Source organism: Papaver somniferum, chromosome 3, assembly GCF_003573695.1.
Source record: "Papaver somniferum cultivar HN1 chromosome 3, ASM357369v1, whole genome shotgun sequence".
Lineage (NCBI taxonomy): Eukaryota > Viridiplantae > Streptophyta > Magnoliopsida > Ranunculales > Papaveraceae > Papaver > Papaver somniferum.
In genome coordinates, this window is record NC_039360.1 from 71971147 (window position 1) to 72043235 (window position 72089).

The window sequence follows — 72089 nt, forward strand, 5'->3', positions numbered from 1 at the left end:
GACATTTCATTTGTGCGTAACAAGCTAAGTTTTCAATCCAACGGTTGAGAAATATTAGCTTGAATCTAATCAGGTTTTCATCTGACGGTGAATATTGAATGCTTTGTTACCAAGATAACATTGATTGCAAACCCTGATTTGAAAGACTATATAAAGGAGAACTCTAGCAACTAGGAAACCTAATCCCCACACCTTACGTGTGATACTAGTTGCATATCTAGAGTCGATTCTCCTTTAACCTTTGGTTTCTTCTTCTTAAACCAGGTTAACGACTTAAAGACTTCATTGGGATTGTGAAGCCAGGCCGATACTACTTTTCTTGTAGTTGTGTGATCTGTTCTTGCATCTTCTACCGTTACGAGTACAATTGTAATAATTGGCTCGAGATTTATATCTCGGATAAGCAAGATAGAAAAGTAATCAAAAACACTTCGTCTCATCGTTTGTGCTTCCACAATATCTTTTTTCGCTGCGTCGATTAGGATTATTCTGAGGTGATTGATAATACTAGGTTGTTCTTCGGAAATATAAGTCTGGTTTATCAATTGGTTCCTGTTCACCTTTATTTATCAAAAGACGGAACAAAACTCGTAGGTATATTCGTGGGAGACGTATTTATCTATTACCGTAGACTTTTCTGTGTGATACAGATTTGTTTATTAAAGTCTTCGACTTTGGGTCGTAGCAACTCTTAGTTGTGGGTGAGATCAGCTAAGGGAATCAAGTACGTAGCATCCTGTTGGGATCAGAGACGTAGGAGCATAACTGTACCTTGGATCAGTATGAGATTGATTGGGGTTCAACTACAGTCCAGACCGAAGTTAGTTTGGGGTAGGCTAGTGTCTGTATCGGCTTAATACAGTGTGTGTTCAATCTGGACTAGGTCCCGGGGTTTTTCTGCATTTGCGGTTTCCTCGTTAACAAAATTCTGGTGTCTGTGTTATTTCTTTTCCGCATTATATTTTGTTATATAATTGAAATATCACAGGTTGTGCGTTGTTCAATCAATTAGAATATCTGACCTTTTGGTTGTTGATTTAAATTGATTGACACTTGGATATTGGTCTTTGGTACCATCCAAGTTATCTCTCTAGTATTTGATAAAGACTCGCAGATTTCTATTTTCTTGAGTATATATCAAATCGAGAGATTGAGATATAAACTCTTTGATATACTTTTTATCTAGATTGAGTCTGACTGTCTAGTTGATTCTCTAAAAAGTATATTGGAGTTTGTCCATACAGATTGTTAAGAGAAATATTGTGTGTGGTTGTTGTACCCCCACTTTTTCAGCAAGTACGCATACTATGTCTATAATCCAATTAAGGTTAGGTGTTCTAAACTCCATTTCAATTATTGAAACATTTTTAGGGACACAATAGCTGTCTCACACAAACTATTAGCTTCCAAGTAATTTTCAAGTGATCGAATGATCAATATGAAACATTCCGAGTCTACATCAAATGACTGTCTCACACAAATCATATAAGATGTTACCTGGCGATTTTCACATGATCATCTTTTGACTTTCGTCAAGAATATCAGATGAACTTGGTTAAAGCGAAAGCTTACCAACACATATTTCGAGAAATATGTAAGTGATGAGTGCTAAAAAGTGCATATTCTATATATTATTCTTGGATTTAACTCATCTTTGTGCGTAATTCTACATTTACCATATTCTGTTTTTCATGTTTTCAAGAAGATATTTTTATTAATTAATTTTGCATTTTTAGGTAATAAATAAAGTTCGGATGAGTCGCGGAGCGAAAAGAGCAGAAAAGTAGTGAAAAGCCGGGAGAAATTACGCAAGGAAGCCGCGAAGAATGGTGCGCACAACCTCATTTTCTACACACAAAAGCGCCTCCGACCTCAGCCATCAGATCATTTCTCAGAAGCATCCGACGGTCGCTCCTTGCTGAGCATCAAAATCTGATGTCTCTGCCAAGCACCACAGCGCTGAAATTCCAAGCCTTCAGATTAGATGGTAGCTGAATCCAACGGTTGCTCCCTTGCTGTTCATCAAAGTTTGATATCCCCGCCTTACACTAACACCTAACCCCATCTAGAGCCGTTAACTTCGTTGTATCCCTTCATCCGACGGTCGCTCCTCGCTTGCCTCCGCATCACCGTCCGATCCACCTACCATCGTCACATCCTACGGACCAGATCGCGAAACATCATCCCTCGCTGCAACCGCTCAACACTACAGTACCAAACACCCTACACCTCTACCAAACGCCCCCCTCTTCCCAAATCAGTCGACCACCCTCCCCTTCTCCCAAAATCAGTTGCAGAACCACCATACCGCCTGCAACTTCCCTGCCACCACCAGACCTCGAGCTCCACCACCACCACAAACACCTGACAACACCACTACCATCTCCATCACCCGACAACAAAACCCATCATCCTATTTCACCCATTTCATTAACCCTACCCACTGTTAGGGTTTTGACATGAGAGAACTAGGTTGATGGGAACTGAATTCGTATCAGAGAAACATCAAGAAGCATGGGTCGAGCAGAGGAAGCTAAATTTTGGGTAATAATTTAAACCCTAATTGTACTGTGTATTGATTGTTTTTGGGGAAAATGGGTGTAAACCCTAATTTGCTAATTTGGGTATAAAAGGGGATGTGTATGAGATGTTAAAACTTGTTCTTGGACTAGCCAAGTTTCCACCCAATTTGGGTTAGCCTAATTTCAATTGTTCTTGCACTGTTAATTGTCCTGTTAAATTTCAGTTTCAACTGTTAGTTGCATTTTCACCCTTAGTTGCATTTGTTGTCATGTTAGTTTGCCATTGTTAAATGTTTGTTTGTGTGTGTTCATGTTAGACTCTCTTGTTACTGTTAAATGTGTTCTTGTTAATGCACTGTTAATGTTAATGTGTGATGCTCCTGTTGTTAGTTAGACTCATTGTTGTGTCACTGTGAATGCTATGTTTAGTATAATATTTGTCATGTTCTAAATCACCTTGCTAGGGACTAGATGAAGCTCTATTGTCTTATTGTGTAGTACATTGATCACATTGTTCTAGAAGGCTAAACAAGTTTAGGACAATACTGAACTTAGCTCATCATCACCTCACTTTCACAATGTATGCCAAGTATGCTTTGTAGTTAGGTTCATGAGCTGCTGATAAGCTGCAACTCAAGCTGAAGTCATAATCCCTTGACTAGTTGTGCTGTAGAAAGACAATTAGTGCTTTGGAAATAATACCATAGTTGTGTTTAACTTCCTATAGGAAAATACACAGTAAAAATTAGAGTGAATTCAACCCCTAGTTCCCATCCATAAATCCATTTTCAACTGTTAGTCTTGTTTTCTTTCATTTGTTTGGTTTACATGCATTTTCTGTTTTGCATTTTCACTGCTTACTTTTGCTCCTGCTGCATTTCTTCTATTTGCTACAATTGCTGCTGCAGCTCTTGTGCTGCTGTGCAGTTCTTTTTCTGTCACTTTTGCTGCTGCTGCATTTCTGCAACTGCTGCTGTCAAGCTGCAGCTGCCTTTCTCTTCTACTGCAGCACTTGTGCTGCTTTGCTTCCTCTCCTGCCCTGCAACTGCTGCAGCCCTTGCTCCTGCTGTTGCTTCCCCTGCTAGTGCTGCTGCTGAAGCTGCTGCTGCAATCCCTGCTGTGCACCTGCTCCTGTTGTGCATTTCCCATGCAGTTGCCAAGCCAAGTCCAAATCACTCCCAAAGGCCCAGATTCTTTACTAAAACAGAAGCCCAAGGTCTAGACCAACTGTAAGACCAAGGCCAAAGCCTAGTTCTCTGTTAAGCCCAACTCATAGTTGAACTGCTGAGCCCAAAGCTCAAATCAGCTCACTGAAACAGAGCCCAACTTTCAAAAACCAAGCCCAAATCAAATTGAACTGTTGAGCCCAAGGCTCAAACCAGTTTCCCAAAACCAAAGCCCATTTGCACTTTAAATATAACTGAGCCCAAGCTCAGTTCATTTTATGTTTAACAAACCCACTAAGCCCAATCCATTCAAAGGGCATTCAAACCCATAGTACATTAAGCCCAACACTTCCAAAGGGCTTCTAAGCCCAAAGCAAATCTAGGAACCCAATTAGCTAAAACACTCTTCCGAAACACACCCGATCTCTGTGGATCGACCCGTACTTGCACGAGCTACAACTGACGACCGTGCACTTGCGGTATTACTGTAGGCCCGCGTTTCCATCGCATCATTTTATACACTTCCGGACCTAACAAGTTTTTGGCGCCGTTGCCGGGGATTGGTGCTGTGTTTTATCTGTGTTTTTTTAGCTATTTTGTATTTCATTTCATAGCATTTGCATCTGCATCTGCTTCATTTCATTTGCTATTGGACCTGCTGATTCTGAACCTGTTTTTCCTCTGCTGGGACGCCACCAAGGAAAAGAACCAAAACCCAACTGGGTTTTTGCAACAATATCAGAGCAGCTGGGCTGTGCTAAAAAGGTAAGCCTAAACCCATTCATTGAGAGAACCCAACCTGTGGGCTTCCAATTTTTTATTGTGGGCTTGTAATAATTAACCCAATTTTTTGGGCTTTTTATTTTTCTATTTTGGGTTTGTAATAATTTATTTGGGCTTGTTGTTTAATTTGTGGGCTTGTTTTTTTGTGTGGGCTTGTTTAAATTTTTCCATTGGACTTGTATTTTGGACTCTGGGTTTAAACCCAGCTGATAACCGATTGTGGGCCGCAGCCTTCCTTCCATTTCATTAGAGGCTTGCACAGTGGGCTTGCTCCCATTCAAAAACCAAATTTTATTTTTTTAATTTTATTTTTCTTTAAAAAAAAAAAAAAAAAAAAAAAAAAATTTCTACTTTGCTCCCAATTTTAAAACCAAATTTTTACTTGCTCCCATCTTAAACCAAATTTTTATTTTTACTCCCATTTTAAACCAAATTTTCAAATGTCTCCCACCAAAACCAAATTTTTCCCAAAAATCCAAACCCTTTAAAAACCAAATTTTTCCCAAAAATCCAAACCCTTTAAAAACCAAATTCTGAGCTTTGTAACATAGTTACTTAGCTTTTGAGCCAATCATGTCTGGATATTGGTCTGCTCCTGGGGATGGAAATAAAATCTTAGAGAACTTGCTTATGGGCTATGCCACGTTATGAACCTCCAGACCATGATGTCAATAGTCATAGGAATTATTATGGACATTTTCAAAGTCCCGAGCCGCAATACATGAACCCTAATGACTATTCATACATGCATCATTCATCGCAACGTGAAAATGAACATTTTGCTAGTGCCTCACTCACACAATCATCACTTATGGATCAAATAGAAGCTCGAATCACAGCTTTAGAAATGCAATCACATGAGGAATCTGTCACATCTAATTTTCTTAGGCAACCTGAAATCTATGCATGTCCGCATGTGGTAGTTTAGACCACCCTGTTGAGAATTGTCATATTTTGCATAATTTTAGGCAATCTAGAGAAAATCCAAGGTATGAAATGCCCATAAATTGTGAGAATGGTAGTCATTGGGACCATAATCAATCCTTTGAGGGTTGCGATCAATCTTTTATAAACCCTAATGACCATGCACACATGTACCAATCACCACAATTTGAACATGAAGAATTTTGTACTCCCATGAATTTAGACTCCACCACAGAAGCTTTCAGACTTAGTGAGCAAAACTTCGATAGATCTACATCACGAATTCAGGCATATTTAGATCAGATTTTGCTTCACCTACAAAAGGAGGAAATTCATGAGGAAATGTATGTTGTCCCTAATGAAGTGTCTAGTCCCATTCATATAAATAATGTTGAATATGAACCTAATTTAGAGGAACATGAATCGACTAACGACACCACCACTTTTAATGAGGACCAATATGCATGCTACCATGATGATGATTATGATGATTATGATGATGTTAGAAGAACATGAAAATATTGTGGAACCTGTTGGTTCAATAACATATGGCTTCTCGCCCTCGACCTTCATGAATGTTGTTTTTTCTAATACTCATTGTAATTCATATGATTTTGATATTGACATGGGATTCGTACAATTATTCTGTGAAGATGAGCATGACATAGGAATAGTTGAATCTTCTGTAGACACTAATATGCATGAAAATATATTTGATGTGTCTGATTCTCTACCTAGGTCACATTGTGATATTTCTCCTGATTTGCCGATGCATGAGAATGAATCTGTTGATGATGTTGATGATTCTAAGTGTGAACTTGCCAATGTGAGTGATGATTGTGAGCATGATGTGACATGTGTAGATGAGTTAGAAGATTTTGATTTGATTGATAATGATATGCCTATTCTTCTACCTAAGTCACAATCTGATGGCCTTCCACCCAACCTAGATTTGGTTTGTACCAATATTATAAAACCAATTTCTCTGAGAATGCCCAACCTAGGTTTGGAACTGTGTGCTTCCCAAGTCCTCTTGGACTATTTTGCTTCCAAATATAATACATTTGAGGAACCACAGTTGGAAATAGCATGTTTGCCCGTCCCTAGCACAGTTCATTTTGAGCTAGACCTTGTGCATGATGAACCCCCAAAACTGCACGATTTTGTTTTCAAAATTATATCTTCTGTAAAATCCAGGTTTGGGGGTAGCTCATTTTGTTTCACAGTTTCACTTGCGTTTCTTTCCTGTTATTATTGTGTGAAGCTGTTGAAATGTCTACACTTCGTCTTTTGGGTTGATCCTCAACTCTTTAGATTGTTAGTGTATGGTGAATTTTTTGTATATAATCCAGTAGATAAAATATTTTAAAAACTTTTGTTCCTTTTGTATATATTTTTCTAATCCAATATGATCTCGGCTAAAATATGTTGGATTTTTGCCTTGAATAACGGAGTTTTAATTCTGCTTTCGCCGAAATCGGGTATTCTCTCTCCTTTTACTCTACTCAGCATGTCCCTTTCCATATGTTGCATTTTAATTCTTTCCATATTTTGAAACATTGAGGACAATGTTTAGTTTAGGTTTGGGGGTATAGAGTAGATGTCATGATAATTTGCTATAATTGAAAACAAAACTCCATCTTTTTGAAAAAATTCAAAAATTCCATAAAAAATTAAAAAAATGAAAAATCATAAAAAATGGAGCTCATTTACCTTGAAATGTTGACTCTTGTGCAAATATGTATTTTTATTAGGAGTCTTAGTCTAGATATTTAGGCACCCTGATTCTAGCACAATTCACATAGTGATAAGAAATTTGCACGCGCACGATCTACCAATACATGTATGGCCTCGATCTTCAAGGTGTTGGATAGGAAGTTACGATTGCCAATCACTTTAGAATACTGAACGAAACTTGACTAGCTTGTTCTTTGGTTGGTTGGGATAGAAGGTGGAGGTTACATTAAGAAAGACAACCATCGAATTTAACTGGGTGCATCAAAAAGGGCTACCTCTTGCAAAGTGTCATGTAATTTTTGTTTCTTTTGTTATGTATCAAAAGTGTTTCCTTGTTAAAAAAAAAAAAAAAAAAAAAAAAAAAAAAAAAAAAAAAAAAAAAAAACGATGTATATTCAGAAAAAAAAAAAAAAAAAAAAAAAAAAAAAAAAAAAAAAAAAAAAAAAATCAAGTATTTATCAATTCCATCATCTCTTGTTCCAAAAATAAAAGAGGTCAATGTAAATAAGAGTCATGTAAATAGTCATCTTTTGTTGTTTCATTGTAATAAGCAAGGAGGGTGTATGCCATTGATGTACAACGCGAGAAATTGTGAAATACCTCCAACTCATTCACAATTCTCGTAAAGTCCGGACAGCTAGCTAGATTTCGACCTCAGTTCTTAGCCTGAGAAACTATCTCTTGGTGATTAGTAGTCATAACTTCAGATCTTTCTTTACACATGTGTAGATACACTTTACACTCTTATCACATGTCCTTATTTGTTATCAGTGCTAGGATTGTGCCTTGATAGCTAGATTGACATCTCCATTTTGCTGTGAGCTTAAACTGTTTTGCACATGTCACGTTTGATGGAATATGAGCTTATATTTTGTCCTTAGGTTTTGTAGGCACACCTCTGGTAAACCTTCACGAGACTTCAACTCGTCCACTAGGGACACTTAGTGGTTTAAAAGGCTTAGTGCATACGCTAAATGCATTCGAGAGACCAGCGACAGTGGTATAGGTAGGATTTCCTTAGTTTTGTTTTACTTGAGGACAAGTAAAATTCAGGTTTGGGGGTATTTGATGAGTGCTAAAAAGTGCATATTTCTATATATTATTCTTGGCATTTAACTCATCTTTTGTGCGTTAATTCTACATTTTATCCCATATTCTGTATTTTCATTGTTTTCAAGAATAAATATTTTTATTAATTAATTTTGCATTTTTAGGTAATAAATAAAGTTCGGATGAGTCGCGGAGCGAAAAGAGCAGAAAAGTAGTGAAAAGCCGGGAGAAATTACGCAAGGAAGCCGCGAAGAATGGTGCGCACAACCTCATTTTCTACACACAAAAGCGCCTCCGACCTCAGCCATCAGATCATTTCTCAGAAGCATCCGACGGTCGCTCCTTGCTGAGCATCAAAATCTGATGTCTCTGCCAAGCACCACAGCGCTGAAATTCCAAGCCTTCAGATTAGATGGTAGCTGAATCCAACGGTTGCTCCCTTGCTGTTCATCAAAGTTTGATATCCCCGCCTTACACTACAACACCTAACCCCATCTAGAGCCGTTAACTTCGTTGTATCCCTTCATCCGACGGTCGCTCCTCGCTTGCCTCCGCATCACCGTCCGATCCACCTACCATCGTCACATCCTACGGACCAGATCGCGAAACATCATCCCTCGCTGCAACCGCTCAACACTACAGTACCAAACACCCTACACCTCTACCAAACGCCCCCCTCTTCCCAAATCAGTCGACCACCCTCCCCTTCTCCCAAAATCAGTTGCAGAACCACCATACCGCCTGCAACTTCCCTGCCACCACCAGACCTCGAGCTCCACCACCACCACAAACACCTGACAACACCACTACCATCTCCATCACCCGACAACAAAACCCATCATCCTATTTCACCCATTTCATTAACCCTACCCACTGTTAGGGTTTTGACATGAGAGAACTAGGTTGATGGGAACTGAATTCGTATCAGAGAAACATCAAGAAGCATGGGTCGAGCAGAGGAAGCTAAATTTTGGGTAATAATTTAAACCCTAATTGTACTGTGTATTGATTGTTTTTGGGGAAAATGGGTGTAAACCCTAATTTGCTAATTTGGGTATAAAAGGGGATGTGTATGAGATGTTAAAACTTGTTCTTGGACTAGCCAAGTTTCCACCCAATTTGGGTTAGCCTAATTTCAATTGTTCTTGCACTGTTAATTGTCCTGTTAAATTTCAGTTTCAACTGTTAGTTGCATTTTCACCCTTAGTTGCATTTGTTGTCATGTTAGTTTGCCATTGTTAAATGTTTGTTTGTGTGTGTTCATGTTAGACTCTCTTGTTACTGTTAAATGTGTTCTTGTTAATGCACTGTTAATGTTAATGTGTGATGCTCCTGTTGTTAGTTAGACTCATTGTTGTGTCACTGTGAATGCTATGTTTAGTATAATATTGTCATGTTCTAAATCACCTTGCTAGGGACTAGATGAAGCTCTATTGTCTTATTGTGTAGTACATTGATCACATTGTTCTAGAAGGCTAAACAAGTTTAGGACAATACTGAACTTAGCTCATCATCACCTCACTTTCACAATGTATGCCAAGTATGCTTTGTAGTTAGGTTCATGAGCTGCTGATAAGCTGCAACTCAAGCTGAAGTCATAATCCCTTGACTAGTTGTGCTGTAGAAAGACAATTAGTGCTTTGGAAATAATACCATAGTTGTGTTTAACTTCCTATAGGAAAATACACAGTAAAAATTAGAGTGAATTCAACCCCTAGTTCCCATCCATAAATCCATTTTCAACTGTTAGTCTTGTTTTCTTTCATTTGTTTGGTTTACATGCATTTTCTGTTTTGCATTTTCACTGCTTACTTTTGCTCCTGCTGCATTTCTTCTATTTGCTACAATTGCTGCTGCAGCTCTTGTGCTGCTGTGCAGTTCTTTTTCTGTCACTTTTGCTGCTGCTGCATTTCTGCAACTGCTGCTGTCAAGCTGCAGCTGCCTTTCTCTTCTACTGCAGCACTTGTGCTGCTTTGCTTCCTCTCCTGCCCTGCAACTGCTGCAGCCCTTGCTCCTGCTGTTGCTTCCCCTGCTAGTGCTGCTGCTGAAGCTGCTGCTGCAATCCCTGCTGTGCACCTGCTCCTGTTGTGCATTTCCCATGCAGTTGCCAAGCCAAGTCCAAATCACTCCCAAAGGCCCAGATTCTTTACTAAAACAGAAGCCCAAGGTCTAGACCAACTGTAAGACCAAGGCCAAAGCCTAGTTCTCTGTTAAGCCCAACTCATAGTTGAACTGCTGAGCCCAAAGCTCAAATCAGCTCACTGAAACAGAGCCCAACTTTCAAAAACCAAGCCCAAATCAAATTGAACTGTTGAGCCCAAGGCTCAAACCAGTTTCCCAAAACCAAAGCCCATTTGCACTTTAAATATAACTGAGCCCAAGCTCAGTTCATTTTATGTTTAACAAACCCACTAAGCCCAATCCATTCAAAGGGTATTCAAACCCAGTAGTACATTAAGCCCAACACTTCCAAAGGGCTTCTAAGCCCAAAGCAAACTTAGGAACCCAATTAGCTAGAAACACTCTCTAAAACACACCCGATCTCTGTGGATCGACCCGTACTTGCACGAGCTACAACTGACGACCGTGCACTTGCGGTATTACTGTAGGCCCGCGTTTCCATCGCATCATTTTTATACACTAGTCCGGACCTAACAGTAAGCGAGTTAAACTCAGCTCGAAATATCAAATGTGTATAAATCAAAAACTATATAGTTATACGACATTTGTCTCAAATAAGAGATAGAGTAGAAACAGACTTTCCGAGTGATAGATGAGTTTCAGTCTCCACATACCTTTTGTTGATGAAGTTCCGCAAGCTCTCCTTAGTAGTTTTTCGTCTTCAATTGATGAATATCGTGAAGTCCAAAGCTCAACTACACAATCTATCCTAGTGTGAGACATCGCTATAAATAGACTAGAAATCAAGATTATAGTTTTGATCACTAAACTTGACAAACAATCTTGAGATAGCAATGCTTGCGAGTTCGACCGAGCAGTGCTCTAATAGTAGTATCAAAAGATAAATTATATATAGTCGGATCCTAGACGATCAAGTTTGTGCACAAAGCAAATCACGAAGATACATAACCAACAAGAAAAATCTTTTTATCTTCAATATATAGTCTTTTGTACTTGCACAATAACAAACTTGATTCCTGACTTATGATCGATTACACACAGAACGGAGTCTATTAAGAATGGATGATCACAAGTCAATGTTAAACTCTTGATCTAATTTGAGTGACCTTATGTCAGAAGAGAAGGCTCTCCAGAATAATCAAACTAGGTGCAAATCAAGATATAACTACCGTTAGTCAATCAAATCAATAATCAAAAACTAAAATAACAATACGATGCTAGTTTCCCAACAAGGGTACTAGTAGACGCTTCTTGATCCCAAAGAATTCTTTAAACTAGCGGAAGTAAGAAATTTCTCCTAATTAAGTTACTCTCGTCTCTAAGATAGTATTACGAGAATACTATTAGTCAGCTACACCAGAAACAACAAAGATGAAGTTTTCCTGGCTCAGGATAAGTTTGTAAGAAGAACAAACTTCATTATTTATAGACCAAGTTAGTTTGGACACCAAGGAATTTCCATAACCGAAGATATTCTAAAGATATGCAATAAAGCACCTAAATTCGATTTTATAAATTCACACCAATATCCAACTGTATAACCAAAATCTTCATAGAAAACTCAATATTATCTAGCACTTAAATAATAGATATTTTCAGAGATATGTTCTGATTGCTGGTAAAATAAAACACATTAATTTCGAAAATCTCAAAAAAAAAAATCTACTATTTCGGCTTGGGAACTCAGCTTGAGTATCAAGGAATATTTTTGAACAATTAAGAAATAAGATTCCAGCATGTATTCAAATTACTTACTATGTCGACATCTTGAACTTTCCTATTTTTCAAACCCAATCTCCAAATCACACAAACCCTAAAGTGTACATGACTTACAGAAATCGATTTTGCCTATTGGGACCGGTTCTACCATGATACCTCAAGCAAGTTAAGATTGGTTCTACCTTGACTCCCAACATAAGTTAGGATCGGTTCTACCTTGATTCCCTATATAGGTTAGAATTTGTCTATACTTAAGATCTTCAATGAAAAACGGACCATCAATCCTTTTGATTTCCTCTCGAGTACGAAACAAGTTCTTACATTTACATCCTTAAACTCATGTACTTAAACATAGTTTTCTAGGTATGAAATCAAACCTATGTTCGCGACGCAATCTAGTAACAAGTTACAAAGATTATGTCGATGTCGCAATTATGAAGTTCAAAAGATAAACATTACACTTCGTAATTCAATATACCAATATAAAGCACTATTGATATATTGTTCCTTGACACTTTGATCACAGTATAATGATCAAGTCTATTATACTAGAATTTCACATACATAACTTCGCATGTATGTTTTCAATTAGAAATGACTTGAAAGCTTACGGTATAGAAATAGAAACACGTCAAGTCATGTATTACTAACCTCAAGTGGAAGGATGATGTTATCGTCGTTGTCGATACATCTTCGGAATCTTCAGGTCTTCAGAGTAATACTTGTATGTCTCAACATTTATAGACTTCCTAGTCTAACCTAACGAAGTTTACTCTAGTAATCTAATCAAGCGACTTATGAGTTTTGATACTAAAATATGACAACCAACCTTGACATACCAACGCTTGGTGGGTTCAACCAAGCAATGCTCTAACATAACCAACGTCAGTTGGTGTTGGGCGTTGTTGTGCCTTCTGTGCTTGAATTTCATCAAATTCTTCTTGCCAGAATTTCAGTTGTGCTCTATTCATCTTTGCGTGTCCATTCTCAGTATTCCTCTCATGTGTGCATTAAAAAATATTCATTTCAATTGCCTTACGACCTTTCTTTATTTCTATAAATGTTTTATTCCGCTCAACTATTTTAACAATATCATTATTTTCATGTTTTTCAAAAAAAAAAAAAAAACTTGAAGCTGAAATTCTGAAATTAATGATTGTGCTTCTTTTCTGAGTTTTTTTTTTTTTTTTTTGCTTTTTTCACAGCCACTTCATCCCATCTATCAGCAGTTTTATTAACATTCAAATTAGAATTACCATGTACTGATCCACTAGTATTGGAGGGAGGGTTTGAGTTTGTTTCTGGTGAATAATAAGGAGAACCTTGAGAACCATGTTGGGATCCAACGGTCTCGTAAGGGGATTCATTTGGCACAACCTATCCATCCAACATATCAGGTTATATCGGTGCAGCTTTCTGAGGATGTGGAAGCATGCTTCGTGCTTGAATTTCGAACTTCTTGTTCTTTGCAATTCCTCTCAAGTTTTCCTTTGCTGCAGTTTTACCAATATATAAATTAGCTATTACAACAAATTGATAAAAGATTTCAAATCCAAGTAAACAATTTGAAATGCAACTTACCACAACAACGTCAGTATCACCGCTTCCTCTTTGTCAGTTCATTTGCATCATCAAAACCCAATTATTCAGGTTTTTGCTAATTGTACCAAAACGACTTGACAACCTGGAAGCGTCACGTTTTTTTGGATTCTGGTTTCCTGATAAAATTGTATAAAAATGTTTCCTCGAAGTGTGTGATGTGGCTGTTGAACACCATTGATTGGATCAAGCATAAATGTTGTGTAACCTCTGCAAATAGCTTTATCTTCATCCAGATTAAACTTTGGACCGCGAACTCTTTATGATGAAGTATCTTATGTTTCCTATGGGGTTGCCATTTTTGGGAGAGTTTTTTTTTCTTTTCTAAGATTGAGTTGAAATTAATGAGGTGTTTGAGATTGAAAAATGAAGATTCTGGAGTTTTTAGAAGTTTGAGATTAAAAGATTAAGATTGGGGTGAAATTATTAGAATATGGGTGTAGAAGGTGGAGAACGTGTGTTTTGGAGTCGTTCAATTAGAGACGTTGGATGAAAGTAATCGTTGACAGATCAAAAAAGGATGCTCGTCTCTATATGAGCCACGCGTTGGCCCATAAGAAGCCTACCGGCGCAAGCTAAGACGATTGCCTCAGATTGAGATGCTAGGCTCAACCTAAGACGCTATGGAAAAACCCTTTTATTTGAAGGTTTTTCCATTCATTTTATGTGTTTGCCAGTCCCACTGTAAGGGATAAATGGGAAAATATGTAATTTTGTTAGTCAGTTGCTCTTATCTTGGCTTTTTAATGGGATACTTCAACGAAGTTACCAAGAAAAACAAGGGGGCAGACTTCATTAACACTAATGGGCTTATAAGTCTAGGTTTCAAAGGGGATCCAATTCCACTTGAACGATTTTTTGGGGACCATGATTTTTCTTGGGGGACCATGGTTTTATTTTGGGTAAAGACATTAGAAGTAAATCTAGGTCACCCCTTATCTAGATATTTATATTAATACCTAAATTACCCTCATGATTAATTTTGGGTGATGATTAGCTAGTTTTATAATAATTAGTGTAATGATTAGTGAGATGATTAAGTTAAAGATAATTAGTGAGATTAAAAAATCAGATGAGTTTTTTTTAAAGAAGTAGAATTATTGAGAGAGTAAAGTTAGAGAAGATGAAGAAGGAAAACATGAAAAACGATGGATTTTACCAACCACAACCGGAGGAAGGGTATTTGGGTACCCAGGTATGCTTCAAACTTAGATAATGTTGGTTGAATTGCTCCAAACTTTCAAAAAAATGAAAATTTTTATGTAAATTTGGGCCAGTTCGGTTAACCATATGTCAACAACATGTAACCGAACACATCTGAAAGTGTAGTTCGGTTACCATATGTCAAGAACATGTAACCGAACACACCTGAAAGTGTAGTTCGGTTACGTTTTCCAAACACGCAGGTTACCGAACTCGCTCGTTAATGGAGGTTTTGGTCGTACAGTGCAATGTTCGGTTACCTAGGATAAAATGGTAGGTAACCGAACTTTGAACTTGACAATTTATTTGAGTACATCTTGTGTGTTCGGTTAGTTCGCAAACTTCAATGCAACCAAGTTCCCAACCGAACTTCAGGTTAAAAGTAACCTAGTGTTAGAAGTTTGGTTGGTTCGCAAACTTCAACATATTTTGCGAATCAACCGAACTGGGCTTATAGGTAGAGTTCGGTTACAAAGAAAACTTAATAATTTTGCGAACGAACCGAACTTATGGACTTGTATTGTTCTAATATAAGGAGTTCGGTTAAAAGTATTTTTTTGCGAATCAACTGAACTTTGAGTTCAGTTAAGAAAAAAATAATTTGTGATAACCGATGGGCTTCAAAGGGGATCCACTTACACTTGCACAGTCAGAACTCAGAAGCACATTTTCTGCTGCAGATTTCGGATCATACGAGTGATAGTAGATATTGCGACACGAGACAAATTTTGCTAATGTTACATTGAACATTCGCTGCATTGTAAAAAGAATTCACAATGTAGCTCTTCCTTGGCTTTAATTATCAAAAGTATTCTGTCATGAATAGCTTTTTAAATGGGAATGAACTGGAATAGAAAACAACTTCAATAGCCAGCCTGAGCGAGTTACTCTGCCTAAACATCTAGCAAGCCCTTCTGATGTTATATAGCCATTTAATCCAGAAAATGTTGCTAAATCTCTTCTCCTCTTTGGTTAAAACCTCAATTCATAGCACAAACAGTCGAGGATAATGGATCAATATTTTTTTTATCGATGTCTAAACTCTGAAGGACAAGAAAAACTGCCAGTTGAAGAATGAAATAACAAAAGTGCCGTGTGAAGTTTTTAGAAATTCAAAATTTCAAGTACTTATTCCTGTGTACTAACCAGCTAGATATGGCGTAGGAATTATATATAAGCCACCAATGCTGCAAACGCCAAAGACTAACCAAAGTATAAGTTCTCTCTTTACACTGATTGAATTGCATAACCAAGTAAATCAAGTTGAAGGCATCATAAGCATGTTTTGATGTCCTTCCATTATTGTTGGTCCTCGTACTGCATCTTTACCAAGCAAATCATAGAAAACCTGTGGTTTTCTGTAGCTTGAGATGCACAAACTCTGACACCAGAAGGAAAAACCCTCGGTTAGTTGAGCAGCAGTAAAATGAACTAAGTAGTTAGCATGATGCGAGGAAAATATATTACAAAACATTTAAAATATAATTGTCTACCTGCATCGCGAAAGCTATATGGATTAAAGTCGCTTCAGAATGTGGTCTCCCAATGAATTGCAAACCAATTGGCATCCCAAATTTGTCATATCCGACCTATAAAAATGTACGTAGCCATGTAAAATTAAGTAAAGGAAGCAGGATATGGTTGGACAGCAAAACAAATGTTTGTGTTACACGAAGGCCGTCCAAGAAAGTTAACAGATTTGTGCGTACCGGAACTGTCACCGCAGGCAGTCCAAGAAAGTTCCCCAGTATTTGATACCGTACAAGTGCAGCTGCAGCAACAATACATGGTTCAATTTTTACATGACTTTATTTTAAAAAATGTAGGCAAAACATGTCCAAGTTCAGACCCTTGAGAATTAAATTGTCATACCTCCGTTATGGTAGTCAAACTCGCCATATTTTATAGCAGTTTTTGTAATTGGATATGCTGTGACACTGTTAAGAGCAGAATAAATCTGTAAGAAATTCCAGAAATCTACCTAAGTAAGCAAGCTGAAAGGGGGGGCAATTTTGGGAGTTAGAAAACTTGCAGAGGTATAATGCAATGGAAGTTCAAGGATATACCCTGTTGTAGGCGTGACAATTACATCGGCAGACTTAAAGATCTTCGCATAAATTTGCATATGACGATTTCTACAGATAATTGAGAAGGAGTATATTACAAGGCGTACGGCCGGAAAAAAGGTGAAGTGTAAAAACAGATATCTTAGAATGCTGATCGTTGTTAATGAAAGATTATTCATTATGTCTAAAATGTAAAGACTGCTAGCATTTTATGTTGTAAAGCACAAGAAAATTTAAGTGCATTTATATGGAAATGCAATAGGATGAGGGTGCAAAAGATACCTAACTCGCTGGGCATTCAAATACTCTCCGCTGCTAAATGAGGCATATACAGTAAGTGCTACCCTTGCGTCCCAACCTAACTCTGAACGCTTACTGCTTAACACAAGTTTCTTATGTTAGTCATAATTCTTAGTTATTTATGAAGTAAATGTTATCATGTCGGAAGGGAGATGTAACATACATCTTCTCTGAATGAGAGTTCAGTGAAGCATTACATTCACAACCAATTGTTATATAGTGTGCGAGACGCATCGCTTCAATTTCGGGTATGGTTGTCTCCACAGTCTTGCACATGAAGAAGGCTAGGATAGATTAGAAAAGTATTGATGTTTGTCACCACATTACTGGTCAATTATTGAAGTTAGAGAGCAAGTTATGTAGGATAATACCTTCCACCCGTAAGTCTTGCTAAGCAAGTCCAGGGCATCATAGCAGCAGTTTTTTATTTCATCTTTGCAATCATTAAACCACTGAGCAACACGAAATAAGGAAAAGAATGAAGCATGTGTCAAGTTTTTTGAATAAAATAAAATGTCATGGCAAGAATCTTGAAGATATGGACTACTTACCTCCCCATACTTCGCCATTTTGATATTAGAAATTGAGTTCGTAAACTTCAAAAGTGGGAAATCTACTTTAGGCTGAAAAGATAAAAGCGGAGTTAGTAAACCGCCGGGTATGTTCTCTTTCAAGTTTGGCGTTTCGTTGAAACACCTGACTCGTGATACTGGTACTTTTTCAGATAATGAGTGAATGAATGAAAATGAAAATTAAATATGTCACCTGTAAAGAAACGGGGTGATCTGACAGACTGTTGCTGCTTATAGCTGCATAACTGAATAAGCGTAATATTATCTACATAGCTTGAACTGCGGCTATGAAGGAAAAACCCAAGCAATCGTGAAAATGAATGATAAATCTCAAAGAAAAAGAATGAAATACTAACAATAAATGCGTCTTCAACTGTGGCTGCCAATACACCAACCATTCCTACTGTATAGTTCAGAGGAAGAACACTGAAGAGAAAATGAGGAATACAGTATGTAGGATCGAAAAAGTAACAAGTATTTTTAAGACAGAAAAAAACTGAATGTTTGAAATGAGATCTTGCCCATAAAACTTATTTACCCTGAATGAGACACACGGCCGAATCCTGGTTTGAAACCAACAACACCACAAAGAGCAGCAGGCATACGGACAGAACCTAAACAGAGGTCACAACATCAGAGAGTTGTACGACTTCTTTCAAACAAAAAAAATGCAAAATTTGTGCAATTATTTTTATAAAGGAAAATAATAAATGGTAAGCTCATTTGAAGACTAATGGTGCTTGTAAATACCTCCTCCATCAACACCAAGTGCAACTGGACACAATCCTGCAGAGACCAGTGTGGCAGATCCGCTAGAAGAACCACCGGAGATCTTATTGATATCATAAGGATTCCTAGCAGCCCTGGAGTGGACATGATCGAAAATGCATTATGTCTTTTTGAACTTATTTCTACTCAGAACCAGCTATCATTTTGTACTAGATTTTAAACCTGACAGTGACTGCCTTACCCATAATGGGGATTGATGCCACTTGTTCCAACACCAAGCTCGTGCATGTTGCTTTTTCCAATAATTATGGCACCACATGATCTTAGGTGCTTCACACAACATGCATCCTCTATACATGGTCTAATTTTGTGCATCCATTTGGTACCTCCTACAGAATCATCATCGTTGTAAGAAGTGGATAAGGTAGATCGAAAAACTGTATATGTAACTCGTAGCAGGAAACCAAGTTAGATAAACCATGCAAGATATTTTGAATCCTAAGTAAAGTACCCGTAGTTGGATATGGCAAGCAGTCTATTTCATCTTTAACTGCAATTGGTACGCCATCCAGAATTGACAATGGTTTACCTGGTTGCATACAAAAGGAATGAGAATCTTGAAGATAAACGAACAATGAGAACGAATATACCAACAGTACTATTCCAAAATGAAATAGGACATATAGCTGACTTATATATGTATACAAGAGTAATGATTTAATACCGTTTTGATACCGAAGAGTTGACTCAGTAGCTTGCTTTAGAATATCCTCAGCATTGTAGTTGATAAAGAATGACATTCGTAAGGGGGGCATAGAAGATTCTTGAATAACAGCAAGAAGACGCTTGGCTACCTACACGATCAAGTACTTAATCTCCCCAGAAGGTACACAATTATTTCATTTATCCAACTAAAGATTACGTAAATAATCACACTGAAAATATGATGGTCTCAGTGGATGGATAATGATATTCATAGTTGAAAATGATTTACCGTTAGAGGAGTTGTTTCTCCTGAAGCGTAAGACCTTGAATAATCTTGAATAGTCCAACGCCGAAAACTACATTCAGAGTTTAGTATTGCCTTTTCCCATGAAGGAAAGCAGTCCATGGTTTCTTCAACTTGCTGAAGAGGGGATAAATCAGGTCGGATCGACTTTACTTCTTGCTCATTGAGATCTGTCATGATTACCTTAAATCAGATAGCAGAATAATACCACTTACTAACCATGAAATTAGACACTCCTTAAAGTGTTGCTATATACACACCGTTCCAAGGATAAGAGGGTACAAATGCAGGTGGCTCCTTCAACTTTGCGAAAGAGACAAGCTGCAAAACTTACAGAAACATGTAAGCATATTGTGCTATACTTGATTTGATCTTTATTTCAAGTCAATAAAGCATAAGGAACAATATTTATGTGATTATCAAAAAATAATCACGCAATGCACATGTGACGGCCGAACACATCAATCATGTAATGGAAAGATGGCCTAATTCGACAATAGGTACTTGATTTGACTTGACTGTAAAGCCATATCTGTATTCTTTAAGCTTCAAAAGCTTGATTCAAATTCGCTCTACTGCTAAACTATGGATACGACTTTAAGCTAATGGAGATGACAATCAAATAGATGAAACACAGACTGGCTAAGTTTGAACTAACAAATTTTACACAAAATGAAGAAATCAGTACCTTGTGAATAAGGTTGTCTCTCTTCAATATATACAAGACAGAAGAACCAAAACCCCTTATTTCCAAAAGCCATGTAAAGATCTTAATGATAATCCCAGTCATACGAGGAGCTACATAAACAAAGAAAGTTTTCAAAGTCAATAGATATCCATAACTCTCACCCACAAAGCTTTCAAGTTTGAGATAATGTAAACAGGTGTTGGCAAGAAAAATATCTGAATCAGTCCAGGTCAAACATAGTTGTCAGCTCCATTCTGTGTAATTTCTATCCAGATAGAAATCAAAATTCTGACGAAATCAAAGCAAAGAGAACTGCGCTACTTATCATCACGGCTGTCAATTGGGATCCGTGCCTGCTAGTGGATGAGTAGAAAATGCCTTAATATTGCAGGACACTAGATAAACTTTTACTGTAGGGTACATTTTTTTTTCTTCCTCATTTTCCCGGCTCCGAGACTAAAATGGCTGTTTGGTTGGGAAAAAAGGACTGCATCCATCTGATTTGGATCATCTTTAGAAATTTCGGCACCAATAACGAGTCTGACCCTTCCATCAATAATGGAGGCTCAATAAATGGATGCGTTTAAGGTTAACAAGGTACAAAATTACCAAGGTTTCACGGCTATCAGTTGTAGTACTGACGGACAATTGCTACATTTGTCCCGGTTCTGTTAAAATACATTCTGACTAAATGTTTTGGTTAGTTTGAAGAACCAAGATATTACAACTAACTGCACACAAACATGGAAAACTGAAATTTTAAAACTTGTGACATGAAGATATCTCTGGACTCAAAAGATCAATTTTCTAACAGAACTACTCATTTTAAACACAAACAAAAGTTTGAAAAACAACCCAAAAACATATTCCACAAACTCCGATTTAACAAAAATATGAAGCAAAACAGAAAAATTGGAAGATAAAGAAATTGCTTAAAATTTCGTGGGTGATGATATAATAACCTTTGACATGCGATTTAATGTACGTTTCATTGCTGGTAGGACTAAAATCGAGTTCTTCCAGTGGCTTATACACCATACCATCATCTTTGAACCACACCATTCTTTGTTATCACAGTTTGAAATTATGTTACAGTTTGAGATTATAAAAAATGATGCAGAAACAGAGAAACAAACAAAGAATATGCTTAAGAGTAGAGAAGGAGAGAGGTGGAAGAGAACATGTATGCTGCTAATAAGGTTGGAATTGTGGACGGAGAAGGCGATGATGATGATGAGAGGAAGTAATTGTAATTGAGAGAGAATTAAATGAAAGTGGGCTGAATTTTTATAAGTTGGTTGATTGTTGGATAGTGAATTAGAGTGTGGCTAGCGAGAGAGTAGTAGAGAGTGTATTGATATTTTGGCAAGTATTAGGAGTACATTAGTTATTAGGGGTGGCTGGGTATGTATGTATGTACGACGATGAAATCGAAGATACTAGTAGTAGATTTGATTTTGGGTTGTAGTTGTAGGTGGATTCAAAGAGTGTGTGTAGAAAAGTAGTTGACCTCTGTGCTACTTTCAACTGTTTCTTCCGTCTTCATTTATGGGATGTTTAGCTAAAAGAGACAAAAATATTGTCCGTTTGTTTCTTGAAAGATGCTATTACAAGTGCCTAGAAAAAAAAACAAAAAAAGGAAGGTTCTACCGAGAATTGAACTCGGGTTACCAGATTCAGAGTCTGATGTCCTAACCGCTAGACCATAGAACCTCTTTATTTATATGCATTTATAAGATTAAATATAAAATATAAATGTTTTGCTGTGAGCTGCATGTTTTATTGTTTTGCGAGGTACCAATCTGATCTTGACTGTAATTTAACGAGATTAGTAATTATCAGAAGGGTCAGCCCCACAAGATTTTATCACAGTATGGACTCCTATGGAGTAGCCATTGGATAACAACACAAGGATGGTCCTGTGAATTGAACACCCCCGGCCGCAATACACAAAGTTTAATGAAAAAGAGTAAAAACATCTGAAACTCAGTGTAACAAAGGCCAAAACTACTAAAACTCTAGACCCCAAACGGACAAGACGTATTCCTTCCTACCATAAAATGTATGTGTCAAATTTTCAAACCGCTATTATGAAGGGCTCCATGGACTACCGACTCTGTCCACAAACCAATTATGACCACGACCTCGTTCTATTTGAAGCATCATCAACAACTTCTTTCTCATAGTCGAATTACGACAAACTAAGAAAATTGGAAATTCCCACTTTTGGATTTTCTAAATCACATTGATTACAGTGACAAGGAAATCAGCAAACACTTAGGTAAAGTGGTTGTTCGGCACATTTAAAAGATCCTTAATGAGTTGCTAAATAACCAACATTTTCTCTTGGAAATATCCAACTGTTTATATAATGGATTCTTCTTTGAGAATTTCAGCCCCGGCAATAGTGACAGTCACTGACGTTAACTTGTAAGCATTAAATATACTATACAAAAAGTAGTGGTACAGACAGAGGAAAAGCTTCCATGGTAGTTGTATACGATTTCTTAGCTCATACATTAACTTTTTCCTTCTGATTTTGTCATAAATAGTTAATATTTTACAGGTGCGTAACTTTATGTCCTGGGCCTTATCGTACATTGTAGAGCCACCTCGTACAATTTGTCCGTGGAGTTTTTAACGCAAAAATAGTCGAGCATTGCTCCTGGCTCATGTGAAGAATGATTTCTGGTATAATGAGTGTGAATTAGTTCCGAGTAGGTGCAAGTGTTCTCTATGTGTCATTACTATTTCTTAGCTGCTTGACACCATTGCAGGAGTAACACCTCCATGTCATGAGAAGCTCATATCAAGTAGCTTATTATTATTTAGATTTAGATAATGTAGCTTGCTGGCAACTGGATAGCCACCAAAATCCATGTGTCTTACAGCAAAACCTATGATTTTCATATTCTGCCCTGCATCAAGTAAAGACATCACAGAAATGAAAGAAACTGGAAATAGTTGAAAAGAGCACGGGTTGACAAGGAACTCGCACCTTGCAGAAAGACGTTGAAATGTTTAACCTTGATGTACTAACATATACTATTAACAATATAATACAAAAGAAGGTCAATGACTATTACTTTCCATGACCAGAAAAAATGAGGACAATACACTCGAACAATAGGATGAACAGCCGCAAATTGGGGAGAATAAATAAGGAAGAGAAAGCTAATATACAATAGAAGTGCAAGCAATCGATGGCGATCCCTCTCATACCCTGCCAGAGATTAAAGGAGGATGGGGAGGAAATGGCTCTCTCTCAAAAATGTGAACTCTAGGACTTGTACATACGCCTACAACATCGCAAAAATCTGGGATTGTCCATAAGGTCCCTGTAACATAATGGAGTTCTGGGACTCATCCACAGGCCCCTGCAACATTACAGAAGCCTGGGAGTGATCGTGAAAGATGGTGGAACTCTGGGGGTGATCAAAAGGATCCGTCAACATTGTGGGATTCTGGGTGTGGTGATGTACAACTCCCTGCAACCAAGTAGAAACATGATATATCATTTACTAATACATGGCTTAACATAAAATTAACACGTTATACATGAGCCTGGATTTTCTCATGGAGCTTACTTAGACAATTCCATTGGAAGATACTTGTGAGGCACACATGGAGGTGCTCTAGATAAGTATGGATGACCTTGCCAATAGGCATGTAGATCATTCTAATGTTATAAATCACTCCGCTTTTCTATAACGTCTTACTAAACTAAGAATTGTTCAAAGTAAAACTTAATACATACACTGGCTACCATAAAACAGCTTTTCATGCTCTTTCTAGTTAGCAATGTTGCTATGACCTAAACAGATGTTTCCCCATCTCCATGTGACCCATAAAATCCTAGAAATAATAGTGACCCTGACAAATAAAAAATCATGTACTGACGGTAATTTCAGAATCCTTACCTTTGGACATGTGCGTGTATAATGCCCTGTTTCTTTGCATGTACCGCATGTTCTTTTCTTCTTCTGCACCTGCTCAATGCCCAATTTCATCCTAGAGGATACCGGACGACCTTTTTGTTTGACTCGTGGAGGATCAGGCACACTAATATTAAGGTCCATCATCCATATACTGTCAGTTTGTTCGTCAATATTTTCTCCCTGATGAACACTGTTGCTTCCCAAATTTTCATGTGGTATAGAAGCAACCGCGGGAACACTGATGAGATCAAGTTTTCTAATTCCTTCTTGCAGGATGTTAATAGCAACATTAACTCGCTTTTCCGAGGTTTCTCCAATTTCAACAAAACTTCTGGTTGCGGCTCTCAAGTCCCAAACGCTGTTACCACATTGGTCACGAGAACCAGCTCCCACTTCATCATTGCTCCACGGTCCGACATAATAGCTAGAACTCATTGTCCACCGCTTTAAAATGTACTTAGGTGGGATCTCAAAAACATTTACCACTTGAAATACCTTAAGCACGTGCCTGCAAAGCATTCCTTCAAACTCAAACATTTGGCAGCTGCAACTTGCTCTTTTATCGGTAGGGGCAATTGTAACAATGTTCATTCGGTCATCCTTATCCTTGTATTTGCCTACCAAATACTTGCATATGGACTTCTCCTCGGCGATCTTTCGTGCGGTGCAGCCGGAACTTTCTACAAATTCATTTTCAAAAGCTGCAAACATGTTCCTCGTATAAACTCTTGAAGCTTGTTCTTCAATGGGATTTTTGGATGTCAAAACTGCTCTTGTGCACACCGTAAGAAAATTTTCATTGACTTCTTCCTCATGACGCTGCTTTATCGCTCCCTGATACTGGGAAAGAAACTCACTGAAGGGTGTTCCCCCGTTCAAAAAGCCATTGAAATATGCTATCATGCCCTCACACTTGTGTGTCGTAGTCATGCCACCAAAGAATGTATCCTGCAGATAGAGAGGTACCCAATGGTGACGATGATTGTATAACCGATTCAACCACTTGTTATCTTTCAAGTTGTACTTCAAAAGAAGCACCTCCCAACCTAACTCAAAATCTTTCGGTGCTCGGCTGCTATAGATGCACTTATTGTACTCTGCCTGGAACTCTGGATGCATATTAAAAATATGGCCCAAATTTTCCGTTTCATCTTTTTCAATGTACCACTTACAAAACCGATGCCTTGTTTCTGGAAAGACCTTTTCTACTGCAACTTTTACAGCTTTATCTTGGTTCGTTATCATGGATGTAGGTTGGTGGTTTGACATGGCCCTTAACCAGGTATTAAAAAACCAAGTAAAGGTTTCCACAGTCTCATCTGCCAAAAACCCGCATCCAAACAGTACAGGCTGCCTATGATGATTCACTCCCGTGAAAGCAACAAACGAATACAAAAATTTGTTTGTTCGACAAATGCTATCAAATACCAGAACATCCCCAAATTTCTTGTATGCCTCCCGTGCTTGGCTGTCGGCCCAAAATATACTCCTCATAGATCGATTTTCACCAAACTCTACTGCATAGAAGAAACCAGGATCCGATGCTTGCAGTTCCTGAAAGCTTTCTAGGAGACGGTAACATTCAACTCTGATATTATTCTTTCTCTCTTTCTTCATTTCATTTTCATATTCTTCTTGTTCATTGCTTTCGAGGATACTTTTTGCTCCATCTGCCACTTCTGTAAGTAAATCTATGATTTTCGCTGGTCCAATTCCACACTTATAGAGAGCTTCGACCATTGATTTCGTAGTATTTGTCATTTTTTTATGTGATCGGAGTTTATCAGCTTTGGTTGGATCAACAAGGTCATGATTGTGGTCGTCTAGAAACTTATCAACAACCCATTTTCCAGACCTCCTTTTAATAAACATACATGCCCGACAATCTAACCTCGTTTCTTGACGTGGCCTCACAACCTTGCCTTCATATCTTTTGTCTCTTGTAGAACGAAGACCTTGATTTGCACAAACATACAAGCGAGATATCATGCTATGATCAACCCTAGACCGTTCAATCCGGCTCTTCCGAATACTGAACCCCTTTTCCTTTGCATATGCATTATAAAATTCGTATGCCTCATCTTGTGAAGCAAATTGCAAACCAATAAATGGTTCAGACCCAAGCTTGAAAAGAGATGACTTGTTGTCTTCCTTTCCACTAGATTCGCCAGCATTAATTTCTCCAATAGGAGATTCTTCCCCATTATTGGCTTCCCTTCCACTGATGCCACCCTCATTCACATCTTCTTGCAGATCAGCAATAGTCTGCGGTGCTTGAATAGTTGTATCAGGAACAGCCGCATCAGGATTCAATACTTTTTGACCAAGAGTCGTGTCATCTTCCATGTCAATGCACTGTAAAAATAATTATCATCAGTTTTTTTATGAAGGCATTCAAGAAAAGGGTGACTATCAGCATGAAGACAAGTGTGCTTAATTTCTTCCCCGCAATATATTGTAAAAAGAGGAGACCAGACAAAATCAAAGCTATAGTCATATTCCTATTCTTATCATAATCCCTAATCTACACACATGTCAGCAGTCGAAATCCAATTCATTTACTCTGTTCCGAAAAAGTACAGATGAAAAGGATAATAAGTCACAAATAGAAAAAAAAAACATAGCACAGCATGGAAAGATTTAAGGTTGTTGTTGTAGCCTATTACACCACATTCATGTGCTACTTGTACAAAGTTGAGTGACAAATCAATACTAATACAAAAAGAGGAAGCATATACATTGTATGTATTTGCATCTTAACGTACAAAAGGTAATCTAAGGTTGCCCAACGAGTAGAGCAGTGGGCAGTGAGAGAAAGTGGCAGTTGCAAAAAACTGATAAAGAATACACAAGTACACAAAATGAATTAAAAATCAACAAATGAAATAGCAATTCATAAGGAAATAACTATTTGAAAAGAGTACAACTTGAGCTCATAAGTCCGCCAAAGAAAAATGACACAATGGCACACAAAACATTGTAACAGTATCAACAACCGAATGGCATACCCGAAAAATTAAGAAAGGATTCAATCAAATTATGTCTTCTGAATGAAGTGTAATAGACATGGTTGGTCCTGTTATCGAACTCGACACATTGCCCGCTAAAAGTTGAATCAGAAAAAAATATAGTAAAGAACTAATCTCTAACCTGGGTTTTGTAGAGAGCCTCAAGGATTGATTTTGTTGAGTTTGCCATGTTCCGATGTGGTTGAAGTTCGCAATCTTTAGAAGGATCAAGATCATGATTCTGCTCTTTATGGCCGCAAGCTTTAGAAGGATCAAGATCATGATTGTGCTCTTTATGAAACCGGTGAACAACCCATTTCCCTGATCTTCTTTTAATAATCATGGCTGCTCGACAATCAACCCTTGTTACCCGGCGATGTCGTACAACCTTGCCCTCATAACGCTTATCTTTCAATGAACGAACACCTTGCTTTACACACACATATTTCCGAGAAATCAAACTGTGATCAACCCTTGAACGTTCAACATGACTCTTCCGAATACTAAACCCATTTTCTTTTGCATATGCTTTATAATATTCATATGCCTCACCCTCTGAACAGAACTCCAACCCAATATATGGTTCAGACCCAAGTTTTATTAGGAATACATTACCATCTTCCCTTCCACTGTTTTCAGTAGAATCAACATCTTTTTTAGCATATTCTTGCCCATCTATCGTAGGTAGAGGCTCTTGAATGTTTTCATCATATTCCACCTCCTCAGCTTCTAATATTTCTTGGCCAAGGTTGATAGCATCTTCCATATCAATACACTGCCGTAGAGGAAAGCAAAAATGTGACTGTCAATGGACGTATAGGAAGTCATTAAAATGAAAGGTTAATTACAATCTAATACGAACTCACAAAATAGACTAGTCATTGCTCGTAACACGAGAAGTTAATTAAAGAGAAGAGTTAACTACAATCTGATTTATTCAGTCCATTACTTCCGTAAAGTAAATGTCAACCTAGTTGAAGATTCAAAAGATCAGTCAACTATTGCTCAGTGCATCATTAAACTAATATCTTGAAAAGTCAGTCCATAAGTTAATTTGTGTGATACAGAACAACCTCAAATTTCATTCTTTAAGACAAAACAAGATTTGTCAAAGACAAAAGTTCCAGACGATCGATTCAGAAGATGGACCTGTTTTTCTCCAGAGATCAACATGTTCAAAGGTTCATGGTATTGTGAGCTAAAAAAAAGTGCTTCAGCTTGATCTAGCACTTATAACCTAAAAAACTTGGCAAATATTTTGGTTTGCCCTTAATATATTTCGCTCCCAAAGTGTGACAACCACTGTAGATCAACGTAGTCTGCTAATTATACGATAATTTGGCACTCCACACCAAAAATTGCATGTGAAAGGATTTCATTTCTTTATTCAGCACTACTTTTGTTTGTACTAAGTGTACAACGCAAAACCTCATCTGTTGGACACTTTCATGGAACACTTCTAAACATTATGTTAACCCTTGTGATGGAAAACCCAGACCCTTAATAATATATATTTTTTATCACGATTGCTCAACCTTCCTTACTGACGAGGACAGAAACATACAAATTAATAACCAGTTCTATCTTCTAGCGCACGAAGTGGACAGTGACATATCTTATTGCATGTTTATAAGCAATAGGGTTAATATTGAGTAACTGACCCAGGTAAGTGCATTTTGAGTGTATCATATAACGCGGCAAGGGGTTTACCAGCAAAGCAAGAATTACATACAAAAATGCAAACTCTGCTAAGAACTCACTCTCTGAGAATGTTCAATCTGCTGCCATGTCTGGTTCATAGGTGGATCATTAGCGCTTCCCAAATGAGTAAACTCATTAGGTAAAGCTCCTTCCATTTCCAGTGTCTGTACAGAACCCACATTTGTAACCGAATGCGAAATTGAAGAAGAAGTAATCTGAAACGGAGACCATGGAGGTGATGATGATGAAGATGATGGGGCATAAAAAGATGCGTATGTAGGTGACCGCGGAGAACCTGATGAATTTTGCATTCCCAATCCAATTTACACTTATCCTTTTCTGAAAAACAAAACAAAAAATGAAATGAAATTTACCCCGAATTTCACAAAACAACTGAAATCATTTGAATATGAATTGTATAAAAGTAAGAAGGACTTACCTCAACATCAATTTTTCTTTAGAACTCATCCAATGAAGCAAGGAAATTAGGGTTTATCCATAAGGGGTTGTTGAATTAGGGTTCGTGAATAGCAAGTGACGGTTAACAACTCCATGGGAGGGAGAAGTAGAAAGGAATTGGGGTTTTGCTGTTGCTGGAAATAGTCTGAAATTGGAAAATTAGGGTTTAAGAATGGGGGAACTGAATAGGAATGTCTGTATTTTGGGAACAGAATGATTATTGATCGTAATAAAAAGGAACTAGATCAACTCTATAATGGCTGTTTTCTTTTATTTTGTTTTGTAAAAGATGAAGATTAAGTCCTTGTAATGTCTTTAACATTAACTTTTAGTCCAATCTTGATATTATATTTTAGGTGTAGCCCCTTGCTTTCTAAGGACAATTCCTATGAACAAATCCATTTTTTTGTTCATAGCCAGGTGGATGGCCAAACAGGTTTCTCCACTATGGAACAACAATGAGCGGTTGAACATCAAGAGTCCGGGTTAGGGACACACGCCAGTGTGCGAAGCTTAAACGCCGGCGTTGGAAGCACAAGCGCTGGCGTTCGAAGCATGAACGCGACGCTCAAACATAGACCGTTGATCAACGGGTAGATTTTTTAAAATTCAAATTCACTTTTTACCTCTATAAATTACCATTATCTTCAAACAAATGCATTCACACCAAAATTCACTTTTCTTGAATTTTCTCTTCTAAAGTCTATTTCAATTTTTTAGTTTATTGTTGTTGAAATGGTTGAAAAGGTGATCACACTTTTTTGCGATGCAAAACTTTAAGCTGATGTTTCTAAGATACGTGGGAGTTTTAAAAAGATTGAAAATTGTTAGAGGAAAGTGCAAGTTTTTGAAGTTGCTCCAATAAAATGTTCCTCTAAAAGGCAAAGAAGAGCTCCAGTTTTGAAAGTTAATAACAAAAAATTCAAAAACAAAGGCGAAATTGTCAAAGAGCGCGTTGAATGGAAGATACGTCAAATGAAGATAAACAGGAGGCCAAAACTTGTAGTTGATTTTTATTGAAGTTGTTAGTATTTTTTATTATTGTCTAAGTTTATATCTTGTAAAAGAATTGGCAGTAATATCAATGAATGAAAATATTTAGATTTTATAATAGATTTCCACTTCAGATTAAGAGAAATTTATTACAATTTAAACTTGCAAATAACATCAAATTACATTTTAATAAACCACAACAAAAACATCAAACTACATCAAATCCAGCGACATTCTCTCTGTAGAGTTCATAACATTCAAAATGCTTAAACTCTCTTCCGCTTCAGTAAACTTGGTATGAGCTATGGTTTATGTAAAACAGATAAACAACAAGTTCAGATACTTGTGATGCAGTTGAGTCCATGAGGACAAAGATAAGATACTCACCAGTTCTTCATTGGATAATCCAGAATTGCTACGGTGAATTAGCCACAAAACCTCTGTATAATGTTTGACTTCCTTAGTGATGAATGCAATTCTTAGTTTTAGGATCTTACAGTTTCTTATGGTTTCTTCCTGCGATGCTACAAAATGTCCCAATACTCTTTCCCAAAAATAGCCATTGTTCATTGGTCTCATCATACGATGTAACCAAGATAGAACAAAGAGTAGCATCTTCTTCCATTGTAAAGACCGGGAGAGGCATTCGAGTGCAGTACAAATGTGCTTGAGATGGACAATCTTTTAGAATTCCAAAACACGCTTCGTAATGAAAAAGTTTACCGTGAGCTTCCTCCCAATTATCAAGAGTTGTTTGGATCACTTCTTCTTCAATTACACCGATGAACTTTTTTCGATCTATTTTCATTACCAGAGCAAGAAATGGCTGCACTGCAAGCCTAATAGATTGCAAACGAGCACGCAATCGGCGAGCATCTCGGTTTCATGGGTTTCCCGTCAGTGAGACAAACATTGAATAAACGTTCACCCAAAAAAAACCGTCTTGAGGGCCCGTACCAGTGATTACCTTATGAAAAAAATATGTTTTGCATATAGTTATCCTCTTCTTCAGTAAACTTGGGACCACGATTTCTAACAGACATTTCTGCAGAATGAGAGAGGGGGGGGGGGGAAGGGGGAGATGTGATTTTGGAGATGTGAAGAATGGAATTTATAGGTCGAGAAAGAAAATCGAGTCGTTGGAAATTTAATCAATGGCGTTTGTAGTAAAACCGTGCGGCTTTACTACAACCGCCCGTTTGAATTACCATAGGAGTTGGCGTTTGTAATAAAACCGTGCGACTTTACTAAAACCGCCCGTTTGAATTACCAACGCCTATTTTTTTATATAAATACAGCAATAGGTTTTATTCTCAACCAAACCAACAGATTTCTTTCTCAACATCCACCATGTTTTCTAAAGGCAAAGCGAAGCAAATATTATGTGTCGAAGCAAAAGAGATTTGTCCATTATGTTTCATGGATAACCACAGTCTTACGCAATGTCCTTGGATGTATTCAAAGTATCCGCGAAAAGGTTGTTCACGCATCAAAATGATAATTGAATCACAACCGGAAAAGCTCAGGTATTTGCAATGTCAAGATCCCAATTGTCCAAAGGAACCACATATGCTAGATGATGCTATGAAGATTAAAAAAGAAGAAGAAGAAAAGATTGCAACACTCTGCAAAAACATCAAACTTAAATCCAAATTGAAGAAGGAGTTGTTATACTACAAGCATTGTGGATATGGAGATCACGAATACAAACATTGTCCACAGAGAATCAGTGGATGCTCAAAGCCCGGTTGCAAGACTTTTATGCATTTGCAGACTTCTTCTGAAGAAGACACATATGGAAGGCATTTTTGGGAATGTCCTAGGTGTTTTTTGGTGGAGTGGGGTGATTAAAGTTGAAGGACAAATCGATTCACTATGGTATTATGTTATTTAGTTTGTTGTTTATTTTGTGTTATTACTATTATCTAAAACCAAACATGTGGATGTCTTCACATTTGCACCATCAATGTCATAAGTAATTTAAATTTTTCCTAGATTAAACATTGCACCATCAATCTCATAAATAAAAACATACTGCATTAAACAACCACATCATACATGAGAATAAAAGAAATACATTAGATTAAAACAACTACTACACAGGCGTCAATTCTCGACGGGTGGTAGAATTCCTAGGGCGATGTGGGGATCGTATTTGTTGAGCACCCTAAGAATGTTGAAACAAGCATGGAAGTCGAAAGGACGACCACCATGAGATATTGCCCACGTCGCTAGAGTTCTGGGTTCCATTTCATGTTCGGCTTCACCGTTGAGCTTATTTTTGTGATTCTCCATTAGTAAAGCGATGAACTCCGATACATGACTACTAATTGAACTAAAAGGATGCGACACTAAGTGAGAATCACGCCCATTAATGTTCCCCGTTTCAGCGGTGAACATCCTATAAACTTTCTCCCGGAAAGTCAACGTCGATTCGGCTACATTACTGAAGACAACATCTTGTGTGTGAAAAATAAAGGCTCTACAAATAGCTAAATCCTCTTGTTGAGTGAATCTAACACCACGAACTCTGGGAGGCATTTTTGTAGATGATTTAAGAGTGAAGAAATGTGTGAATTTATAGTTTAAATGAGGAGTATTTATAAAACTCAAAAATTATAGCCGTTAGATCACAAGAGTTTTCAGCCGTCCAGATTCAGCCGTTGGCACTTTTATCAAAAACGCTGGCATCTGAAGTAACAATGGGCGTTGGAAAGGCAAGCGCCAGCGTTGGTTTCAAGCTCGCCCGCCGCCCGACTTTCATTTAAACGCGCGCTACATGTTCCATCTCACTCAACAAACCAACAAATTTGTTGGTTTGTACATCCATTTTTCATGTTTGTTGAGTCCATAGTGGGATCAAAATCAACAAACTTCAAGTTCGTTGAGTCCATAGGAAGTGCTCTAAGAAAGTAATTACGCTCGGAAGCGGAGTGGAGAGGCTTGAACAACTGACCTCGAGTATGAGAGTCTACTTCCTAGCTACCTAGGAACGTGTTAAGATTTGGCTTTCGGGTGGTGAAATGGGCGTTTAGCTATCCATGACATACTGAAATGGTGTTCACTTAGGGGTAAAAACTTGAAAACCTCAATTTGCCGAGTTTTTTTTGGTTAACATTTCACAATTTCGAAATTGTTGTTGTTTAGAGTTTAGAGGGGATTTTGGGCAAGATCGGGGTGAAATTATTTGGTAGAAAATGTGCATTTGTTGTTGTATCATCTTATTGTTCATATTATGGGAAATATATGTGGTTTTGGTTTCTTGGAAATCATGTTCAAACAAAATACTAACAAAGAAAAGAGTTAGAAAGACTTATTGGATGGGCTGATCGATACGTGGTACTCTTCTTTCCTTAAAGACAATTGTGCTGAAATTTTGAGAAAAATTTACATATGTGAGTGAAAATTGTTTTTCGAGATTTAAACTCCAAGAGATGTGTTTGGGTTATGCCTTTTCGCCATAAGACACCTAGTTATGAGTAGGTGTTATGGGGGGTCACCGTTAGACATGGTGAGTCATCTATTGGTCTATAAATACTCATCTCTTATTTTATATTTACAATGGTTTTTACAAGTTTTTTTTAATATGAAAGATAAATGAGATTTATGTAAAATTCAAACAGAGGCTACAGATTGTTTTTCTCTTATAAGAGAAACCAAATCCCTTGGCAAAGCATTGCCATCCCATGACTCACTTTCTACTCTACCATTCCTAGCTTTTTTTGCTAGGTGATCTGCTACACTAAGATCTCTAGAAACATGAGTACAGACCCATGAACCTAAGAGACTCAGTAAATGGTTACAGTCACAAGTAATACTATTATTTGTCCATCTAACTGAACCTACTTTGCCATTTATGGAATTTATTACATTTAAATTATCTCTTTCAAAATGCAGCTTTGAAGTCAAAAGCCAGAGTTATATTTAAGAGCGCAGTAATCGTCAACATTCGTCGGCCGAGTAGTATTGTAGTGCTACTTACTACAAGATACAACGATCATGCCATGTAGTAAGTAGCACTACAATCTGACTCGGCCAGCGAATGTTGACAATTATTGCGCTCTTAATTAGACACGACTCTAATTCTTGATTTCTCAGCTTCTAAAAAAACTTGTAAAAACCCATGAAAAAATAAAACATAGAGATGGGTATTTATAGAGTCAACAGTGACTCTACAAGGTATCTCTTCGTCCATAGGTGACTCTCCACGTCAAATGGTGACTCTCCGTAACACTTGTGCACTAAATATCTTATGGGTAAAATGGCATCAACCTAAATACACCTCTTGGATTTTAAACTTTGAAAATTAATTTTCACTCACATAAATAAATTTTAGCTCAAAATTCCAACACATATTGTTAGAGCACTGCTCGGTCGAACTCGCAAGCATTGGTATCTCAAGCTTGTTTGTCAAGTTTAGTTGCCAAAACTATAAGTCTTGATTTCTAGTCTACTTATAGCTAAGTCTCGGACTAGGATAGAAAGTGTAGTTGAGCTCTAGACTCCACGGCGTTCATCATGCAAAGACGAAGAACTATTCAAGGAACTGGTGGAACTTCATCGACTAAAAGGTATGTGGAGACTTGAACTTATCTATCACTCAAAAGTCTATCTACTCTATCTCCTATCTTGAGACAAAAGTCGTATTGCTATATAGACTTCGATTATACACATTTGCTATTTCGATCCGAGTTTATCTCGCTTATCTATTTCTCGAAATATGTGTCGGTAAGCTTTCGCTTTGGCCAAGTTTATATTTACAAGTGACGAAAGTCATGTTGATTATTTCAATATCTTGAAAATTGCTTTGATGAAAAATAGTGTGTGAATAACCTCTATTTAACATCCTCTGAGAATGTTTCAATGATCGAAATGAGAGTTTAGAATATATAACCTTGATTGGATATAAACATTGTATGTGAACTTATACTTGTGTACGTCCAAAATCCTTGAACTAAAGTACGCGTACTTTACTGGTTCAGGATGTCCGGAAGCTAAGTCCGCGTACCCGTACGCGTACTGCCGGAAGTTCACATCCGGTGGATTTCTGCTGGAGTTTGTGAACTGAAAACGAACTCAATTCGGGTACTTAAGTATGCGTACCGGTATGCGTACTTGAGTGCGTTATTTTCTAAAAACGGTTTATTCATGAACTAAGACATGTATAAACTAAGGAATGCATATTTGCAAACCGTGGCTATACTTTTCATGAATCGATTCGAGTGAATCAAAATCGTTTTTGTTTCGATTATGTCCTATATACTTCTATGAGATCTAAGCAATTAAACAACTCTCCAACTAGTTCATTTGAGTCATTTGAACTAGTTATGGTGAAAATGAATAAGGTTGATATGAAAGTGCTCATATGGCTAGCCATTGGTTAACTATTGTTGAACCAACTAGGCGTACACGTTTAAGTACGGTTACACAAACCTAAATTAACGTGCATTTCATTTGTGTATAACAAGCTATGATTCGATCTAATGGTTGAAATATATTAGCTTGAATCTAATCAGGTTTCCATCTAACGGCGAATATTGTATGCTTTGTTACCAAGGTAGCATTGATTTCAAACCCTGATTTGAAGACTATATAAAGGAGAACTCTAGCAAATGGGGAACCTAATCCCACACCTCCTGTGTGATACTAGTTGTATAAGCTAGAGTCAATTCTCCTACAACCTTAGGTTTCTACCGAGTTCCTGTAGGTTAACGATTTGAAGACTTCATTGGGATTGTGAAGCCAGACCCAACTATTTTCTCTGTAGTTGCGTGATCTGATCTTGTTGTTTCTATCGTATTGAGTACATTTGTAAAATTGGCTCGAGATTAATTTCTCCAATAGGCAAGATAGAAAAGTAGTCACAAACATCTTCGTCTCATCGTTTGTGATTCCACAATATCTTGTTTCGCTAGTCGATTAAGATTATTGTGAGGTGATTGATATTTCTAGGTTGTTCTTCGGGAATATAAGTACGATATATCAATTAATTCATGTTCACCTTGATTTATCAAAAGACGGAACAAAACTCGTAGGTATTTCTGTGGGAGACAGATTTATCTATTCCTGTAGATTTTTTTGTGTGATACAAATTTGTTTATTAAAGTCTTCGACTTTGGGTCGTAGCAACTCTTAGTTGTGGGTGAGATCAGCTAAGGGAATCAAGTGCGTAGTATCCTGCTGGGATCAGAGACGTAAGGAGCGCAATTGTACCTTGGATCAGTGTGAGATTGATTGGGGTTCAACTACAGTCCAGACCGAAGTTAGTTTGTAGTAGGCTAGTGTCTGTAGCGGCTTAATACAGTGTGTGTTCAATATGGACTAGGTACCGGGGTTTTTCTGCATTTGCGGTTTCCTCGTTAACAAAATTTTTGGTGTCTGTGTTATTTATTTTCCGCATTATATTTTGTTATATAATTGAAATATCACAGATTGTGCATTGAATCGATCAATTGGTAAATCCAACCTTTGGTTGTTGATTGAAATTGATTGATCCTTGAAAATTTGTCTTTGGTACCGTTCAAGTTAATTTCTCTTGTATTTAATTAGACTCGGAGATTGTTGTTTGCTTGAGTAAGTATTGAATCGAGAAATTGAGATATAACTCCTTGATATACTTTTGTTAAGATTGACTCTGACTATCTAGTTAATTCTCTTGAAAGTATATTGGAGTTAGTCCATACAGATTGCTAAGCGAAATATTTGGTGAGGTTGTTAGACCCCCATTTTTTCAATTGGTATCAGAGCACACAAACACGGTTAAAGACCTAATAAGTCTGTGTTTGTAGCGATCTGACTCTATGGACGGGAGTAATCTATCTGATAACACAACACCAGATCAGAGTTCCTCTGAGATGTTTCAAAATCCTGAGACATCTAAGAAGTCTCATGTACCTGTCTCGGTGTCTGAAGTTGGCTTCAACTGGGAAAAGTGTCTTGATTAATAGTTGGATGATCTTTCAGATGAGAGTGATTCAGAAGAAGGACAAACTATTGATGAGGAAGTATCTCAATATATCAATCTCTTTGACCATGCTTTGAAAGAAAAGAAGTCAACTACTTGCTTGAGAAAATACTTGGCACCTCTCTGTCAAGAAAACAAAAAGATGAGAAAAATATTTAAAGGTTATAATTGTGGATATAAACTTTTACAATCTACCGTTAAAGATCGAGAAGAAGACTTACGCTCAAAAAGGTCCGAATGTGATAATCTCCTTCGAAATCTCTTTGTGTTGAAAGAAAGACTTGTTGAATCTGAAGCAAGATATGACTCTCAACAAAAATGTTTTAATGACAGAGAACTCAGTCTCCTCGCCAGAGAACAATATTTGGAGACCGATCTCGTTGATGCCCTTAATAAGGTAAAATCACTGAAAGAGAATCTGAAAAGATTCAATTCTACTCTAAAGAATTATCTTCTATGGTTGGAGCATGTAAAGAATATCGTGATACACATGGCATGGGCTATAAGTGTTAGAGCACTGCTCGGTCGAACTCGCATCCGTTGTTATCTCAAGCATGTTTGTCAATTTTAGTGATCAAAACTATAAGTCTTGATTTCTAGTTTATTATAGCTAAGTCTCGGACTAGGATATAAAGTATAGTTGAGCTCAAAAACTCCATGGCGATCATCATACAAGACGAAGAACTACTCAAGGAACTGGTGGAGCTTCATCGACTAAAAGGTATGTAGAGACTTGAACTTATATATCACTCAAAAGTCTATCTTGAGACAAAAGTCGTTTTGCTATCTAGACTTTGATTATACACATTTGGTATTTCGAGCCGAGTTTATCTCGCTTATCTATTTCTCGAAATATGTGTTGGTAAGCTTTCGCTTTGGCCAAGTTCATCTTTACCTAGTGAAGAAAGTCATATTATGTTTCAATCACTTGAAAATGGCTTTGACGAAAAATGGTTTGTGAAAAACAACTATATAACGTCCTCTAAGAATGTTTCAATGATTGAAATGAGAGTTTAGATTATATAACCAATTTTGGATATAAGCATTGTGTGGTAACACATACATGTATAAGTCCTTATTCCTTGAACCGAAGTCTGTGTAATTTGCTGCTCAGGAAACCGGAACAAAGTCCGCGAACCCAGTCCGCGTGCTGTCGGAGGTTCTCTTCCCGAGAAAATCTGCTGGAGTTTGTGAACTATTTACAAACTTATTCAGGGTACTTAAGTCCGCGTACCTGATCCGCGTACTTAAGTTGGTTATATTCTAAAAACGATTATTCGTGAAAACCGTGGCTATAAAGTTCATGAATCGATTCGAGTGAATCAAATCGTTTTTGCTTCCATTGTGTCTTGTATACTTCTATAAGATCTAAGCAATTAAACAACTCTCTAACTAGTTCATTTGAACTAGTTATGGTGAAGAAGAACATGGTTGATATGAAAGTGCTCATATGGCTAACCATTTGGTTAACTACTGTGGAACCAACAAATGTACATGTTTTGGTACGGTTACACAAACCTAAAACGTGCATTTCATTTGTGTGTAACAAGCTAAGTTTTCGATCTAACGGTTAAAAGATATTAGCTTGAATCTAATCAGGTTTTTATCTAACGGTGAATATTAAATGCTTTGTTACTAAGCTAACATTGATTGCAAACCCTGATTTTAAAGACTATATAAAGGAGAACTCTAGAAACTGGGAAACCTAATCCCCACACCTCCTGTATGATACTAGTTGTATAATCTATAGTCGATTCTCCTTTAACCTTAGGTTTCTACCGAGACCCTGTAGGTTAACGACTTGAAGACTTCATTGGGATTGTGAAGCCAGACCGATACTACTTTCTTGTAGTTGTGTGATCTGATCTTGTTGTTTCTATCGTATTGAGTACAACCGTAACGATTGGCTTGAGATTGATATCTCTGATAGGCAAGATATAAAAGTAATCACAAACATCTTCGTCTCATCGTTTGTGATTCCACAATATCTTATTTCGCCATGTCGATTAAGATTATTGTGAGGTGATTGATAATACTAGGCTGTTCTTCGGGAATATAAGTCCGGGTTATCAATTGGTTCTTGTTCACCTTGATTTATCAAAAGACTGAACAAAACTCGTAGGTATTTATATGGTAGACAAGTTTATCTATTACCGTAGACTTTTCTGTGTGATATAGATTTGTGTATTAAAGTCTTCGACTTTGGGTCGTAGCAACTCTTAGTTGTGGGTGAGATCAGCTAAGGGAATCAAGTACGTAGTATCCTACTGGGATCAGAGACGTAGGAGCATAACTGTACCTTGGATCAGTGTGAGATTGATTGGGGTTCAACTACAGTCCAGACCGAAGTTAGTTTGTAGTAGGCTAGTGTCTGTAGCGGCTTAATACAATGTGTGTTCAATCTGGACTAGGTCCCGGGGTTTTTCTGCATTTGCGGTTTCCTCGTTAACAAAACTTCTGGTGTCTGTGTTATTTCTTTTCCGCATTATATTGTTTATCTTTATAATTGAAACATCACAGGTTGTGCGTTAGATCAATCAATTAGAATATCCACCTTTGGTTGTTGATTTACATTGATTGACACTTGGATATTGGTCTTTGGTACTATCCAAGTTATCTCTCTTGTGTTTAATTAGACTGGCAAATTTCTATTTGCTTGAGTAAGAATTAAATCGAGAGATCGAGATATTATAACTCTCTGATATACTTTATTAAGATTGAGTCTAGTTGATTCTCTTGAAAGTATATTGGAGTTAGTCCATACAAATTGCTAATCGAAATATTGGGTGTGGTTGTTGTACCCACGCTTTTTCAATAAGGGAATAGACGCTCCAAGTACTGGTAATATCAATTTTGTTCATGCTAATGACAACTCTTCATGTGAAAAAACTTTTCCAGCAGCCGACGGTCTCCGGAACAAGGATTGTACTCCTTCAAATTTAACTTGCATGAGAACAGTCAAGAACAAATCCATTAACTGTTATTATTGCGGAAATAAATGACATCTTGAACGAAGATGTCGTTTTCGACTGAGGAATGAGAAACTTCACAACATTCTTACATGGATGTCTAAAGAAGTAATTAAACCTCACTCTCATATTGCCGGAGTAAAATGCAGTGTCTGCAATCAAGGGAAATGTTGTGATGAGTCATTCCTAAATTATGATTTTGAGACAAAAAAATTCCTACAATTATAGAAGGAAGAATGTCAGGTGGACAACTGACTCCTTAAATTACTCTGAGAAGAGAAAAAGGCATATGAGAAAGAAAGAAAAGCCAAATTCCTTATCTTCTTCCGAAGAAGACCGTGAACCCGAGGTATCTGCTCCAGATTTCATTCATATCAATAATCGAGTCTCGGAGCTCAAGATGAGCATAAACAGACTAAAACGGAGCATCAAAAAGGCAAGGAAAACGGCAGGTTCAGGTATTCCTTGTTCCCCTCCGGTTAAATCTCTTTCAACTAATCCTAGTGATTTTTCTGAAAATCTTCAAGAAGGAAAGAGAGAGGAAGTCAATAACCTTGATGAGCAAAAAGCTCATCAAAATACAACATGACTGCTCAATGTAGCATCCTTCTTGTAATGTGGAAGGATGCTCACAATTCTCAAGAAGCCTTTGCGTCTTGAGAAAGTAGTTTTTTTTTTGTCCTTTACGAAACAATGATCATAAAACTATTGAGCCTTGCTACAGTACTTTACATGATGTAATATTTTTGATCGTTTACTCTTGAGAATAATTTCTTGTTGATTTCCTTGATTCTCAACAATTCTCTTATGTTCCCTTGAACTAAGAATGTCATCCTTTGTCTAGAATGATTCTTGAGTTTTTCAAGACTTTTTCTAAATTTAGCTCTATTATTCTTTTGATCTCGTACCAAGGTTGTAACCATAAGTGCACGTACACCTGACCCACACGAAACGTATACGAGTATCCTTAGGGTTTCTTAAGAAACACTCATATATATATATATATATATATATATATATAATGCTCTGTTTTGGTACATACACGTTCCGTAACGTCAAAAGGTTCACCTGATTTCTGTGTGCACAACGGATGGATGCAACAAGGAAGACAATGTTGAGAAGGGCAAGCCTATCGAGTTTCATGAGAACCCTGTTTGCATAACCTGCTATCATGTTGTTGATCATGAAAACAAACTACCAGTTCAGATGTCATCACAACTGGTAGGAAATCTTCTTCGAGATTTTGAGGTCGTGTGTGAACAATTTGGAATTGCAATAAGGAATCTTGAATTTCTGAAAAATGAACTGAAGAAAGCAACTGATGAGCTCGTCCATGTTCAATCTCTGGTTGCTGGCTATGTTTAATGTCTTTCTTTCGAATCATGTTCTCTAAGAGTTGTTTTTATTTTGTCAAGGAAATCTTCTTATGAGAACTTCATTCTTTGTTTTTAAGAAGAATAACTAGAGTTTGGAATAGCCATTATTGTGATTACACATAGCTATGTCCAACGTTTTTCATCTTCTATGTTTCTTAGATTTATTTATTTAAATTCTAAAGTTTGTTTGGAAGATGATTTTTGCAGTATTAATCTTTATGGTTTTATATATTGCAATTTGTTATGGGATATGTGTGTTTGCGTCCGTGAACTATGATTGTCCCATACATGGTCAAAAGTTAAGTATGTCGTATGTCGATATGCAAATATTGATAAAAGATTGAATGAACTTTTGACAAACAAAAGTTAAGCCTTTTATGTCATTATGCAAATATTGATGGAAGAAAGGATGAGATTTTGCTTACAAAAATTAAGTCTATTATATGTCATTGTGCAAATAGTGGTGAAAGATAGAATGAATCTTTGTTTATTCCGCAGTATTGATCTTCCCTGATCCATATTTCTTATGTATATACTGTGCGGCTCCGTAAGTTCTCTTAAGTTGAGCATTTCCGATTAACTTAATCATGGGTTCTCTTGTCGTTAATTTAATTGAGTATTTTGGATACAAATTCATATTCTTATGTGATTTGTATTGTCTAATGAAATCATTCTTTTCTTGTGAAAGTAAGGTTACTCTTGTTGTTCTTTCGGGAATGACATTTTATGGGGGAGAGTTATAAATTGAACTTATGCTTAATTTCCAAATCTTTGTGGGGAGTGCGGTTGTGGAATATTATAGGGGTTATCTTGTATCTTTATAAACTCCTTGATGAATGCATTTAGTTTCGGCTATATGATTGCATCTAAAAAGTTGATATGTGCTTTCTTTTGGTCATGAAGTGTCTCTATGGAAATTTCATTAGGATCCCACTAGCTTTCGTACCTTTGCCAATTTCATTGACAAAGGGGGGAGAATTAATGTGTAGTTCACACTACAAATACATATGGTTTTCGGATCATTATGTAAGGGGGAGTGGTTTTCATGTGAGATGAAGTATTGACTAAGGGGGAGAGATACATATCACCATAGTATTGTTGTCAAAGTAGTGATACAATTGAAATTTGATGTTGTGTAATAATACTATGACACTGTGTAACAATGATTGAGAGCTTTTGTTTTCTCATTGTTATGGCTACGGATCTTCAACAAAGATGACGCTGATTTGAATATCTTTGGAATCATTGGAGTACTTGGAAGTGACGAAGATTCCGAGTAATGTTGAAGAACCAAGTAGATCATGCATGTGGAAGAGAAGCTTCAAAGTTTATTTATTTTGTATTCCATATATATTGATAGTTTTGTTACTAAAATTGACAAAGGGGGAGATTGTTCGAGCACTGCTCGGTCGAACTCGCAAGCGTTGCAATCTCAAGCTTGTTTGTCAAGATTAGTTTCCAAAACTATAAGTCTTGATTTCTAGTCTACTTATAGCTAAATCTCGGACTAGGATAGAAAGTGTAGCTCAGCTTTAAACTCCACGACGTTCATCATGCAAAGACGAAGAACTACTCAAGGAACTGGTGGAACTTCATCGACTAAAAGTTATGTGGAGACTTGAACTTATCTATCACTCAAAAGTCTATCTACTCTATATCCTATCTTGAGACAAAAGTCGTATTGCTATATAGACTTCGATTATACACATTTGCTATTTCGATCCGAGTTTATCTCGCTTATCTATTTCTCGAAATATGTGTTGGTAAGCTTTCGCTTTGGCCAAGTTTATATTTACAAGTGACGAAAGTCATGTTGATTATTTCAATATCTTGAAAATCGCTTTGATGAAAAATTGTGTGTGAATAACCTCTATTTAACATCCTCTAAGAATGTTTCAATGATCGAAATGAGAGTTTATAATATATAACCTTGATTGGATATAAACATTGTATGTGAACTTATACTTGTGTAAGTCCAAAATCCTTGAACTAAAGTATGCGTACTTTACTGGTTCAGGATGTCCGGAAACTAAGTCCGCGTACCCATACGCGTACTGCCGGAAGTTCACATCCCATGTATTTCTGCTGGAGTTTGTGAACTGAAAATGAACTCAATCCAAGTATTTAAGTATGCGTATCGGTATGCGTACTTGAGTGGGTTATTTTCTAAAAACGGTTTATTCGTGAACTAAGACATATATAAACTAAGTAATGCATATTTGCAAACCGTGGCTATAATTTTCATGAATCGATTCGAGTGAATCAAAATCGTTTTTGTTTCGATTGTGTCTTATATACTTCTATGAGATCTAAGTAATTGAACAACTCTCCAACAAGTTCATTTGAGTCATTTGAACTAGTTATGGTGAAGATGAATAAGGTTGATATGAAAGTGCTCATATGGCTAACCATTGGTTAACTACTGTTGAACCAACTAGGTGTACACATTTAGGTACGATTACACAAACCTAAATGAACGTGCATTTTATTTGTGTATAACAATCTAATATTCGATCTAACGGTTGAAAGATATTAGCTTGAATCTAATCAGGTTTTCATCTAACGGTGAATATTGAATGCTTTGTTACCAAGGTAGTATTGGTTGCAAACCCTGATTTGAAGACGATATAAAGGAGAACTCTAGCAACTAGGAAACCTAATCCCCACACCTCCTGTGTGATACTAGTTGTATAAGCTAGAGTCGATTCTCCTTTAACCTTAGGTTTCTACCGAGACCCTGTAGGTTAACGACTTGAAGACTTCATTGGGATTGTGAAGCCAGACCCAACTATTTTCTTTGTAGTTGCGTGACCTGATCTTGTTGTTTCTATCATATTGAGTACAATTATAAAATTGGCTCGAGATTAATTTCTCCGATAGGAAAGATAGAAAAGTAGTCACAAACATCTTCGTCTCATCGTTTGTGATTCCACAATATCTTGTTGCGGTAGTCGATTAAGATTATTGTGAGGTGATTGATATTTCTAGGTTGCTCTTCGGGAATATAAGTGATATTTCTTGGCTGTTCTTCGGGAATATAAGTCTGGTATATCAATTGGTTCCTGTTCACCTTGATTTATCAAAAGACGGAACAAAACTCGTAGGTATTTATGTGGGAGACAGATTTATCTATTCCTGTAAACTTTTCTGTGTGATACAGATTTGTTTATTAAAGTCTTCGACTTTCAGCCGTAGCAACTCTTAGTTGTGGGTGAGATCAGCTAAGGGAATCAAGTGCGTAGTATCCTGCTGGGATCAGAGACGTAAGGAGCGCAACTGTACCTTGGATCAGTGTAAGATTGATTGGGGTTCAACTACAGTCCAGACTGAAGTTAGATTGTAGTAGGCTAGTGTTTGTAGATGCTTAATACAGTGTGTGTTCAATCTGGACTAGGTCCCGGGGTTTCTCTACATTTGCGGTTTCCTCGTTAACAAAACTTCTGGTTTCTGTGTTATTTCTTTTTCGCATTATATTTTGTTATATAATTGAAATATCACAGGTTGTGTGTTGAATCGATCAATTGGTAAACCCAACCTTTGGTTGTTGATTGAAATTGATTGATCCTTGAACATTGGTCTTTGGTACCGTTCAAATTAATTTCTCTTGTATTCCATTAGACTTGCAGATTACTATTTGCTTGAGTAAGTATTGAATCGAGAAATTGAGATATAACTCCTTGATATACTTTTCTTAAGATTGAGTATGACTATCTAGTTGATTCTCTTGATAGTATATTGGAGTTAGTCCATACAGATTGCTAAGCGAAATATTGAGTGAGGTTGTTAGACCCCCACTTTTTCACATATGAAACTACCAGTGGTTGGACTTGGCTTTAGTGGAATTCTCTTTAGACTATTCGGTGGTGCATATAGGCTGGAACTCTGTTAGGATGTCACATTAGTTTCACATTGCTATGTTGATATGTTGCATGAGCAGTCACAAAATTGGCGTTGTTATTATAAGGGCTTCAACTGCATTAACTTGCACTCATCTTGCAACTATTCTCTAAATTTACACATACATATATATTTTTGTTAATAAATTTCATATGCAAGGGGCGAGTGTTATAGAGTTAAAATGTGGACATTGAAGTCTGGAGAAGAACGAAGAGAATGAAATCGGATAATTAAGATTTTGGAGAAAATTAGATGGAAAGAGAAGAGATTTTGATGCTTTCAACTAGCTAAAATGCACATTTATCGTTGATTGCGTCGAGATACATTACCATGAGTTCGTCAGTGACGTAAAAGGATCCATCCTAGCGACATTTCACCGGCTCTTCGGTTATTGATGTTAAAAAAACCTATAAAAACTCGAATTTAAATATGTATTTTGATTGATTATGGGGTTATTTCTAAGGTAGTATATGTCACCATTTATGTATTATTCAGATTATGGTAGTAAATTATAGTATTTTAATTTGTTATTTTGATTATGGTAGTAAATTACATGATTGCTAAAGGCTGATGCCAATAGTTTCAGGGGGATACCATTTGAGTGATCTGACGGTCAGGATCGGGTTTTATTTTTTTGTCTTATATAGAATGGTATCCCCTGAATTTATTGGCATCAGCCTTTAGCAATCGTGGTAAATTATAGTGTTTAATGTGTTTATTTTTCGCTTTTCATCTGGGCAACATTGGCGGTTTTTCAAGTTTGAATTACAAAAATCTATCTCTATGAAACTCATATTTCAGTGAATGCCTGCAAAAATTACTGATTTTTTTTCTTCTTCTTTTGCTCTGATAGCCCTTGCAAAAATTACTGATCATAAATAAATAACATCTACTTTGAGAAAAACCCCCCTTTAATCCTAACACACCGAACTATGGAAACTATGCTTTTATGTATCTTAGGTTTAGAGGCATCGCAAACTAAAACATCGTAGAATCTTTATATATTCAAATCAATTTTTGCTTATTATGCAAGTTTTTTGTTTATCTAATACATTTATTCAGGTACAAACATTCTCACATGATACCAATTCACGATTATACTTTACCAGGCAAATTTTGCAAACGTTTATAATGATTGTAAAAATGAACAAACACTACGAATTTCAAACTATTCTTTTTAACTCATAAGACGGATTCCAGTTATGAACCTGCAAGTGTAGGGTTAGAATTTGAACCATAAAAGATTGCACTGCCAATGGTTGGACTTGGCTCGGGTGGAATTCTCTTTAGACTATTCGGTGGTGCATTTGAGCTGGAACCCAAGAGTGTTAGGATTTCACATTGCTATGCAGATATGTTAAATGAGCAGTCACAAAATTGGCATGTATTTCTTGTTATACGAAAGGCTTCAACTGCCATTAATTTGCACTTGTCTCACAACTGTTCTTTAAATTTACATACACATATTTTTGTTAATAAACTTCATATGCAAGGGCGAATTGTATAGAATCAAATTATGAATATCTAAGTCTGGAAAAGAATGAAAGGAACCAAGTCTGGACACAAATTTAAACTAGCTACAACAACTAAGATTTTGGAGAAAACTATATGGGAAGTGATTTTTGCTACTCCCAACTAGAATGCAACAATTTTCTAGTTTTTATAGTTTCAAGAGATGCAAGCCTTGCTTGTTTCATTTTTGATGTTTTGAGGGATACATTTTATTTTCTAACCAGTAAATATTTATCCGTGGTATCCTGTTATCTTATTTACGTTGAGTAGTGCAAACTAAATCATGTAAGATCTCTAAAATAATTATAAAATCTTTATATTTTCAAACACTACGGACTTTTTTTCTCCTCAAAATAGAGAATCCACTTATGAACCTGTACGGTCAGAATTTGAACCATAAAAAAAATGTCCTACCGGTTTGTTAGAAGACCATTAAACTGATGAATTCCGAACACAATTTTTATGTCCAATAATGAAATTCTACAGTTCGTTAGAACACAATTTATACATACATTTTCGTTACATGTTTTTGTAAGAGAGAGAAATTAAGATAGGAGATGTTGGTTCAGAAGCACGACGTATGAACTTACAAACTGAAAAAAAAAAAAAACATTACAACGGAAGTTCATCCAATAAAGTGAAATCTGTTAAGGTTGGGGAGAGCTTGTCAACCGGACTCGTATATAATTTGACAGCAGATCAATGCTACAGAAGAAACCAAGAACGCCACCAAGAATTTGCTGCTGGTTACATAATATTGAATAAATGTGTGAGCACAGTGGACATACGGAACGAAGCTTTCGTAATTCATTTCATGAGGTATGGTAGAGTGCAACTATAATATTTCAGATCAAATCGAAAGGAAGTACTGAAATACTTACCTCCACGAGTCGCAGTAGTAGCATTGTCATCCTGCGAACTAAAATCCCGATGCCTAGAACGGAAAGGCCATAAAGAGGATAAATTATTCCATCGCCACCCACCACGACGATTTCTAGCGCCATGTTCTTCTGTTCCTCCTCCTACACTGGACGAGGTGTCTTGACTATCGCTATCACCTTCCTCATGAGGCTGTTGTTGGTCATTGGCAGCCGGAAGCTCATTGCGACAAACAGGACAAGAATTATGAAGCCTCAGCCAAGGAACAATGCAGTCAGAATGATAGACATGTTTACACGGCATTTCTCTCACGTCAACACCAACTTCAAATTCATCCTTACAAACTGGAGAAGTTGATTCATTATTTGTCAGATAGTCTTGAGTCATCTTCACCGTCGGCAGCGCATCAATTGCCGATGCAGGAGCCGGAGACGGGCCAGGTCTATCATTTTGTGTTAGTTCCTCAATCAATTCGTTCAACCCTGGTCCAGCAAAATAATTCCTTGGATCAACAGCTCTGGGATCACTTGGGTTAAAAGTAGGCAGACTCGTATCCTCATCTTCATCCTCGTTGGTGGTTCTACGACGAGAACGACGAGAATGTGGGTTCTGGTTAGAAGAAGGAAAAAGAATGTCATAAGACCATGGAGCTCGACTACCATTATCATTTTCAAACTCCCACCGGTTTCTCCTGAAATCAAATTCAGAGCTGCTGCGCCTTCGACGGTGAAATGGATGTTGTTGCGGTGGCGGTTGTTGTGGATTAAGCAGCATAAGGGAGAGAGCTTCTAGCAGACGAGCTTCTGGAGATGCATCGATTCCAGAGAGATCAAGTACAAGTCTAGACCTTGGCCTAGGCCTAACTACATCAAGTTCATGTAAGAATTCACCAAAACACCGGGGACAAATGATTTCAGATGGGTTGTTTTAAGTGGCAACTCTGACGGATCGATGACACTGGTAACACCAATATAGACGGTACGTTCTGTGAATGTAGTTAACTGACCTAACATTTGAAGTTGGAGGTGACCCAGACATGTTGATGAGAAATTGTGAATGAGTGCTGATGAAAATGTTGATATTACAACAATTCTTGAGTTCTTGATATCTATTTTGCTTTTTTTTGGTGTTGCCGAAAGAAGGAAAGAGAGGTTAGTTAAAAGTATAAAGGAAAGCAAAGAATGACTCAACTAAAACTTCTACAATTAAACATTTCTGAGCAAAGAATGACTTGGGGAAATGCTGAAAAGCAATTCTGGAAATCTATTACTGTTACTCTTATATGTACTCTTTATGCAGTAACTTGAAAGGAGGTTTTGCTTTTCTGGTCAACTATTTATGTTCAATCGAGAAATCTTTCTATTGAAAAGAAAAGATTCCAAATGTGAAAAGAAGGGTTTACTCGATTCCAAATGCAGAAGATAGCAATGGGGTTTACTTGACATTCACTCTCATCCTGTGCCACAACCACATTAGAGCTCCATGCTTTATTTTGAGACATTGGGCTTGACAGTATCGAAAGAACGATATTTCGGGGACCATGGTTTTTTTGGGACCATGGTTTTATTTTGGGTAAAGACATTAGAAGTAAATCAATGTCACCCCTTATCTGGATATTTATATTAATATCTAAATTACTCTCCTGATTAATTTTGGGTGATGATTAGTTAGTGTTAATAATAGTTAGTGTAGTGATTAAGTTAAAGATGATTAGTGAGATTAAAAAATCAGATGATTTCTTTTTAAAGAAGTAGAATTATTGAGAGAGTAAAGTTAGAGAAGATGAAGAAGGAAAACATGAAAACGATGGATTTTACCAACCACAACCGGAGGAAGGATATTTGGGTACCCAGGTGTGCTTCAAACTTAGATAATGTTGGTTAAATTGATCCAAACTTTCAAAAAAAAAATGAATTTTTTTATGTAAATTTGGGTCAGTTCGGTTACCATATGTCAAGAACATGTAAACGAACACACCTGAAAGTGTAGTTCGGTTACGTTTTCCAAACACGCAGGTTACCGAACTTGCTCACTAATGGAGGTTTTGGTCGTACAGTGTAATGTTCGGTTACCTAGGATAAAATGGTAGGTAACCGAACTTTGAACTTAACAATTTATTTGGGTACATCTTGTGTGTTCGGTTGGTTCACAAACTTCAACACATTTTGCGAATCAACCGAACTGGGCTTATATATGCATATATGCAATTAGGCAAACGTTCGGTTACTGCGAAATTTATTTCTTGGCGAATTAGGTAGAGTTCGGTTACGAAGTTTCAAAGGTAGAGTTCGGTTACAAAGAAAACTTAACATTTTTGCGAACGAACCGAACTTGTGGACTTCTCATTATTTTCGTAAACTAAAGTTCGGTGATATCCTTATTTTGCGAAGGAACCGAACTTATGGACTTCTGTTGTTCTAATACAAGGAGCTCGGTTAAAAGTATTTTTTCTGAATCAACCGAACTCTATTGGCTAAGTTCGGTTACTTTGTAGTTTTAAAATTTTTTGCAAAAAAACCGAACTCTATTGGCTAAGTTCGGTTATTTTGGAACTCAAGATAGTGGCCACAACAACACGGTTCGGTTAGACTGGATTTGTTTTTTTTCGGTTCTAAGGGTGGAGTTTGGTTACTTTGTAGTTTTAAATTTTTTTGCGAAACAACCAAACAGAGAGTTCGGTGACTTAGTTTTAAATCCAATAGAACCGAACTGTTCTTCGTGTTCTTCATTTTCAAGAAGTTCGGTTAGTAAACTAGGGTTTTTTGGAAAATCAGCCTAACCGAACATGGCTCTGTAACTCCTACTAAAATCCTATTTTGATGATTTCTATTCGATTGAAGCAATCAAAATCAAATTAAAGTGAAGGGTTTGTTGGAAAATACCTCCGGAGTGGTCCCATGGCAGAATCAGGCTGCGGCTGGCGTCTTTTATACTCGATAAAATTATCATGTAACAGAACTTAATTGTGATTGCATTGATGTTGTTACATTTCTTAAATAGGCGGTGGTGGTGGTAATCGGTGGTTGGTGGTGGTGATGATCGGAGGTGGTGGTGGTGGTAATCGGCGGTGGTGGGCGGTGGTGGTGGTAATCAGTGGTTGGTGGTGGTGATAATCGGAGGTGGTGGTGGTGGTAATCGGCGGTGGTGAGCGGTGGTGGTGGGAGGAGGTGGTGGTTATATATATATAGGTGGTTATTAGGTTGGTTTAAATTAAATTAGGTTAAGGGTATGTTAGTCATTTCAACGTTTTAGGACACCCCTTATCACTATAGGGAAGGTGGCCTAATAAAACCATGGTCCCTTCAAAAAAACCATGGTCCCTAAAAAATCATTCTATCGAAAGTACCTCCTCCAGGATCCAAATCAACTACTCCCTCCGTTACTTTTTAATAGGCCAGTTTCTATAAATAAATATTTCAAAAAATAGGTCAGTTTCCTAATTGGGAAAGTCAAATGTTACTTTAATTTTCTGGGACCACTTTTCTTTTAACTTCTTTTGACGACAAGTGTTATGTGGACCATTTCACTTATTTCTTTGGCTGACAAGTGTCACGGGGACCATTTCACTTCACTTCTTTTATTGACAAGTGTCTAGAGGACCACTTTCAATAATTAGTTCTCTTAATTTCCTTAATTTTTCTCAAAAAAGAAACTGGCCTATTAAAAAGTAAAGGAGGGAGCATGTAGTTGTCTTAAAAACTTAAAAACCAATCAATAGATGGAAAATCCTTTTAACAGAATGGAACTCCAAGACATTTGGATTCTAAACCATTAACTAATCAGTTTATATTACCTCAAAGGGGTGTAATGCATCATGCATGTGAAGCAATAATTTCACATAACAACAACATCCGATGATGATTCATCGGCAATACGGCTATTGAACAACAAAAAAAGTACTTTCTTTACATACAAAAGTAATCTTACTAGTGTTCCATCTAAATCCAAAATGCCAGATGCCGACGTCATCATCAATAATCATCATTAATAATAGTTGATGATTCATGGAGTATTTTCTGTACGGATACCACTCTTGCTTTTAGAGAACAGTTTGCTAAACCCATTACGACTTTTTTCAGAACTACCAACACGATTTACAGATGAAGAAGCTGATGACGACGAAGAAGATGATGCCGGTGACTCTCCACTATTACCATTTGTGTTCCTGGAGAGACCAGAACCATCGTCAGCTGCTTGATTTGCAGTTGAATAAGCATCATTTGAGTGCAATTTCCAATATTCACCACTGCTTTTATCTGGGGTCAGTAATGACCCTCCTCCCACATTTATTTCAAGTGGCTTCTCGTCAGAATCCATCATAAAATCTTCCAATGTTGCCAGTGATTTCAGTTGCTGCCCAAGAGAAGCTATTGTCCTCTGACACTCTGCTAGTTTACCAGCTGCCACAGCCAGTTCTTTATCCTGCCAAAAGACAAACTTTAAATTTTTTAACCTGAAGATGAAATAGGTAAAAAGCTATCCTTCCATGATTCTTATCATAATAGGTAGTTGCATTCAATTAATATTGCATGCCATCAGCCTTCCCGGAGGAATAAAAGGTGGATCCATGTATGAGTAGTACTATGCAGTTGTTACCAGCCCGTTACGGCATTGTTTAGAAAAATAGCAGTTGATCCCACTTTGTGTGTGCCACTACTGCACCTACCTTGAAACACTGCTCCAATCTGAAGACGATCTAAATGCTGATTTAGATTCATTACCAATAATACCATCTCATTTATTATCACACTCATACGAATCAGATTTTCACCGTTTTTTTGTATAACATGCTCACAAGAATTTGGGTCATTTCAATATTGACCCCCAGGAGGGTTGTGACAGTGTACGAGTTAGTAGGGTGCTAGGGCAATATTGTGCTTTATAAGTTGTATGGTAATGCTCCTATACAGAAGATCGAAAGACTTGCCATGCTTCCTCCTTCCCTTCCCCCCAGTAAAATTTCAACATTCGCAAGTCATAAATAGCAAATGAAAGAGTATAAGATACGGTAAGATAACTAACCTGCTTTATCTTTAGCTCCCCATTTGAGTTGGTAGCTCGCCTACGCTCGGTTTCAAGTCTCCTTTCAGATAACTCTTCTTCCAGTGACTCACACTTGCTCTTAATTTCTGCTGACATTGCTCGTTCGTCCTCGACATCCATCTCTAATGAATCCACCTTAGCACGTAGTGTCGCAACCTCTTCTTCCATCACTAAAATTTGGGATTCCATTGCTTTTCGCGTTGTATTCGCGGATTCAATTTCTAATTCGATTGCCTGCTTTGCTACTGCTTCAAGACCCATCTTTTTTTGTAGCTCCAACAGCTTCTCCTCAGTTTCCCTTAGCTGATCCTCAGATGTCCCCAGACGATTTTGATTCTCAGCTAAAGCCTTCTCGAGCTGTGCTTTCTCCACTTCCATCCTCTCTAGCTTTTCTTCCAGTTCGGTTGTCCTCTGGATCATGGCATCAAGGTCTGCTTTTAATTGATCATGGTCCTGCCCCTTCTCATCATTATGTTGTTGGCGGGAAGCAACTGCTGTTTCAGTTTCAGTTTCAGGCAATGCTGCAAGTCTCTCCATCTCGAGGAAATCATCCAGGAAATTGATATCTGCGGAAGAGGCAGAAGCAAGGGCTCTACCACCAGCAACCTTCTCGTTCTTCTTGAACTGATCAAGCTCAGTGATCAGAGCCGAAGCCCATGTGTCTGAGCAGCCTGGCTCGGACTCATTCAGCTCCACAGCATTACTAATATTATTTAACTTGTGAGGTAGATCGTTTTCGATTGCAAGTAACCGGTCTCCACCGTCTGATTGGCTATCTGTGAATGATTCAACACAAATCGAGGAGGAAGAGGCAACAGTAAAAGATTTCTGATCATTGTTATTAGCCTTGCGAGCAGCGGCTCTGAGCCTGCGGCACTCAGCTTCAAGCTTGGCCACCTTTCTTATGCTCTCTAAACGCTGCTTTGCGGCTGATTCGGCTGCTTGGACACTCAAATCTCTCTCCAGAGTCATGATTTCGAGCTCTTCTGCTTGAGCAGAAAGCTCAAGCTTTAGAGTTGAGTTTTCCTTCTTAGCAGCCTCAAGCTTTGGATTGAGATCAGTACTAGAAATTTTGGGCTCAGCCTTGGCAGCTTCAAGTTTTTTCCGGAGCTCGTCAAGCTGGCTTTCAAGCTCAGTTTTAGTGGATTCCCATTCATGGGTTTTCTGAACAACAGCTTCGTGAATCTTATGTTCTTGTTCCTCTTTAGCTTGCCTAAGCTGTCTGACACACTCCTTAAGAGCCCCATCGAGCTGACCCACTCGATCTTCAAGCGCTGAATTCTTCTGAACTGCAGTTTCAAGCTGTTGCTTGAAGGCGGCCGCTTCATTTTCTGCCTTCTCCCATCCTAAGAATGGATATTTCAAACAGAAAAACCAGATTAACTCTTCATGAACAATATTCCTTATATTACTTACATTCTAGTACACATACTGGAACTCAGATTTGATAACAACCTCTTTTCAAAAGAGTCTTTCCACAGCAAAATACTTCCAAACTTTAGTTTATTAACAGTAGAATCAACTTATAACTTTCTGCAAGCATCTTTACCTGAAACCGCTTCTTCTGCAACTTTGGCATGTTGCTTTACTAAGTCCTCTTTGGCGCTGATGTTCAAAAGAGCTGCAGAAAGTTTTTCAGTCAGATTCCTCATATTGTCATTAACCTCTTCAACACTGGTTGCAGATTTCGATGTGACCTCTGGGGATTGTATATTATCCACGGGAGATGGCTTTGATTGTTCTTGCTGCATTAATTACAAACAGAAACAAAAGCTCATTACTTTTCTTACTATTCATGCACATCAGGATTGAAGTCACAAAATTGAAGAATACATACAAAGTGCAAGGTCTAATCATAAGGAACTTAGAAAGTAAATCTAATTATTGAAAAGTAAGCTAAGAATATTTGGTTATTTCCAAAGTAATAATGGATTCTTAGGGTCTCACTAGTCAGTTTACCTTCAAAAGCCTCAGGTTTTCGGGCATCATAGGAGGGAAAAAGAAACCAACTTAACAACTGGAAAACATGTGGATAAAAATATCAAATAAATGAAAGTAACTATTCCCACTCATTGATCAGATGCAATAGGATTTTAACATGGTTCTTCTGCACAATCAGAAACGCAGCCATTAATTTTTTTATCAAGTAGTTGGATAAAAGAACATTCCAATTTATTCACACTGGAGGATTTGGTTTGCTGATACTAGGTGCCACATAATAAATTTACTCGGTAGCCACATGGCTCAAGAGAGGTTCAACCTAGTGAATTTACTAATAGGCAATGACTTTATGGGGATTGCATAGGCATCACCTTTGAAATAAAGCTAAATGACTAGAAATGAATTTTCGTCCATCTATTAAAATATCGTACTTAAAAACTTTTTCGGAGAAATAAAGTCGTAGTGAAGTACGCCAACACTCTGTAAAAGTCAGTCCCAAATTCTCAATTCAACTGGTCTCTCTTGACAATGTCCTGACAGTACGCTGTTTAGCAACTGCAATGTCCAACATGTGCGTTCCTCTAGGATTAAAAAGATAGTATGATCATCTTCTGTTACCTGTGAATGTCTTCACCTCATGATTAAGAAGGGGATCTATCCAATAGACCCCTTAAAGAGTGTGAAGTAACTATTATTCTTTAAAGTTTGTGGTAAGATGATATCGTGTCTTAAGCAAGTAATAAAACTAGGGCAACGACAAGGTCAGACTGCGCATTTGCATTTCATTCTTCAGATTCTACTAATAGTATAGAAGTTTAATGTTAAAAAGGAATGTCATTATTGGTGAGAGTAGCTTGTGCTTTTGGGAATCCAACCAAACTGCTCTTCTGTACAATGAACATGTATTAACCATGCACATATTCTATTACAAATGTGCTTCTTGATTTTTCCTAAAGGTACATAACAATTTACACGTTTCAAGAAATACTATTGTTTGAAGTTAGTATAACCACCAGCTGAATGCTAGCATTCCTACATATATAGAATTTCCTAACAATCTTCCTAAACCTAGAATTACCTAGAAAACAGATATAACTTTTTCTTACCATCTCAGATTAGATGAACAAAAGTTTAGGTGAAGGAAGACAAACTTCTTAAACTGCATGCTTGGAATTGTCCTAGTAAAAATTCTTAGGATTCCCTCACTGACTGCTTTTCAACACCCGGGAACAGAAAACAAGTTTCATGCTTGATTTCTAGACATGGTAACCAAATTCCACATTCATAGAAACACACCAATAAACACTTTACATGGAAAAACCAAAGGCAGGCAATTCAAAAATATATACGAAAAAGGTCAAACGACAGGCGCAAATCAGCAGTATGAGACCCCAAGTTACAATTATCCAACTAGAATTCAATCAAAATGCCTGAGAGGAGAACTTAATCATAACTCTAAAATGGGCTACTCGTAAACCACCTACCTGTTCATCAGAGTATCTTTCAGAATGAGAAGATATTGATCCTGAGCTTTCTGTTTCGCCAGGACTCTTATCCGAAGAAGATCTCTTCCTCCACAGCCAACTCTTCCGATCCATTTCAAGATAATAACTGTAACCAAGAACACTCTAGCACCTTACACAAACCTCACCCCTGCATATACATTCTCATCAATCAGCAACAATGAGAACCAATTTAATACCAAACCAAGTACACACACACAAAAAGACACACCTTTTATTTGGGGTTTTCAATCTAAAATGACAGCCAAAGAGAAAAGGAAAAAGAATGGATTTGATAGATGGATAGATGTCAAAACCTAGTTTAGTTGATTGAAATGGATGATGATGATGAATAACTGTTTTGACAGAAGCAAAGAAAAAAGTAGTAGCCTCCTACTTCATAATCATTATCTCAGCTTTGCTTCAAATCCATCCAAACTTCACCAGAAAATAATTTTATTTTAAAGAAATAATATCCAAAATAGATTATGTTCAGTAGAAACTAGACCAAACACCCAAAACAGTTGAGAAAAAAAAAAATCAAAATTAGCACCAACCCATTGCTTACAAAACAAAGAATCTGAACAACCCAATTTCCCAAATTCAAATCCTTACCTAATTCCACATTAGAATGAAAACCCCCAAATTTTAACTCAAAGGGTATAATAAAAGTAATAAAAAAACTTCTGTCAAGAAAATGATACCCTTTGACTGAAGCCACAGATAATAGATCAGTAGAAGAAGACCCAGATAGAATAATTCAAAATCACAGATCAATCAATAAACAAATAAATAAAAAGAGCTGTTTTGTTCCAATAGAAAAATGTCAGGTAGAGGATGAAGAAGAGAGGAGAGGAGAGGAGAGGAGGAGGAAGGGTATGTGTTTCTTGTTTTACCTGCTACTGATTTGTTTTCATTTCAAAAAGAAAGGGGAGGGAAGAGCATGTGCAGTAGAAGGGAAAGACCTAAAAGAAGATGAAGAAAGAAACTCTCATAGAGAAGAGAGATGACCCCACTTGTTCAGCTTTTTTTGGGTTCTTGTTTTTGTTTTTGAAACTGGATTTTTGCTCCTTATTATTCCCGCGTCTCTCTATCCCCATTAAAAACTATACTTATTGCAGAAGAGAGAGGAGCAGCAGGGAGAGGAGGAGGAGCCACCCATATCACTGACTGCACTTTTCTTTTTCTTCTCACCTCAAACGAAACACACTCTATGACTCGCAGCATTTACTGTTTGGACTATTTTGGTTAATTAAGACCAGGGAGGAAAAAAAGGAGAACAGATGTAATAATTGTTTATTTGTTTGATCCTCTTTCTCAGGTTTTGTTGTGGTGTGTTTGACTGCATCGGGGTTTTGATGGTGGTGTTCTAGTGGTTGGCGCGTGGGACTTTATGAGAGGTTGATTTTGAATGATTTGGGCTCCTCCTTTTTGAAAAGGTAGTCCTTGAAGGAGTTTGAGTGAGTGATGCAACACTTCGAGTCATCGAGTGTGATTGGACTGGAGTGACGTGTCTAGTGGCGTATAGATAATGTAGTACATGTGAAGTATGTGACTCGGAGGTATTTGATTTTGAAGTTTGAAACCAATACAAAAAGTACAGCCATGTATTTGACTTCAGGGGTGTTTATCTGTCGGAGCAAGTAATGTGTCAAGTACGAAAGCCAAATATCTAATGTCTGTCCAACCAAAATATTTCAAGATTTCTTATTTTGCTGATAGTTTTGGAATTAAGTGGGTTTAGCCAAAAATATTAGAACCGATTTATGGGAAGGGGTGATAAGAATGGGGGAAAATCTAGACATAGGTAGAAGAAATTTGGAGTGTTTCTTCTTTTTGCTATTTGGTGGTGTTTTTAGAGCAGAAGAAATGCGAGTATCCGTAAGGATGCGAGTAAGGATTTGAATCAGCTAATAGTGGATGTTTAATAGGGGTTTGAAATATGGTATGTCCTTAGGTTTTTCTTTATCTTTTTTGTTATTAGTTGGAATGGGGTTATACATCCATGCAACTTTGTTCTCTCCCTTCACTATTTTGGTGACCCAACATTTTATAAAATTTGGCCTTTTAACAAAAAAAAAAATCAAAATTCCGAAAAACGAAAGAAAAAAATTAATCGAAAAAGTAAGACGAACTAATGAATGGCCGATTTGAATCACTGTCTTTATTTTATTTTATTTTATTTTATTTTATTTAGATAGCCTCAATTACATCATAAGTAGAGCCATCTAATATGGAGAGAGAAAAATCCATTTTCCTAACATTACATCTATCTACTAACAATTTTGGATTAATACAAGTGGGAGGGTTAATGTCCCAATTTAAGATATGCTGGAATTTTTTTTTGCTTCCTTACCTTAAGTATCTACTACGTCATCACCCGATCTGGGTACAAAATGGAATCCTAAAAAGTTCTGACAAAGATTGGCTCTTCTATTCGCTTCTTCCAAAATAGAATTGATGCTACAAGAGATGGCTACTGAGTTGGCATTTAGATTCTTAACTAAGCTTTCACAATCACCTTCTATGTTGAAATTTGTGATATTATTTTCTACTGTCTAAGTTGTTGCTTGTAGTAGCGTTATTGCCTCTGCTTCTTGCGGGTCGGAACTAGCTGAAGGTCCTACTCCTCCTACTTAAAAGGTACCTGTGTCATTCCTCGGAATAAGTAAAACTAGATGGAATAGTATCCGAAATCCATGTTGCATCAACATTTATTTTCAGTTTATGCTTATCTGGAACTGTCCAAGGGGGAAAAAAAGTTTTTGTTTCCTTGCTCTCTATACTTTTATTGCTGGCTTTGTTTTTCCTATTCAAAAGTTCAAATGTCTTTGAATTTATAATGCTAATTGTTGGGGGTTTTGAGATAATCCCTGACAAGCTTTGTTACATCTTGTTTTCCATATGAACCACATCTTGGTTGAGACTAATTCTAAGGATATTACATCATCTGGTGTTTGAAAGCAGTCCTTACAAATATCTATTATTTTAGTGTTGTTACTAAAGTTGACCTAAACTGGATTAGGTCTTAATTCCCATACTGCTTGAGCATAAGGACAGTGCAAAATAGGTGCTCAACTGTTTTCCTCATGTTCTCCACATAGAGTACATAGGGGGTTGATGTTGCGAATGATGCCTTTAAGTTTAGAACATTTTGAATACATTCTCATAAGAAAAGTTTGGTTCTATGGGATACTTCTAAATTCCAAAGTGATTTTCAGAAGTTGTCATCTAGGGATAGATTAGAAAAGTTAATCCCATTCTCAGATTGAATTTTTTAATAAGATTAGATCTATTTATAAACAGATTAATTCTACAAATTTTCACTGTTATGGATTTAAGAAAGCAAGCGTAAATAAAAGGAGAATTTCATGTGTTTAGTGGTTTGGTCAATTAGATCTGCTACCAAAATAACTGAGTTATTAGTATAGTTTTTGAATTCAGTCAATTTTCCTTCATGCCTAGGTACCAGAATTTCATCTTATATGTTAATACTTAGTTCATCTCCTACTTCTCAGATGTTGTTTTGTTCTACTAGAGCTAATCTTCTACAAATACATTTCCAAATCCAAGAGCCATTATCGGGTGCTTTGGCTCTTAGGGGAGACTTGTTCCTAAAAAAAATGGTCCTGAGGCTGATTTTATACATAGTTAGGTTCTTTAAGAAGTCGTCATGCTACCTTGGCCAGCATATCTAAGTTAAACTTATCTAAAAACCTAGACCTCCGTTACTCATTAGTTTGCACATGCTTGGCAAAGATTTTGGATAATACCCTTTTGCATTGCATTCTATTCCCCACCAAAAATATATATGAATAACATTTATTTTATTTGTAATCTTCTTTGGTAAGACGAAGCAACCCATCTGGAAGGTAGGAATGCTTGCTAGAACTGGTTTGTTCAGAACCATTTTAATGGTTTGAGGTAGGACTTTACTTTTCCAACCTTGAGATTTGTGTTCAATTTTCTCTACTATGTTTTCAAAGATTTTATCTTTGACTAGGTATCACCAGGGCCTTACGCCCCGGCTCAACCTCTCCCTTTAGTCTTAAGAGTACATATTTTATTTCTTTGTGACAATACATTGAAGAAAACAACAACTTAGTTAATATATCCAAATACTTTAAAAAGACTACAACTTAATCGATTATACAATAAATAACTTATATCAATTCAGGATTCCCATAATTTTATAACATTACTATTAATAGAATTAATCTTTTAAAACTATTCATGGTTACTTAAGACCGAAAAAAAAGTTCTTTAGTTAATTGTCCAGATGATGTATATGTTCATTGGAAGTGCATTTCATCAACTTTTTTGTTGTATTTCCCACACCGTGAATATTATATTATCTTTGTCATCCTTTACAACCAAATTCAGTTTGTACCTGTGTATATTTTAAGGCGTTAGTAAGTCTCGGTGTATTGTCCATCCATTATTTAAAAACATCGTTCATTCTCACCATGGTATATCATATTCAATTTTTTTTTTCTGCACTTACTACATTAAGGTTCCTCGTCTTCATTGTACTCGAACTTTTCAACACGTCTGTTGCATGCCATATAGTGCCATTGTCTGCTCTCAACCAAGCCTAGCATCGTCGCCTCGCAGGTGAATGTTTACCCTGCCATTTACTCGAACCAACACATGTTTATCTATGTCTAATTCTAGCAAGTAAAAATTTCAACCAAATACACACTTACCATATTTTCATTGCATTTTATCATGTCAGTTGCTTCATGGAGAATCCAGAACAAAAGTTTAATGGGGGCACATATTGTTCTTGAAATTTTTTAAGCGTGCAAAATAGTGCCTCTCCTAATGCATTGGACGATTTATCTTTATGTTTAGCAGTTGATATCTCTCCAAGGACACATACACATAATAGAACCATATTTTTACGACAATCCCGAATTGCAGTGCAATAAATCAACATGATAATATAGAAAAATAAAATAAAATACATCAATGTTGTAAGAAAGCAATTATAGGCGCCCCAACAATCAGTAAGGGATTTACTTAAGATGAGAGCAAGGAGAACTGGTGTACTCCGTTACTTTTGAAATATTAATTTACCAAAACCTCTAAACTTTGAAAGATTAATGAAGCAACCATTTCCTTAATTTTTGGGTGATTTTTGATTGGGTGATTTTTGGAGTAGCAATTACCGCATATACTAATTCTCAAAGAAATTATGTGGGGGAAGATGACCTAGTTGCCGCTGAACACGTATTAGATATAGATTGGTGTGTGATAAGTTTGAAAAATTTTATGGGGGCCTGCGACACCACATGCCCCACTATGGATTCGCCAACATAGTCTTTCTATTTTCGTTGGGCTCATCTGGTTGAGGCGAGCCAATCTTATTGATTCCATTGTCTTCTGATTTAAGCATGTATAAGTTAATTTTGTAGGTTTAGTACGTAATATATAAAACTCATATAGTCTTAATTTTATTCGGTGCACTTACTTTTTCTTGAATTCTGCATAAAACATAGTCATGGTCGTTCTCTTCTTATAGTATTCCAATATATTCTCAATCAAAGACGTCCATTGATTCCGTCACTAGAGAATCTTCTTTCATGTTATTTCTTCATAGAAAAAAAAGTGTTGATCTTTCTGGATTTTAGTTTAAATGTTGTTCTTGATTGCTTTATAACTGTCCTGAATTTCATCTTCCTAAATTCACAAACCGACCATTATTCTTCTGTAGAAAAACTGTTGTGTTTTCTGAAGTACTACTTCTGCGGACATAGTTAAAGATGTATTGAATTTTTTTCTTATACATTTAAACTTCGTCCTTTGTTGAATATGCAATATGACCTATCATTTAAATTTTATTTGTCGGTATTGTGATATTTTATCAAAAGAATATACAGTTTATTTTAAAATAATTAAAAAGATTAACTTTTAACTTTTTTTTTGATACATGGCGTGCAACGGGTGATCTAGAGTGTTAATCTCCTTTACAGAGTTTGTTATTTTTACCAAGCATAATATTGATGTTAAGTACTAAAAACTATACAGCATGTGAGATACTAAAAAAAAAAAAAGTGCACCTTGGGAGTTTTGCTTTAACTTGAAAAAGTATCTTCCATGTTGGGTCCTATTTATAGGTTTGAAAGAAGTCTAGTATAGAAAATCATTGTTTCCATATAATTAAAATTGTGATAATTTCCTAAGGAAATCGGTTTTCTAAGGTAACTTCAACTGCTATTATTTTTCTTATTTTTTTATTATTAATCGGATTCCAACAATAATAAAATTGAATTAAACTTAGATTTATGAGTTCCATATGGCCCGACTGAAACTTTACTAGTATTTAATTGTAGACCATTAAAGTTGACCACATTACCCTACATTTTCAAATCCAACTTTATTTGTACAACACACTAATGCTTGTCACTAAAACCTATTTTTTTTTATCATTTTTTTCTTCATTTGAGAAGTTGAATGAGAGGAATCCATTGATTATTCCATATTATGGTAATAGAGCAGATGCCTAAATTTGTCCTTCACATATCTAGTATCACACTTTTTTACAATCAAAAATGGATTACCTAATCTGAAAATTCACTTAATTCTTTATAGGTTTTAGGGTGAGAATCTTGTAGGTGCAACCGATTTTGTAAGATCCACAAATAAATCTTAAAAGTGTTGATAATAAATGTTGCTTGGCTTTCCAGTAACTGGAATGAAGGTAATTATCTCGTCAAACTATCTTAATTAGTTCTCATTTTTATTTTTTTAATACATAAAATCCTTATTTTTTGTGGTTTAATCTATTCATTGTATCACATTCTTTAGTTTAGACAATCACAATGAATTTTAGAATTGTTACTGTAAATTCTTAAAATATGAACATCATTATAAATGTATTATAAAACATGGGTTATTAAATTTAAATATTATTCTTTCAAAATTTACATTCTCTTGAATTCAATTACCATATATATTGCTTAATAAACATTATTGGATATCTTAAATTATGCTTTGATGTGAAGGACGTACTTGTGTACTTATTTAAGTCATTTTTACTTCCTATTGTATGTAGGGTCTGGGGTATTATCAGGTGTACTTGCACTCTAGGGTTATTGGTGCATGTTAAATATCTAACTGAGTTACCTTATCCTTACAACTACTACTAACCATGTGATCCCACCATCTTAATTACTGGTTTTAAATGTAGTTGTAAGGAAAGACAACTTAGTGAACATCATCTTTGTAAAACTAAGTGGCGGTGGGACATAGATGTTTTTATTTCAGTTAGATCCTTGATTGCAGACCTTAGCAAGGTGCATGGGTGGCTACCTGTTTTAGTGAAATCCTTAGCGATGGACATTATAAGTTTGCATTTTAGAACAATATAAAACGATACTGCCCTTTAGTCTGTGCCTAACTACTCCAACTTAGAAATTAAAGAATGCATATACCTAGTTGCAAGGGAAGATTACTTAGTGAACTCACCTATCAAAACCAAGTGGCCATGGGACAAATTGTATTTAGCTTAGTTAGATATTTGGTTGCAGACATTATCAAGGTACATATGGCTACTTAGCTTAATAAAACCCTTTGTAATAGACATTTAAAATTTGCATTTTATAACAATAGAAAGCAATACTACCCTTAAGTCAGCGCCTAAATACTCCAACTCATAAACAAAAAAATGTATATACCTAAGCAAATCCACTAAATAATTAAAGGTGGGCATAAAGTATTCTGACTTTCCTAGAACATCTCCTTAAATTCAACCCTACCATTATGTATGTATCCAATCATCGATTAATCTCTGATTGGGTATGGTAATGTTGCTACTCAAAGACAAAAATATTATATCCTGTGTTATCAAATCATTGTTCTTCAAGCTAACTATCATGTATGAACTTGTCCCAAATTATTTTTGTTCACTCTCTAACTTATGGTATAAATATAAAGTTGTATCACTTTAACTATGTTGATCTAGTTTCAGACTAAAGTTTGAAATTAGGCCTTATGTCAGTAGTAGTATGTGTGTTTCAACGCATTAGCCAAAGTTGATAAAAGATCAATCTCATCACAACGATTTTGCAAAATATGTAATTCAGTACCACAAATCTAAATCTAAATAAAATCCACTTGTTGTAGTTGGTATAAGCAGCAAAAAAGGTTAAATCGGGCATATGTAAGAAAGTTTATTCTTGTTATTTATGCAATTGATAAGTACTCAATTTTGGAAGTATAACAATTTCTTTAAACTATATATAGATAATACATACTGCAACTAAAAATGAGATTTGCATTTGGAATTTTCTATTGTACTGTAGATAATGATTTGTAATAACACCATGATCCAAAGATAGTAATGTAATTATTATGCAATGATTATGCCCCTCAATTAGATATAAATAATACTACTTAGGCCGTAGTCTATGATATATCATCCGAGGGAAACACAACTGCTCTTGTCAACCAATAGTAAATACAATCTATGCGGGATGAAAATTGGCGAAATATGTCATATAACACAGTAAGTCTAGCTAAAATCTTTAATTACTTTTTACTGAAAATTAAAACAACAATAATGGTAGTTGATATGCATGAAAACGGGTAAAAGATTAAAACAACAATAATGGTAGTTGATATACATGAAAAGGGAAGAAGAAAAAAAATCATCTTGAAATCACAACAAAGTTCACATGTGAATTTAATAACTCCGCAATAAACCTCAGGTAGACATTGTTTGTGATTGAAAGATCCTTGGTTTCATTTGGTAGTAGCACAGTTATTCTACGTACGGTAGTGTATCTTGACAATGCTACGTGAAATTGCACGTAGATAAACTCAGGAGTCAATAGATCGATTCTAACGTAGTTCACTGACTGTCTGTGTGACTTGTTGATTGTCATATCGTAAACAGGAAAGACAACAAACTTATGCCTCGTCGGGTTAATATTCATCTCTGACGTTGACGGTTTGAAATTTATCCTCGGGATGAATACAATTTCTCCGGTTATTTCACCAGATAAAATCTTGGCTGCAATTACATGTTTTACGCATTGCAGAGACCTTCTCTTGGTGCAACAGTTCTCAACACCATGATTGGGAAGCCAACTTTGATATCTAACTTGAACTGAGGCATTCCAGACGGATTTAAATTCTGCAAGAATTCGCTGGAAAGGTGTGGAATATTTCCAGCACCATCCGCATTTAGATTTCAGCAAGATATGTTTATATATCCTCGTTTAGTTTTTCATTGCTTCTGCATTAATCTTTTGCACATCGTCATTGCGGAATGACAATATAACCCGCTCACTAAAGCGTTCTGGAGACACTTTTTTGCTTGTTCCCATCCAGGGACAAAGTTTAGTTATCAGTCCAGGCATGTCCTTGCATCTATTTACTAACTGTGGAAGCTCAACAACTTCCTTGGGACTATCACCAACCTATCATTTATATCCAACATATAGAGATTACAGCCATATTAAAGCACAAATGCAACAAAGGGATGTAAACAAAATTATGGTTATTCATAACTGTACTAAGAACTTTGGAAAAGATATATTTTTCGGTTCAAGCGCATCCAACATCATATTTTGATGGAGCGCCAAGATAGTGACATCATTCCTAAGTAATGATCTCCTCAGACATGATCCAACGGTTTCTTCAAGATATCCACTGGGTATAACATGCAACGTGTTCTAAAGTCTCCTCCTAGAACAACACTAATTCCACCAATTGGTTTTTATTTATTCCAAATATCACGTAGCGTTCGATCAACTGCTTCAACGTAAAACTTATGTTGCTTGGGAACTTCGTCCCGTATAACTAGTTTCACTTGTTTCAGGAGTTTAGACTGTGTATCATGTTTGTTACCTCCACAAACACTGTTCTCAGTTATTACTATGAGAATCCTGAACGTCGAGTGTGAAGAATGTATATGATAAAAACCCTAGCTCATTGTGTACTTTATTAATATGAAAACATATAAACATGATAGATAAAAACTTCTGGTATATATATATATATATATATATATATATATTTCTATGAAGTATCTCTGCAATATCAGCATTTATTTTAGATGTGTACGACCTCCTACCAAAATAAGTGAAGCAATTCCATATGAAGCAGCAGTCAAAACTATGTGCCCGGTCATGTGCCAGATAGACGGCAATATGTTATACGGAAATGTTTTACCACTTCCTATGTTGCCATTTGAAAAAAATAGTTTACAGTCACCATCTATCACATAATTAAACCCGGAGTTGTACGCTGATGACTGGACGCATTTCAACTTCCTGATAGTACTCTCTTCGACTTCAGCATTGCACAATGCGAGTTGAAGGAACTGATGCTCTCGCATGAACTTGTCACCAACAACATTACTGCATGTCAGATTTGGTCTTGGCATATCCTCGAAATCATCAAACGACTTGCCAGATTCACGTAGATCTTCATCCAAAAGGTACAACCCAAAAATCAAATACCTGCTCATCAATTGGCTTCCTGATCGATATTATACTTTATGCAAAGTTTAAAATATAGATCACCACATATGTTTAGTCTAAAATTTGACCACAAAAGGTCTGGATGATTTAAAATATTGTCACAAAGAATAATTTTAAAAATATTTCTTAACGGAACTCCAATGTAACTGCCGCCTCTTGTAAACACGTAGAGCATTCATTGTCTTCTCTTAAGATTCTAATTGCAGTGCAACGCTCCTTTAAACGTACCATACAATTTCCTATCATCACCATCCCTGACTATTTTCATGTTGCCAAATACATTTGCATCGGCTACAACCGTTAGTAATAAATGTAGGTAATACAATTCACCGACATTGGGACTTACAAAGTATATCTTTGCAATTTCAAAACCCTTATTTCCTTACCTTCCATTTTTCATGTCTCATACAAAATGTTGTGGACAATCTTGATAAGTAGCAGTTGGACTCTTGCGATAATACTCAAAAAACACCATCAATGTTGATTTATAGTTTTCTACAGCAATATTAACCTTGTCCATTGACTTAGTTTCATCATACACGATTCCTTTTTATTCTGAAAGATGAAAAACCATTCGAACTACATTGGGTTCTTCCTGATGCACTAAGTGACCGTATAAACGCCAAGCGACCTCAGGTGGCTTAATATACCTTGCATCAATGTACTGTTGCACCTCATCACATTCACCGACTATTAGTGTTGCATGATAGTGACCTTTATAGACATATTTGTGTATGTGTTTAACATCCCTTACACCCTCATAGATCTCAACATTAATGTGGCACTTGAATATCCTAGACAATTATGGGTTGTACGGAACAACATGTTGTTCGCTTTGTATCCCTGCGGAAAATCACCTCCTTCACATTGTCGCGACGATAATATATTGGATATCCACCTTCGTCCAATATATCGCCAAATTCGGCACATACAAATTTATCAACTTGTTCAACTGTCTTAATTTTTCCAGGACCATCCAAGGATACAAGAGCATGCATATGAGGTAAACCATGTTTCTGAAATCCAATTGTGAACACATGAGAAACTACTTTTCCGAGCACATTCTCTTTGTTTATTTCATTCATCAACTCGTCGCTCTTCAACTCGAAAACACCAGATATGAGATCATGCCGATCCGAAGCATACTGATGGGGTGGAAGCTCATCTTGAATTTATGTTCAACGTGGCTTCGCATTAATTGTTAGGAAGATATCTGGATAATGATTAAACCGTGTAATGGGCATTGAATCTTGCTAAATCTCACACATATGCCTTGGACCACCAATAAAGGCGATCGTAACATGTATGGCTTACCTCCATCATTTTCTTCAGATAACACATGCGCTTTTGTTCATTTGTTTCCCAAGAACCCACCAAATACTCTTGAAACAGTTTTTTTTCTCTTAGGATGGTAGAATACTCGCCTAGACGCTTTAAAAGACGGAAACTATAAAATTATTTTGGATTTAACCGTTTTATAGTATGTTTTCCTGTGTTCGGATTCACATTAGGATGCAACTCATCTCATTGTATGGAAAGAGTGAAAGGTAATGCAAGGGCAAGTATGTAGGGTGACACTCTGAAATATGTTTGAGTCCATTTTTCCCCTTCCGATGAAGTAAGATATCTCTGATGTTAGGCTTTTGAAAACCATCTCAAGGTAGTATAAGTGAAACTTTGCCAGCCGTTGGCAGGTTACAACGCCTTCCATTTGTAGTTCTGTTATAGTGCATGATGACTATGGAATTTTGTTCGGCGGGATTGACACTGCTCAGAATCTCTTGTGCGGGGGAATATTTAGTGCAAAACACATTAAAATTTTAAATTTTCTTAATTGTTCCAAGAACGTCTTGATCCAGGGCTTGATTAGGATCATAGAGATACATATGTTGATAGATTTCCCTCGTCAAGTAGTAACATTCTGGTGTTGTGCCAAAGTTTCCTGTGAATTGCGAAGGATTTCGGGCCATTACCCTTCAAAACTCTCTTATCCAGTTTGCAACCAAGACTGGTAAAATATTCAAAGCATTGTACTTTCAGATGTGATCTCTGATAAACCTCAACTTCATCAGTTCCTGAGGAGTCTCTAGCAGCGTTTTGCAAAGGTTGGATTCTTCTTGGATGAGTCGGATGTCCTCTCGTCGATCCAGTGCAGTGCTTAACACACTGGACATTCAATATCCATTTTACAAATCATCTTCCTCATCATCCAAAATACCACAAAATTCATCAAAATCATCGGATGTAAAATCTTCGTTGAGATAATTATCTTTTGGAAGCATGTCTGCTGCAGGAACTATGGGAAAATAAGGCATATCGTGAACTAATAGAATAGAATCAGGGATTACACTTTCGCGAACTTCACCATTCTTGGTAAAACTAAGAATTAGATGAGAAAATATGATCCAATATTTCATTATTTGAAGATGAAAGATATCAACATCATGAAAGAATCCAAACAACTCATAAATTCATCATTACTATGCAAATATATAGAAATCTAATCAATTACATGATTTTTGTGCCATCTGCGGGAATTGAACCCACAACTACATGGTTGTAAACCATGCGCTCTACCAATTGAGCTAAGGCAGCCAGTAACACTAAGTTAAAACTCTCAAATTCATGACCATCATATACTTACTGCCTTGTGGAAAGTAGAACATGAACTTTTCTGCTATATTAAATCAAATGAGCCTTAAAAGAAAATCACCTTTTAGTTGCAAAATGAGATGTTTTTCAATTATTTCTAACAATTCCGTTACCTTAAGTCTTTTCCTTTCAAGATGGATTTGCATCATCAGGGCCTTCAATAGAGTACACATGTCCTGCAACCCAACAAAAATGGCCAAAGACAATCGGATGAAAGTCGTAAATACTTTTTGATGCAAAGCACTGAAGTGATTTAATCTCCAAAAACATATTAGAAAAATAGATAGAACTAAGTTGTCATATCTAGAGTCTGACCACGATAAGATACCCAGAACCAAAGTTCCAAGGCATAGGAAGCATTCTCCTAAAGTTCAGCATCACCAATTGCTTCACCTCGACCATCAATTCCAAAAAGAAAAAGAATCTCACTTATCTATGAAATAAATCATATTTTAAGTATATCAGAAAAACAAATTATTTCAATCTTATCCGTACATACCATCATTTTATCTAAGAAACAGATCTAAGACATTACCTAGAGATGTCATCTCATGATTCATTTTGACCCGCAACTCAGATGAGCTAAATATCACAGGCTCACAATAGTATTTGGTGAATAGATTATTTTGCCGAAAAACAAACAAACCGATTACATTTTAAAAGGCATCAGATCAAAATCCTAAGCACATACAGTCTGTGTGTTATGCACCTGATGAAATCAATTCCGAAAACAGGCTTTGCGGCAGGCATGTTCATTGAAAAAAAATTCATGAGAAACTCTAGTAAGTTAATTTATGAAAGACAAAAATACTTCAAGTCTACATCACCTTCACATGATGCACCGCCATCATGAATTCATATATTATGATTCCATTGTCATCGATGTGGCACTTTAATAAAAATTGAAGATTTTTAAACCATCACTATTGTGCTTTCTAGCCTAGCAGTGGTATTTGGAGCAGCAAAATCACTTCCATTCAACACAAACTGACACTTCAAATTAAGTAATACTAAACACCCTTAGTTGAAAATTGAATATCCACACATTACGTTCTCATTATAACTTATTACCACCAAATAATATGACGCCACAATAAGTATTAAACTATTTTTGTAAATGCTTAAATTCAAGAAGAAAAATGAGACGGTTCTGATTCATAGCTAGTTATCAATAAATCACAATAAGGCTCATGAAGACAAACCTGATAAGCCAATGGGTTGCATGGCTATGTATTTTAACTTGCAAATGGTGTCGCACATGACATAACAACTTGGGCCAGTCACCATGGGTCCATGCCTCAAATGCGCAACAGTATCGTCATTATCTGAATAACAAAAACTTATCAAGGGTCTGCTTTCATCAATGACAACATATTGAGTTAACCCGACATATGAATCACCATTTTTTAAGCTTACATGAAGTGAAACCTCTTATGCATATATTCGTATCACCACAAACAAAATGTGAATAACAAATAGTCTCTCTTGAATGGAAGGAGTTCCTAACTTAGTCACAAAAGAAAAATAGTTGCTTTAGAGATGCTACGGAAGAAAGTCTCCAGCCATATGTATCTCAAAAAAAGTCACCACCTATATCAGATCTACGCATGTGCAGTACCAAATCCGCCTATAGCTCTTATCAACGAACTATGAAACACCCATTAACAACATAGGCTAGATGCATGTAGCCTAAGATAATAACAGAGATGATATGTGCACCTAAAGTTCTCCCAATTACAAGCATAATTGGGAACAAAATTATCAATATGGAAAAGTTATGGACAATTACTTCCTATGAGAACCTTAGTTATGAACAATGAAAGTATAGAGGGAAAAACCAAAATCAGCGGGAGTAGAGATTATACCCTTGTTTTACACATGCTAATTTTAATGGAACACATAATTTATATTACAACACAGACTGATCAGATAAAGCGATAATGGTCACGGTTTTTATATGACATTGGGATAGAATTTATGCATCTAATATCAGCGCTTCCCAAAGAAATGCAGATTAAGGTACATACACCATCCACCCAGTTAACAGCAGTGACTTCCTCAACTAACTGTAAGATTGTATCTCATCCTCTTCTGAACCCATTGCAATCAAAGACTTCTTCGAAAGAGTTGGAATTCTAAAATACAAACAACCCATTTAAAGATAATGCTATCTGAAAAATGAACACATACCACCAAAAACAGATGGCCACAATAAATATCAATGAGCGACTTAAAAGCGAAGAAAACGCCAAGGAGGCATCAATGTCCTTAAATCGAAAATAGAATAATTCCCCAAAACCTGTCCATATACATAAACTCAACCATGAATTCCTATGCACAATACATGGGTTCGTATAAATATAGGAGAATTTAGGAGACAATAAATTTACCTTCATCATACAATCGAAACACAATGTGCGAATAAGAATTTCAGATACATACTAAAATACCCATCGTTCAGATTAGACTCACTGCACCTACAAAATCAAAACAAAAAAACACACAATCAAAAAATCAAACACAAACCGAAACGAAAAGGTCCTGGGGTTTTTCTGA

General features: G+C 36.6%; 4 protein-coding genes and 2 non-coding genes across 8 annotated transcripts; all 6 read right to left on the reverse strand.

Moving 5' to 3' along the window:
* Nucleotides 1–15790: 15790 nt before the first annotated feature.
* On the reverse strand, nt 15791–21571 carry LOC113359585 (fatty acid amide hydrolase-like). Its single transcript, XM_026603195.1, has 20 exons — nt 21172–21571; nt 20210–20319; nt 19782–19842; nt 19507–19691; nt 19237–19366; nt 19024–19101; nt 18754–18901; nt 18534–18646; nt 18322–18397; nt 18140–18209; nt 17977–18048; nt 17763–17834; nt 17583–17663; nt 17375–17478; nt 17194–17286; nt 16912–16980; nt 16718–16782; nt 16555–16616; nt 16339–16434; nt 15791–16226 (listed from the first exon to the last, which is right to left on the reverse strand). Exons 1-20 carry the CDS (start codon nt 21269–21271, stop codon nt 16104–16106), a joined length of 1908 nt encoding a protein of 635 aa, XP_026458980.1. The 5' UTR covers nt 21272–21571; the 3' UTR covers nt 15791–16103.
* Nucleotides 21572–21850: 279 nt separating this feature from the next.
* TRNAQ-CUG lies at nt 21851–21922 on the reverse strand. The gene has a single exon. It is a non-coding gene; the product is annotated as a tRNA-Gln (tRNA).
* A 1305-nt stretch (nt 21923–23227) lies between these two features.
* On the reverse strand, nt 23228–29572 carry LOC113356469 (protein FAR1-RELATED SEQUENCE 5-like). Its single transcript, XM_026599621.1, has 5 exons — nt 29296–29572; nt 28916–29195; nt 27298–27930; nt 24130–26502; nt 23228–23697 (listed from the first exon to the last, which is right to left on the reverse strand). Exons 2-5 carry the CDS (start codon nt 29165–29167, stop codon nt 23509–23511), a joined length of 3447 nt encoding a protein of 1148 aa, XP_026455406.1. The 5' UTR covers nt 29168–29195; nt 29296–29572; the 3' UTR covers nt 23228–23508.
* Nucleotides 29573–47603: 18031 nt separating this feature from the next.
* LOC113361352 (probable E3 ubiquitin-protein ligase RHC1A) lies at nt 47604–48921 on the reverse strand. Of its 2 annotated transcripts, none has more exons than XM_026604616.1 (2): nt 47908–48921; nt 47604–47766 (listed from the first exon to the last, which is right to left on the reverse strand). In XM_026604616.1, the coding sequence occupies exons 1-2, from the start codon at nt 48677–48679 to the stop codon at nt 47732–47734; spliced, it is 807 nt and encodes a 268-aa protein (XP_026460401.1). In that variant the 5' UTR covers nt 48680–48921; the 3' UTR covers nt 47604–47731. The 2 variants fall into 2 exon arrangements, with proteins under 2 accessions (XP_026460401.1, XP_026460400.1); XM_026604615.1 differs by having other exon boundaries at nt 47604–47769.
* Nucleotides 48922–51620: 2699 nt separating this feature from the next.
* Nucleotides 51621–57634, reverse strand: LOC113356470 (filament-like plant protein). 2 transcript variants are annotated; one of them, XM_026599622.1, is made up of 5 exons: nt 57288–57634; nt 56374–56542; nt 54498–54693; nt 52928–54294; nt 51621–52327 (listed from the first exon to the last, which is right to left on the reverse strand). In XM_026599622.1, the coding sequence occupies exons 2-5, from the start codon at nt 56485–56487 to the stop codon at nt 51908–51910; spliced, it is 2097 nt and encodes a 698-aa protein (XP_026455407.1). In that variant the 5' UTR covers nt 56488–56542; nt 57288–57634; the 3' UTR covers nt 51621–51907. The 2 variants fall into 2 exon arrangements, with proteins under 2 accessions (XP_026455407.1, XP_026455408.1); XM_026599623.1 differs by lacking the exon at nt 57288–57634 and adding an exon at nt 56624–56852.
* Nucleotides 57635–69403: 11769 nt separating this feature from the next.
* Nucleotides 69404–69476, reverse strand: TRNAV-UAC. Its single transcript has one exon. It is a non-coding gene; the product is annotated as a tRNA-Val (tRNA).
* Nucleotides 69477–72089: the final 2613 nt, after the last annotated feature.

Coding starts and splice junctions, on each gene's coding strand:
- LOC113361352 (XM_026604615.1), bottom strand. CDS start 48,679: ATGCTGCTTAATCCACAACAACCGCCACCGCAACAACATCCATTTCAC. Junction 47,770..47,907: donor TACTACTGCGACTCGTGGAG/GTAAGTATTTCA, acceptor TTATGTAACCAG/CAGCAAATTCTTGGTGGCGT.
- LOC113356469 (XM_026599621.1), bottom strand. CDS start 29,167: ATGCAAAATTCATCAGGTTCTCCGCGGTCACCTACATACGCATCTTTT. Junction 27,931..28,915: donor AGATTGAACATTCTCAGAGA/GTGAGTTCTTAG, acceptor CCTCTACGGCAG/TGTATTGATATGGAAGATGC. Junction 23,698..24,129: donor ATACACGCACATGTCCAAAG/GTAAGGATTCTG, acceptor ACTTGGTTGCAG/GGAGTTGTACATCACCACAC.
- LOC113356470 (XM_026599622.1), bottom strand. CDS start 56,487: ATGGATCGGAAGAGTTGGCTGTGGAGGAAGAGATCTTCTTCGGATAAG. Junction 54,694..56,373: donor AAAGATACTCTGATGAACAG/GTAGGTGGTTTA, acceptor TAATTAATGCAG/CAAGAACAATCAAAGCCATC. Junction 54,295..54,497: donor TGCAGAAGAAGCGGTTTCAG/GTAAAGATGCTT, acceptor ATCCATTCTTAG/GATGGGAGAAGGCAGAAAAT.
- LOC113359585 (XM_026603195.1), bottom strand. CDS start 21,271: ATGGTGTGGTTCAAAGATGATGGTATGGTGTATAAGCCACTGGAAGAA. Junction 17,664..17,762: donor AAATGGCGAAGTATGGGGAG/GTAAGTAGTCCA, acceptor CGTGTTGCTCAG/TGGTTTAATGATTGCAAAGA. Junction 16,617..16,717: donor GTTTGACTACCATAACGGAG/GTATGACAATTT, acceptor TTGTTGCTGCAG/CTGCACTTGTACGGTATCAA.